This window comes from Daucus carota, chromosome 5 (assembly GCF_001625215.2).
Source record: "Daucus carota subsp. sativus chromosome 5, DH1 v3.0, whole genome shotgun sequence".
Lineage (NCBI taxonomy): Eukaryota > Viridiplantae > Streptophyta > Magnoliopsida > Apiales > Apiaceae > Daucus > Daucus carota.
Window position 1 is genome coordinate 23260832 of NC_030385.2, and position 65844 is coordinate 23326675.

A 65844-nucleotide genomic window follows, 5' to 3' on the forward strand; every position below is an offset into this window, starting at 1 on the left:
TATGAACATTGTAGTTTCATTCTTGACTCGTTTTGAGCCCGGATAACTTGTGTTTCCATTATTGGCTAGATTGAAGTTGGAAAACTTGTAGCTTCATTCCAGACCGTGTTGATAGTTGAAAACACTTAGTGTAGTATTTTTCGGATGTTTAAAATTAGAATCAACTTGTAGTTTCATTCTTGACTCGTTTGAGCCCGGAAACAACTTGTTCCTTCATTATGCGCAGATTGAGTTGGAAACAACTTGTAGCTTCATTCCAGACTGTTGAAGTGAAAACAACTTGTAGCTTCATTTTCGGTTGGTGTTTAAACTAAAATCAACTTGTAGTTCATTTCTTGGACTCGTTGGAGCCCGGAGACAACTTGTTCCTTCATTATTGGCCAGATTGAAGTTGGAGGAAACAACTTGTAGCTTCATCCAGACTCGTTTGAAGTTGAAAACAACTTGTAGCTTCATTTTCGGTTGTTTAAACTAAAATAACTTGTAGTTTGCATTCTTGACTCGTTGGAGCCCGGAGAACACTTGTTGCTTCATTATTGGCTAGATTGAAGTTGGAAACAACTTGTAGCTCATTCCAGACTCGTTTTGAAGTTGAAAACAACTGTAGCTTCATTGGGTTTTTTTTTTTTTTTTTTTAAATTCAAATCAACTTGTAGTTTCATTTTGACCTCGTGGCGAGCCACGGAAGGGAGCAACTCGTTGTAGCTAATTAAGTCGTCATCTTGGTATGCAACGGACACTGGTCTCACTTTCTCTTCTTGCCGAAATTGGTGCTGAAACGTATTCAATCTTGTATGGCCAAGTTTTCTATGGAAAGGTGACCTTGTTGGCTCTGGTTCATTTTTAAAGTTTCGTGGAAGCATGTTGTTACCGAAAATCGAGGGACTGGACGGTCTTGTTTTTAAGGAGCTGTTGGGGTGCGGGGTGGAATCAAAGTGTGTATGCTGCAAGTTTGGAGAATCATAAAGTGTTCTGATGACTCTTTATGGATTCATTGGATTCATAATGCTTTCTAAAAAACAGGGCTTTCTGGACAATGAAAATTCCCTATAAACTGTCCTTGGAGTCTGCGAAAAATTCTTAATGCTCGCCCTCATTTCAGTGGCCATATTCGTTACCAGGTGGGTCGGGAGTCTAATTTTCTATTGTGGCATGATCCGTGGAGTGATACAGAAATATGCTAGACCGTTTTGGTTGTAGAGCAATGTCCTCCCTTGAGTCAACTTCACTTGCTCCTCTTCACACCATAATTCGAGATGGTACTTGGAATCTTGGAAATTCTAATGATCATGTTGTAATTGAAATGAGACAGATTTGTGCTACTACGACAATTCATGACAGAGATGAAATTCTGTGGAACGGCTCTTCTTATAAAAACCTTCGGATCAATGATATATGGGACGTTCTTAGGACTCCAGGTCTTCCTCCATCCTGGTATAAATTTTGTTTGGTGCAGATTTATGGTTCCAAAATTCGCTTTCACCACCTGGTTAATCGTCCAAGAGCGTCTTCTCACCAAAGATCGAATGATTAACTTTAGAATGAGAACAACTAGCAGCTGTGTTTTGTGTGGTGTGGCTGATGAATCCCACACCCACTTATTTTGTCATTGTACCTATATTCGAAGCATTTTTGCTTCTTGGAATCATGGCATTACTTCTGTGTGGGACGACCTTAAATCTGGCAGAATCTTCACTGGACAAATCTCTAGTATTGAAAAGGAAATTTCTTTTCTTTTCATCTCCTCGGTTTTTTACTCAGTTTGGCGTGAGAGGAATTTGCGAGTTCATGAGGGTGGTACCCATAACAGCTGGGCTAGTCTGTTAGTTAATATTAAAAGGGATGTTAAAGACAAATTGGCTTCCTCCGCTCGATTCGTAAATGTGTGCATCGAGACACTACTCTGGTCCTGAATTTGTACTGAACTTTAATTGACTTTATGTTTGTCTTCTAGTGTGAGTCTTTCTTTGGACTTATTATTGAGCTGATAGGCTTTGTTCTGTTATCCATTTTAAGCGGTTTGTGCTTAATCTGGTTTTCCCGCGGGGTATGCCCCTAGATTTGTATTTCTTCTTCTGTTTTTAATACATTTTTATTTAGCAAAAAAAAAAAAAAAAGAAGTTGGAAACAACATATAGCTTCATTCCAGACTCGTTTGAAGTTGAAAACAACTTGTAGCTTCATTTTCGGTTGTTTAAATTAAAATCAACTTGTAGTTTCATTCTTGACTCCTTTAAGCATGTAAACAACTTGTTGCTTCATTATTGGCTAGATTGAAGTTGGAAACAACATATAGCTTCATTCCAGACTCGTTTAAAGTTGAAAACAACTTGTAGCTTCATTTTCGGTTGTTTAAAATTAGAATCAACTTGTAGTTTCACTTTTGACTCGTTTGAGCCCGGAAACAACTTGTTCCTTCATTATTGGCCAAATTGAAGTTGGAAACAACTTGTAGCTTCATTCCAGACTCGTTTGAAGTTGAAAACAACTTGTAGCTTCATTTTCGGTTGTTTAAACTAAAATCAACTTGTAGTTTAATTCTTGACTCCTTGGAGTCCGGAGACAACTTGTTACTTCATTATTGGCTAGATTGAAGTTGGAAACAACTTGTAGCTTCATTCCAGACTCGTTTGAAGTTGAAAACAACTTGTAGCTTCATTTTCGATTGTTTAAACTAAAATGAACTTGTAGTTTCATTCTTGACTCGTTGGAGCCCGGAGACAACTTGTTGCTTCATTATTGGCTAGATTGAAGTTCGAAACAACTTGTAGCTTCATTCCAGACTCGTTTGAAGTTGAAAACAATTTGTAGCTTCATTTTCGGTTGTTTAAATTAAAATGAACTTGTAGTTTCATTCTTGACTAGTTGGAGCCCGGAAATAACTTGTTGCTTCATTATTGGCTAGATTGAAGTTGGAAACAACTTGTAGCCTCATTCCAGACTCGTTTGAAGTTGAAAACACCTTGTAGCTTCATTTTCGGTTGTTTAAAATTAGAATCAACTTGTAGTTTCATTCTTGACTCGTTTGAGCCCGGAAACAACTTGTTGCTTCATTATTGGCTAGATTGAAGTTGGAAACAACTTGTAGCTTCATTTTCGGCTGTTTAAATTAAAATCAACTTGTAGTTTCATTCTTGACTCGTTTAAGCATGTAAACAACTTGTTGCTTCATTATTGGCTAGATTGAAGTTGGAAACAACATATATCTTCATTCCAGACTCGTTTGAAGTTGAAAACAACTTGTAGCTTCATTTTCTGTTGTTTAAAATTAGAATCAACTTGTAGTTTCATTCTTGACTCGTTTGAGCCCGGAAACAACTTGTTCCTTCATTATTGGCCAGATTGAAGTTGGAAACAACTTGTAGCTTCATTCCAGACTCGTTTGAAGCTGAAAACAACTTGTAGCTTCATTTTCGGTTGTTTAAACTAAAATCAACTTGTAGTTTCATTCTTGACTCGTTGGAGCCCGGAGACAACTTGTTGCTTCATTTTGAAGTTGGAAACAACTTGTAGCTTCATTCCAGACTCGTTTGAAGTTGAAAACAACTTGTAGCTTCATTTTCGGTTGTTTAAATTAAAATGAACTTGTAGTTTCATTCTTGACTCGTTGAATCCCGGAAATAACTTGTTGCTTCATTATTGGCTAGATTGAAGTTGGAAACAACTTGTAGCTTCATTCCAGACTCGTTTGAAGTTGAAAACACCTTGTAGCTTCATTTTCGGTTGTTTAAAATTAGAATCAATTTGTAGTTTCATTCTTGACTCGTTTGAGCCCGGAAACAACTTGTTGCTTCATTATTGGCTAGATTGAAGTTGGAAACAACTTGTAGCTTCATTCAAGACTCGTTTGAAGTTGAAAACAACTTGTAGCTTCATTTTCGGTTCTTTAAATTAAAATCAACTTGTAGTTTCATTCTTGACTCCTTGAAGCATGTAAACAACTTGTTGCTTCATTATTGGCTAGATTGAAGTTGGAAACAACTTGTAGCTTCATTCCAGCGTCGTTTGAAGTTGAAAACAACTTGTAGCTTCATTTTCGGTTGTTTAAACTAAAATGAACTTGTAGTTTCATTCTTGACTCGTTGGAGCCCGGAAATAACTTGTTGCTTCATTATTGGCTAGATTGAAGTTGGAAACAACTTGTAGCTTCATTCCAGACTCGTTTGAAGTTGAAAACAACTTGTAGTTTCATTTTCGGTTGTTTAAAATTAGAATCAACTTGTAGTTTCATTCTTGACTCGTTTGAGCCCGGAAACAACTTGTTCCTTCATTATTGGCCAGATTGAAGTTGGAAACAACTTGTAGCTTCATTCCAGACTTGTTTGAAGTTGAAAACAACTTGTAGCTTCATTTTCGGCCGTTTAAACTAAAATCAACTTGTAGTTTCATTCTTGACTCGTTGGAGCCCGGAGACAACTTGTTGCTTCATTATTGGCAAGATTGAAGTTGGAAACAACTTGTAGCTTCATTCCAGACTCGTTTGAAGTTGAAAACAACTTGTAGCTTCATTTTCGGTTGTTTAAATTAAAATGAACTTGTAGTTTCATTCTTGACTCGTTGAATCCCGGAAATAACTTGTTGCTTCATTATTGGCTAGATTGAAGTTGGAAACAACTTGTAGCTTCATTCCAGACTCGTTTGAAGTTGAAAACACCTTGTAGCTTCATTTTCGGTTGTTTAAACTTAGAATCAACTTGTAGTTTCATTCTTGACTCGTTTGAGCCCGGAAACAACTTGTTGCTTCATTATTGGCTAGATTGAAGTTGGAAACAACTTGTAGCTTCATTCAAGACTCGTTTGAAGTTGAAAACAACTTGTAGCTTCATTTTCGGTTCTTTAAATTAAAATCAACTCGTAGTTTCATTCTTGACTCCTTTAAGCATGTAAACAACTTGTTGCTTCATTATTGGCTAGATTGAAGTTGGAAACAACATATAGCTTCATTCCAGACTCGTTTGAAGTTGAAAACAACTTGTAGCTTCATTTTCGGTTGTTTAAATCAAAATCAACTTGTAGTTTCATTCTTGACTCCTTTAAGCATGTAAACAACTTGTTGCTTCATTATTTGCTAGATTGAAGTTGGAAACAACATATAGCTTCATTCCAGACTCGTTTGAAGTTGAAAACAACTTGTAGCTTCATTTTCGGTTGTTTAAAATTAGAATCAAGTTGTAGTTTCACTTTTGACTCGTTTGAGCCCAGAAACAACTTGTTCCTTCATTATTGGCCAGATTGAAGTTGGAAACAACTTGTAGCTTCATTCCAGACTCGTTTGAAGTTGAAAACAACTTGTAGCTTCATTTTCGGTTGTTTAAACTAAAATCAACTTGTAGTTTCATTCTTGACTCGTTGGAGCCCGGAGACAACTTGTTGCTTCATTATTGGCTGGATTGAAGTTCGAAACAACTTGTAGCTTCATTCCAGACTCGTTTGAAGTTGAAAACAATTTGTAGCTTCATTTTCGGTTGTTTAAATTAAAATGAACTTGTAGTTTCATTCTTGACTCGTTGGAGCCCGGAAATAACTTGTTGCTTCATTATTGGCTAGATTGAAGTTGGAAACAACTTGTAGCCTCATTCCAGACTCGTTTGAAGTTGAAAACACCTTGTAGCTTCATTTTCGGTTGTTTAAAATTAGAATCAACTTGTAGTTTCATTCTTGACTCGTTTGAGCCCGGAAACAACTTGTTGCTTCATTATTGGCTAGATTGAAGTTGGAAACAACTTGTAGCTTCATTTTCGGTTGTTTAATTTAAAATCAACTTGTAGTTTCATTCTTGACTCGTTTAAGCATGTAAACAACTTGTTGCTTCATTATTGGCTAGATTGAAGTTGGAAACAACATATAGCTTCATTCCAGACTCGTTTGAAGTTGAAAACAACTTGTAGCTTCATTTTCGGTTGTTTAAATTAGAATCAACTTGTAGTTTCATTCTTGACTCGTTTGAGCCCGGAAACAACTTGTTCCTTCATTATTGGCCAGATTGAAGTTGGAAACAACTTGTAGCTTCATTCCAGACTCGTTTGAAGTTGAAAACAACTTGTAGCTTCATTTTCGGTTGTTTAAACTAAAATCAACTTGTAGTTTCATTCTTGACTCGTTGGAGCCCGGAGACAACTTGTTGCTTCATTATTGGCTAGATTGAAGTTGGAAAAAACTTGTAGCTTCATTCCAGACTCGTTTGAAGTTGAAAACAACTTGTAGCTTCATTTTCGGTTGTTTAAATTAAAATGAACTTGTAGTTTCATTCTTGACTCGTTGAATCCCGGAAATAACTTGTTGCTTCATTATTGGCTAGATTGAAGTTGGAAACAACTTGTACCTTCATTCCAGACTCGTTTGAAGTTGAAAACAACTTGTAGCTTCATTTTCGGTTGTTTAAACTAAAATCAACTTGTAGTTTAATTCTTGACTCCTTGGAGCCCGGAGACAACTTGTTGCTTCATTATTGGCTAGATTAAAGTTGGAAACAACTTGTAGCTTCATTCCAGACTCGTTTGAAGTTGAAAACAACTTGTAGCTTCATTTTCGATTGTTTAAACTAAAATGAACTTGTAGTTTCATTCTTGACTCGTTGGAGCCCGGAGACAACTTGTTGCTTCATTATTGGCTAGATTGAAGTTCGAAACAACTTGTAGCTTCATTCCAGACTCGTTTGAAGTTGAAAACAATTTGTAGCTTCATTTTCGGTTGTTTAAATTAAAATGAACTTGTAGTTTCATTCTTGACTCGTTGGAGCCCGGAAATAACTTGTTGCTTCATTATTGGCTAGATTGAAGTTGGAAACAAGTTGTAGCCTCATTCCAGACTCGTTTGAAGTTGAAAACACCTTGTAGCTTCATTTTCGGTTGTTTAAAATTAGAATCAACTTGTAGTTTCATTCTTGACTCGTTTGAGCCCGGAAACAACTTGTTACTTCATTATTGGCTAGATTGAAGTTGGAAACAACTTGTAGCTTATTCAGACTCGTTTGAAGTTAAAAACAACTTGTAGCTTCATTTTCGGTTGTTTAAATTAAAATCAACTTGTAGTTTCATTCTTGACTCGTTTAAGCCTGTAAACAACTTGTTGCTTCATTATTGGCTAGATTGAAGTTGGAAACAACTTGTAGCTTCATTCCAGACTCGTTTGAGGTTGAAAACAACTTGTAGCTTCATTTTCGGTTGTTTAAAATTAGAATCAACTTGTAGTTTCATTCTTGACTCGTTTGAGCCCGGAAACAACTTGTTCCTTCATTATTGGCCAGATTGAAGTTAGAAACAACTTGAAGCTTCATTCCAGACTCGTTTGAAGTTGAAAACAACTTGTAGCTTCATTTTCGGTTGTTTAAACTAAAATCAACTTGTAGTTTCATTCTTGACTCGTTGGAGCCCGGAGACAACTTGTTGCTTCATTATTGGCTAGATTGAAGTTGGAAACAACTTGTAGCTTCATTCCAGACTCGTTTGAAGTTGAAAACAACTTGTAGCTTCATTTTCGATTGTTTAAACTAAAATGAACTTGTAGTTTCATTCTTGACACGTTGGAGCCCGGAAATAACTTGTTGCTTCATTATTGGCTAGATTGAAGTTGGAAACAACTTGTAGCTTCATTCCAGACTCGTTTGAAGTTGAAAACACCTTGTAGCATCATTTTCGGTTGTTTAAAATTAGAATCAACTTGTAGTTTCATTCTTGACTCGTTTGAGCCCGGAAACAACTTGTTGCTTCATTTTTGGCTAGATTGAAGTTGGAAACAACTTGTAGCTTCATTCCAGACTCGTTTGAAGTTGAAAACAACTTGTAGCTTCTGGTTGTTTAAATTAAAATCAACTTGTAGTTTCATTCTTGACTCGTTTAAGCATGTAAACAACTTGTTGCCTCATTATTGGCTAGATTGAAGTTGGAAACAACTTGTAGCTTCATTCCAGACTCGTTTGAAGTTGAAAACAACTTGTAGCTTTATTTTCGGTTGTTTAAATTAAAATCAACTTGTAGCTTCATTCCAGACTCGTTTGAAGTTGAAAACACCTTGTAGCATCATTTTCGGTTGTTTAAAATTAGAATCAACTTGTAGTTTCATTCTTGACTCGTTTGAGCCCGGAAACAACTTGTTGCTTCATTTTCGGTTGTTTAAATTAAAATCGACTTGTAGTTTCATTCTTGACTCGTTTAAGCATGTAAACAACTTGTTGCTTCATTATTGGCTAGATTGTAGTTGGAAACAACATATAGCTTCATTCCAGACTCGTTTGAAGTTGAAAACAACTTGTAGCTTCATTTTCGGTTGTTTAAACTAAAATCAACTTGTAGTTTCATTCTTGACTCGTTGGAGCCCGGAGACAACTTGTTGCTTCATTATTGGCTGGATTGAAGTTCGAAACAACTTGTAGCTTCATTCCAGACTCGTTTGAAGTTGAAAACAATTTGTAGCTTCATTTTCGGTTGTTTAAATTAAAATGAACTTGTAGTTTCATTCTTGACTCGTTGGAGCCCGGAAATAACTTGTTGCTTCATTATTGGCTAGATTGAAGTTGGAAACAACTTGTAGCCTCATTCCAGACTCGTTTGAAGTTGAAAACACCTTGTAGCTTCATTTTCGGTTGTTTAAAATTAGAATCAACTTGTAGTTTCATTCTTGACTCGTTTGAGCCCGGAAACAACTTGTTGCTTCATTATTGGCTAGATTGAAGTTGGAAACAACTTGTAGCTTCTTTTCGGTTGTTTAAATTAAAATCAACTTGTAGTTTCATTCTTGACTCGTTTAAGCATGTAAACAACTTATTGCTTCATTATTGGCTAGATTGAAGTTGGAAACAACATATAGCTTCATTCCAGACTCGTTTGAAGTTGAAAACAACTTGTAGCTTCATTTTCGGTTGTTTAAAATTAGAATCAACTTGTAGTTTCATTCTTGACTCGTTTGAGCCCGGAAACAACTTGTTCCTTCATTATTGGCCAGATTGAAGTTGGAAACAACTTGTAGCTTCATTCCAGACTCGTTTGAAGTTGAAAACAACTTGTAGCTTCATTTTCGGTTGTTTAAACTAAAATCAACTTGTAGTTTCATTCTTGACTCGTTGGAGCCCGGAGACAACTTGTTGCTTCATTATTGGCTAGATTGAAGTTGGAAAAAACTTGTAGCTTCATTCCAGACTCGTTTGAAGTTGAAAACAACTTGTAGCTTCATTTTCGGTTGTTTAAATTAAAATGAACTTGTAGTTTCATTCTTGACTCGTTGAATCCCGGAAATAACTTGTTGCTTCATTATTGGCTAGATTGAAGTTGGAAACAACTTGTACCTTCATTCCAGACTCGTTTGAAGTTGAAAACAACTTGTAGCTTCATTTTCGGTTGTTTAAACTAAAATCAACTTGTAGTTTAATTCTTGACTCCTTGGAGCCCGGAGACAACTTGTTGCTTCATTATTGGCTAGATTAAAGTTGGAAACAACTTGTAGCTTCATTCCAGACTCGTTTGAAGTTGAAAACAACTTGTAGCTTCATTTTCGATTGTTTAAACTAAAATGAACTTGTAGTTTCATTCTTGACTCGTTGGAGCCCGGAGACAACTTGTTGCTTCATTATTGGCTAGATTGAAGTTCGAAACAACTTGTAGCTTCATTCCAGACTCGTTTGAAGTTGAAAACAATTTGTAGCTTCATTTTCGGTTGTTTAAATTAAAATGAACTTGTAGTTTCATTCTTGACTCGTTGGAGCCCGGAAATAACTTGTTGCTTCATTATTGGCTAGATTGAAGTTGGAAACAAGTTGTAGCCTCATTCCAGACTCGTTTGAAGTTGAAAACACCTTGTAGCTTCATTTTCGGTTGTTTAAAATTAGAATCAACTTGTAGTTTCATTCTTGACTCGTTTGAGCCCGGAAACAACTTGTTACTTCATTATTGGCTAGATTGAAGTTGGAAACAACTTGTAGCTATTTAGCAAAAAAAAAAAACAACTTGTAGCTTCATTTTCGGTTGTTTAAATTAAAATCAACTTGTAGTTTCATTCTTGACTCGTTTAAGCATGTAAACAACTTGTTACTTCATTATTGGCTAGATTGAAGTTGGAAACAACATATAGCTTCATTCCAGACTCGTTTGAGGTTGAAAACAACTTGTAGCTTCATTTTCGGTTGTTTAAAATTAGAATCAACTTGTAGTTTCATTCTTGACTCGTTTGAGCCCGGAAACAACTTGTTCCTTCATTATTGGCCAGATTCAAGTTAGAAACAACTTGAAGCTTCATTCCAGACTCGTTTGAAGTTGAAAACAACTTGTAGCTTCATTTTCGGTCGTTTAAACTAAAATCAACTTGTAGTTTCATTCTTGACTCGTTGGAGCCCGGAGACAACTTGTTGCTTCATTATTGGCTAGATTGAAGTTGGAAACAACTTGTAGCTTCATTCCAGACTCGTTTGAAGTTGAAAAAAACTTGTAGCTTCATTTTCGATTGTTTAAATTAAAATGAACTTGTAGTTTCATTCTTGACACGTTGGAGCCCGGAAATAACTTGTTGCTTCATTATTGGCTAGATTGAAGTTGGAAACAACTTGTAGCTTCATTCCAGACTCGTTTGAAGTTGAAAACACCTTGTAGCATCATTTTCGGTTGTTTAAAATTAGAATCAACTTGTAGTTTCATTCTTGACTCGTTTGAGCCCGGAAACAACTTGTTGCTTCATTTTTGGCTAGATTGAAGTTGGAAACAACTTGTAGCTTCATTCCAGACTCGTTTGAAGTTGAAAACAACTTGTAGCTTCTGGTTGTTTAAATTAAAATCAACTTGTAGTTTCATTCTTGACTCGTTTAAGCATGTAAACAACTTGTTGCCTCATTATTGGCTAGATTGAAGTTGGAAACAACTTGTAGCTTCATTCCAGACTCGTTTGAAGTTGAAAACAACTTGTAGCTTTATTTTCGGTTGTTTAAATTAAAATCAACTTGTAGTTTCAATCTTGACTCGCTTAAGCATGTAAACAACTTGTTGCTTCATTATTGGCTAGATTGAAGTTGGAAACAACATATAGCTTCATTCCAGACTCGTTTGAAGTTGAAAACAACTTGTAGCTTCATTTTCGGTTGTTTAAATTAAAATCGACTTGTAGTTTCATTCTTGACTCGTTTAAGCATGTAAACAACTTGTTGCTTCATTATTGGCTAGATTGTAGTTGGAAACAACATATAGCTTCATTCCAGACTCGTTTGAAGTTGAAAACAACTTGTAGCTTCATTTTCGGTTGTTTAAACTAAAATCAACTTGTAGTTTCATTCTTGACTCGTTGGAGCCCGGAGACAACTTGTTGCTTCATTATTGGCTGGATTGAAGTTCGAAACAACTTGTAGCTTCATTCCAGACTCGTTTGAAGTTGAAAACAATTTGTAGCTTCATTTTCGGTTGTTTAAATTAAAATGAACTTGTAGTTTCATTCTTGACTCGTTGGAGCCCGGAAATAACTTGTTGCTTCATTATTGGCTAGATTGAAGTTGGAAACAACTTGTAGCCTCATTCCAGACTCGTTTGAAGTTGAAAACACCTTGTAGCTTCATTTTCGGTTGTTTAAAATTAGAATCAACTTGTAGTTTCATTCTTGACTCGTTTGAGCCCGGAAACAACTTGTTGCTTCATTATTGGCTAGATTGAAGTTGGAAACAACTTGTAGCTTCTTTTCGGTTGTTTAAATTAAAATCAACTTGTAGTTTCATTCTTGACTCGTTTAAGCATGTAAACAACTTATTGCTTCATTATTGGCTAGATTGAAGTTGGAAACAACATATAGCTTCATTCCAGACTCGTTTGAAGTTGAAAACAACTTGTAGCTTCATTTTCGGTTGTTTAAAATTAGAATCAACTTGTAGTTTCATTCTTGACTCGTTTGAGCCCGGAAACAACTTGTTCCTTCATTATTGGCCAGATTGAAGTTGGAAACAACTTGTAGCTTCATTCCAGACTCGTTTGAAGTTGAAAACAACTTGTAGCTTCATTTTCGGTTGTTTAAACTAAAATCAACTTGTAGTTTCATTCTTGACTCGTTGGAGCCCGGAGACAACTTGTTGCTTCATTATTGGCTAGATTGAAGTTGGAAACAACTTGTAGCTTCATTCCAGACTCGTTTGAAGTTGAAAACAACTTGTAGCTTCATTTTCGGTTGTTTAAACTAAAATCAACTTGTAGTTTAATTCTTGACTCCTTGGAGCCCGGAGACAACTTGTTGCTTCATTATTGGCTAGATTAAAGTTGGAAACAACTTGTAGCTTCATTCCAGACTCGTTTGAAGTTGAAAACAACTTGTAGCTTAATTTTCGATTGTTTAAACTAAAATGAACTTGTAGTTTCATTCTTGACTCGTTGGAGCCCGGAGACAACTTGTTGCTTCATTATTGGCTAGATTGAAGTTCGAAACAACTTGTAGCTTCATTCCAGACTCGTTTGAAGTTGAAAACAATTTGTAGCTTCATTTTCGGTTGTTTAAATTAAAATGAACTTGTAGTTTCATTCTTGACTCGTTGGAGCCCGGAAATAACTTGTTGCTTCATTATTGGCTAGATTGAAGTTGGAAACAAGTTGTAGCCTCATTCCAGACTCGTTTGAAGTTGAAAACACCTTGTAGCTTCATTTTCGGTTGTTTAAAATTAGAATCAACTTGTAGTTTCATTCTTGACTCGTTTGAGCCCGGAAACAACTTGTTACTTCATTATTGGCTAGATTGAAGTTGGAAACAACTTGTAGCTATTTAGCAAAAAAAAAAACAACTTGTAGCTTCATTTTCGGTTGTTTAAATTAAAATCAACTTGTAGTTTCATTCTTGACTCGTTTAAGCATGTAAACAACTTGTTACTTCATTATTGGCTAGATTGAAGTTGGAAACAACATATAGCTTCATTCCAGACTCGTTTGAGGTTGAAAACAACTTGTAGCTTCATTTTCGGTTGTTTAAAATTAGAATCAACTTGTAGTTTCATTCTTGACTCGTTTGAGCCCGGAAACAACTTGTTCCTTCATTATTGGCCAGATTCAAGTTAGAAACAACTTGAAGCTTCATTCCAGACTCGTTTGAAGTTGAAAACAACTTGTAGCTTCATTTTCGGTCGTTTAAACTAAAATCAACTTGTAGTTTCATTCTTGACTCGTTGGAGCCCGGAGACAACTTGTTGCTTCATTATTGGCTAGATTGAAGTTGGAAACAACTTGTAGCTTCATTCCAGACTCGTTTGAAGTTGAAAAAAACTTGTAGCTTCATTTTCGATTGTTTAAATTAAAATGAACTTGTAGTTTCATTCTTGACACGTTGGAGCCCGGAAATAACTTGTTGCTTCATTATTGGCTAGATTGAAGTTGGAAACAACTTGTAGCTTCATTCCAGACTCGTTTGAAGTTGAAAACACCTTGTAGCATCATTTTCGGTTGTTTAAAATTAGAATCAACTTGTAGTTTCATTCTTGACTCGTTTGAGCCCGGAAACAACTTGTTGCTTCATTTTTGGCTAGATTGAAGTTGGAAACAACTTGTAGCTTCATTCCAGACTCGTTTGAAGTTGAAAACAACTTGTAGCTTCTGGTTGTTTAAATTAAAATCAACTTGTAGTTTCATTCTTGACTCGTTTAAGCATGTAAACAACTTGTTGCCTCATTATTGGCTAGATTGAAGTTGGAAACAACTTGTAGCTTCATTCCAGACTCGTTTGAAGTTGAAAACAACTTGTAGCTTTATTTTCGGTTGTTTAAATTAAAATCAACTTGTAGTTTCAATCTTGACTCGCTTAAGCATGTAAACAACTTGTTGCTTCATTATTGGCTAGATTGAAGTTGGAAACAACATATAGCTTCATTCCAGACTCGTTTGAAGTTGAAAACAACTTGTAGCTTCATTTTCGGTTGTTTAAATTAAAATCAACTTGTAGTTTCATTCTTGACTCGTTTAAGCATGTAAACAACTTGTTGCTTCATTATTGGCTAGATTGTAGTTGGAAACAACATATAGCTTCATTCCAGACTCGTTTGAAGTTGAAAACAACTTGTAGCTTCATTTTCGGTTGTTTAAAATTAGAATCAACTTGTAGCTTCATTCTTGACTCGTTTGAGCCCGGAAACAACTTGTTCCTTCATTATTGGCCAGATTGAAGTTGGAAACAACTTGTAGCTTCATTCGAGACTCGTTTGAAGTTGAAAACAACTTGTAGCTTTATTTTCGGTTGTTTAAACTAAAATCAACTTGTAGTTTAATTTTTGACTCCTTGGAGCCCGGAGACAACTTGTTGCTTCATTATTGGCTAGATTGAAGTTGGAAAAACCTTGTAGCTTCATTTTCGGTTGTTTAAAATTAGAATCTACTTGGAGCTTCATTTTTGACTCGTTTGAGCCCGGAAACAACTTGTTGCTCCATTATTGGCTAGATTGAAGTTGGAAACAACTTGTAGCTTCATTCCAGACTCGTTTGAAGTTGAAAACAACTTGTAGCTTCATTTTCGGTTGTTTAAATTAAAATGAACTTGTAGTTTCATTCTTGACTCGTTGAATCCCGGAAATAACTTGTTGCTTCATTATTGGCTAGATTGAAGTTGGAAACAACTTGTAGCTTCATTCCAGACTCGTTTGAAGTTGAAAACACCTTGTAGCTTCATTTTCGGTTGTTTAAAATTAGAATCAACTTGTAGTTTCATTCTTGACTCGTTTGAGCCCGGAAACAACTTGTTGCTTCATTATTGGCTAGATTGAAGTTGGAAACAACTTGTAGCTTCATTCAAGACTCGTTTGAAGTTGAAAACAACTTGTAGCTTCATTTTCGGTTCTTTAAATTAAAATCAACTTGTAGTTTCATTCTTGACTCCTTTAAGCATGTAAACAACTTGTTGCTTCATTATTGGCTAGATTGAAGTTGGAAACAACTTGTAGCTTCATTCCAGAGTCGTTTGAAGTTGAAAACAACTTGTAGGTTCATTTTCGGTTGTTTAAACTAAAATGAACTTGTAGTTTCATTCTTGACTCGTTGGAGCCCGGAAATAACTTGTTGCTTCATTATTGGCTAGATTGAAGTTGGAAACAACTTGTAGCTTCATTCCAGACTCGTTTGAAGTTGAAAACAACTTGTAGTTTCATTTTCGGTTGTTTAAAATTAGAATCAACTTGTAGTTTCATTCTTGACTCGTTTGAGCCCGGAAACAACTTGTTCCTTCATTATTGGCCAGATTGAAGTTGGAAACAACTTGTAGCTTCATTCCAGACTCGTTTGAAGTTGAAAACAACTTGTAGCTTCATTTTCGGTCGTTTAAACTAAAATCAACTTGTAGTTTCATTCTTGACTCGTTGGAGCCCGGAGACAACTTGTTGCTTCATTATTGGCAAGATTGAAGTTGGAAACAACTTGTAGCTTCATTCCAGACTCGTTTGAAGTTGAAAACAACTTGTAGCTTCATTTTCGGTTGTTTAAATTAAAATGAACTTGTAGTTTCATTCTTGACTCGTTGAATCCCGGAAATAACTTGTTGCTTCATTATTGGCTAGATTGAAGTTGGAAACAACTTGTAGCTTCATTCCAGACTCGTTTGAAGTTGAAAACACCTTGTAGCTTCATTTTCGGTTGTTTAAAATTAGAATCAACTTGTAGTTTCATTCTTGACTCGTTTGAGCCCGGAAACAACTTGTTGCTTCATTATTGGCTAGATTGAAGTTGGAAACAACTTGTAGCTTCATTCAAGACTCGTTTGAAGTTGAAAACAACTTGTAGCTTCATTTTCGGTTCTTTAAATTAAAATCAACTCGTAGTTTCATTCTTGACTCCTTTAAGCATGTAAACAACTTGTTGCTTCATTATTGGCTAGATTGAAGTTGGAAACAACATATAGCTTCATTCCAGACTCGTTTGAAGTTGAAAACAACTTGTAGCTTCATTTTCGGTTGTTTAAATTACAATCAACTTGTAGTTTCATTCTTGACTCCTTTAAGCATGTAAACAACTTGTTGCTTCATTATTGGCTAGATTGAAGTTGGAAACAACATATAGCTTCATTCCAGACTTGTTTGAAGTTGAAAAGAACTTGAAGCTTCATTTTCGGTTGTTTAAAATTAGAATCAATTTGTAGTTTCATTCTTGACTCGTTTGAGCCCGGAAACAACTTGTTCCTTCATTATTGGCCAGATTGAAGTTGGAAACAACTTGTAGCTTCATTCCAGACTCGTTTTGAAGTTGAAAACAACTTGTAGCTTCATTTTCGGTTGTTTAAAATTAGAATCAATTTGTAGTTTCATTCTTGACTCGTTTGAGCCCGGATATAACTTGTTGCTTCATTATTGGCTAGATTGAAGTTGGAAACAACTTGTAGCTTCATTCCAGACTCGTTTGAAGTTGAAAACAACTTGTAGCTTCATTTTCGGATGTTTAAAATTAGAATCAACTTGTAGTTTCATTCTTGACTCGTTTGAGCCCGGAAACAACTTGTTCCTTCATTATTGGCCAGATTGAAGTTGGAAACAACTTGTAGCTTCATTCCAGACTAGTTTGAAGTTGAAAACAACTTGTAGCTTCATTTTCGATTGTTTAAACTAAAATCAACTTGTAGTTTCATTCTTGACTCGTTGGAGCCCGGAGACAACTTGTTCCTTCATTATTGGCCAGATTGAAGTTGGAAACAACTTGTAGCTTCATTCCAGACTCGTTTGAAGTTGAAAACAACTTGTAGCTTCATTTTCGGTTGTTTAAACTAAAATCAACTTGTAGTTTCATTCTTGACTCGTTGGAGCCCGGAGACAACTTGTTGCTTCATTATTGGCTAGATTGAAGTTGGAAACAACTTGTAGCTTCATTCCAGACTCGTTTGAAGTTGAAAACAACTTGTAGCTTCATTTTCGGTTGTTTAAATTAAAATCAACTTGTAGTTTCATTCTTGACTCGTTGGAGCCCGGAGACAACTTGTTACTTCATTATTGGCTAGATTGGCCTTGTATTGGTGCTGATATATGCACTGCTATTCAACATTTCTTTAAACACTCTTACATGCCAAGGGTTGTTAATTCTGCGGCTCTAGCTCTTATCCCTAAAGTTTCGAATGCATCTTGTATTTCTCAATATAGACCCATCTCCTGCTGTAACGTTCTTTATAAAGTTATTTCTAAATTGTTGACTCAAAGAATGAAACAGTTTATGCCTCTTCTTGTTTCTTGTAATCAAGCTGCATTTATTCGTGGAAGAAAACTTGGAGATCTTGTTCTTTTGGCCCAAGCATTATGTAAGGATTATCATCGCAATCTGGGTGCTCCTCGTATTGCCTTCAAATTGAATTTATCTAAGGCATTTGATAGTCTTAATTGGGAATTTCTCTTTAAATTGATGGTTGTTCTGGGCTTCCCTCCACAGTTTATTCTATGGGTTAAAGCATGTATTTCTGGTGCTATGATTTCCTTGAAAATAAATGGAGCTTTGGAAGGTTATTTCAACTGTAAATCGGGACTGAAACAGGGGGATCCGCTCTCCCCATACTTGTTTGTGCTTGCATTGGAAGCTCTAACTGCCTGCTTGAATCTCAAGATTGAGGAAGGTCCATTCAAGTTTCACAGCAAAACTAAGGATGCGGGTATTTCTCATTTAATTTTTGCGGACGATGTTATGCTTTTTTGTCATGGAGATGCTGATTCTGTAAAGAGTATGATGGATGGTGTTAATCTGTTTTCTTCCATTTCTGGTTTGTGTCTCAATCCTGCCAAATGTGTGGTCTTTTTCGGGAATGTTCCATCTGCAGTACAGGATTTCACTATTGCTACTTCTCGGTTTAACAGAGGTGCTTTACCTGTTAATTATCTTGGATTACCTCTGATTTCTGGCAAGTTGTTCTTAAGAGAGTGCCTTCCTCTTATCTCGAAAATTCGTGGTAAATTTGAAGCCTGGAACAGTAAATATATTAGTCAGGCGGGTCGTGCTCAGCTAATTAAGTCTGTCATCTTTGGTATGCAAGGACACTGGTTTCACTTTCTCTTCTTGCCGAAATTGGTGCTGAAACGTATTCAATCTGATATGGCCAAGTTTCTATGGAAAGGTGACCTTGTTGGCTCTTGTCATTTTAAAGTTTCGTGGAAGCATTGTTGTTACAGAAAATCGGAGGGAGGTCTTGGTTTTAAGGAGCTGTTGGGGTGGAATCAAAGTGCTGTATGGCTGCAAGTTTGGAGAATCATAAAGTGTTCTGATGACTCTTTATGGATTCATTGGATTCATAAATGCTTTCTAAAAAACAGGGCTTTCTGGACAATGAAAATTCCCTATAACTGTCCTTGGAGTCTGCGAAAAATTCTTAATGCTCGCCCTCATTTCAGTGGCCATATTCGTTACCAGGTGGGTCGGGAGTCTAATTTTCTATTGTGGCATGATCCGTGGAGTGATAACAGAAATATGCTAGACCGTTTTGGTTGTAGAGCAATGTCCTCCCTTGAGTCAACTTCACTTGCTCCTCTTCACACCATAATTCGAGATGGTACTTGGAATCTTGGAAATTCTAATGATCATGTTGTAATTGAAATGAGACAGATTTGTGCTACTACGACAATTCATGACAGAGATGAAATTCTGTGGAACGGCTCTTCTTATAAAAACCTTCGGATCAATGATATATGGGACGTTCTTAGGACTCCAGGTCTTCCTCCATCCTGGTATAATTTTGTTTGGTGCAGATTTATGGTTCCAAAATTCGCTTTCACCACCTGGTTAATCGTCCAAGAGCGTCTTCTCACCAAAGATCGAATGATTAACTTTAGAATGAGAACAACTAGCAGCTGTGTTTTGTGTGGTGTGGCTGATGAATCCCACACCCACTTATTTTGTCATTGTACCTATATTCGAAGCATTTTTGCTTCTTGGAATCATGGCATTACTTCTGTGTGGGACGACCTTAAATCTGGCAGAATCTTCACTGGACAAATCTCTAGTATTGAAAAGGAAATTTCTTTTCTTTTCATCTCCTCGGTTTTTTACTCAGTTTGGCGTGAGAGGAATTTGCGAGTTCATGAGGGTGGTACCCATAACAGCTGGGCTAGTCTGTTAGTTAATATTAAAAGGGATGTTAAAGACAAATTGGCTTCCTCCGCTCGATTTCGTAAATGTGTGCATCGAGACACTACTCTGGTCCTGAATTTGTACTGAACTTTAATTGACTTTATGTTTGTCTTCTAGTGTGAGTCTTTCTTTGGACTTATTTATTGAGCTGATAGGCTTTTGTTCTGTTATCCATTTTAAGCGGTTTGTGCTTAATCTGGTTTTCCCGCGGGGTATGCCCCTAGATTTGTATTTCTTCTTCTGTTTTTAATACATTTTTATTTAGCAAAAAAAAAAAAAAAGAAGTTGGAAACAACATATAGCTTCATTCCAGACTCGTTTGAAGTTGAAAACAACTTGTAGCTTCATTTTCGGTTGTTTAAATTAAAATCAACTTGTAGTTTCATTCTTGACTCCTTTAAGCATGTAAACAACTTGTTGCTTCATTATTGGCTAGATTGAAGTTGGAAACAACATATAGCTTCATTCCAGACTCGTTTAAAGTTGAAAACAACTTGTAGCTTCATTTTCGGTTGTTTAAAATTAGAATCAACTTGTAGTTTCACTTTTGACTCGTTTGAGCCCGGAAACAACTTGTTCCTTCATTATTGGCCAAATTGAAGTTGGAAACAACTTGTAGCTTCATTCCAGACTCGTTTGAAGTTGAAAACAACTTGTAGCTTCATTTTCGGTTGTTTAAACTAAAATCAACTTGTAGTTTAATTCTTGACTCCTTGGAGTCCGGAGACAACTTGTTACTTCATTATTGGCTAGATTGAAGTTGGAAACAACTTGTAGCTTCATTCCAGACTCGTTTGAAGTTGAAAACAACTTGTAGCTTCATTTTCGATTGTTTAAACTAAAATGAACTTGTAGTTTCATTCTTGACTCGTTGGAGCCCGGAGACAACTTGTTGCTTCATTATTGGCTAGATTGAAGTTCGAAACAACTTGTAGCTTCATTCCAGACTCGTTTGAAGTTGAAAACAATTTGTAGCTTCATTTTCGGTTGTTTAAATTAAAATGAACTTGTAGTTTCATTCTTGACTAGTTGGAGCCCGGAAATAACTTGTTGCTTCATTATTGGCTAGATTGAAGTTGGAAACAACTTGTAGCCTCATTCCAGACTCGTTTGAAGTTGAAAACACCTTGTAGCTTCATTTTCGGTTGTTTAAAATTAGAATCAACTTGTAGTTTCATTCTTGACTCGTTTGAGCCCGGAAACAACTTGTTGCTTCATTATTGGCTAGATTGAAGTTGGAAACAACTTGTAGCTATTTAGCAAAAAAAAAAAACAACTTGTAGCTTCATTTTCGGTTGTTTAAATTAAAATCAACTTGTAGTTTCATTCTTGACTCGTTTAAGCATGTAAACAACTTGTTACTTCATTATTGGCTAGATTGAAGTTGGAAACAACATATAGCTTCATTCCAGACTCGTTTGAGGTTGAAAACAACTTGTAGCTTCATTTTCGGTTGTTTAAAATTAGAATCAACTTGTAGTTTCATTCTTGACTCGTTTGAGCCCGGAAACAACTTGTTCCTTCATTATTGGCCAGATTCAAGTTAGAAACAACTTGAAGCTTCATTCCAGACTCGTTTGAAGTTGAAAACAACTTGTAGCTTCATTTTCGGTCATTTAAACTAAAATCAACTTGTAGTTTCATTCTTGACTCGTTGGAGCCCGGAGACAACTTGTTGCTTCATTATTGGCTAGATTGAAGTTGGAAACAACTTGTAGCTTCATTCCAGACTCGTTTGAAGTTGAAAAAAACTTGTAGCTTCATTTTCGATTGTTTAAATTAAAATGAACTTGTAGTTTCATTCTTGACACGTTGGAGCCCGGAAATAACTTGTTGCTTCATTATTGGCTAGATTGAAGTTGGAAACAACTTGTAGCTTCATTCCAGACTCGTTTGAAGTTGAAAACAACTTGTAGCTTCTGGTTGTTTAAATTAAAATCAACTTGTAGTTTCATTCTTGACTCGTTTAAGCATGTAAACAACTTGTTGCCTCATTATTGGCTAGATTGAAGTTGGAAACAACTTGTAGCTTCATTCCAGACTCGTTTGAAGTTGAAAACAACTTGTAGCTTTATTTTCGGTTGTTTAAATTAAAATCAACTTGTAGTTTCAATCTTGACTCGCTTAAGCATGTAAACAACTTGTTGCTTCATTATTGGCTAGATTGAAGTTGGAAACAACATATAGCTTCATTCCAGACTCGTTTGAAGTTGAAAACAACTTGTAGCTTCATTTTCGGTTGTTTAAATTAAAATCAACTTGTAGTTTCATTCTTGACTCGTTTAAGCATGTAAACAACTTGTTGCTTCATTATTGGCTAGATTGTAGTTGGAAACAACATATAGCTTCATTCCAGACTCGTTTGAAGTTGAAAACAACTTGTAGCTTCATTTTCGGTTGTTTAAAATTAGAATCAACTTGTAGCTTCATTCTTGACTCGTTTGAGCCCGGAAACAACTTGTTCCTTCATTATTGGCCAGATTGAAGTTGGAAACAACTTGTAGCTTCATTCGAGACTCGTTTGAAGTTGAAAACAACTTGTAGCTTTATTTTCGGTTGTTTAAACTAAAATCAACTTGTAGTTTAATTTTTGACTCCTTGGAGCCCGGAGACAACTTGTTGCTTCATTATTGGCTAGATTGAAGTTGGAAAAACCTTGTAGCTTCATTTTCGGTTGTTTAAAATTAGAATCTACTTGGAGCTTCATTTTTGACTCGTTTGAGCCCGGAAACAACTTGTTGCTCCATTATTGGCTAGATTGAAGTTGGAAACAACTTGTAGCTTCATTCCAGACTCGTTTGAAGTTGAAAACAACTTGTAGCTTCATTTTCGGTTGTTTAAATTAAAATGAACTTGTAGTTTCATTCTTGACTCGTTGAATCCCGGAAATAACTTGTTGCTTCATTATTGGCTGGATTGAAGTTGGAAACAACTTGTAGCTTCATTCCAGACTCGTTTGAAGTTGAAAACACCTTGTAGCTTCATTTTCGGTTGTTTAAAATTAGAATCAACTTGTAGTTTCATTCTTGACTCGTTTGAGCCCGGAAACAACTTGTTGCTTCATTATTGGCTAGATTGAAGTTGGAAACAACTTGTAGCTTCATTCAAGACTCGTTTGAAGTTGAAAACAACTTGTAGCTTCATTTTCGGTTCTTTAAATTAAAATCAACTTGTAGTTTCATTCTTGACTCCTTTAAGCATGTAAACAACTTGTTGCTTCATTATTGGCTAGATTGAAGTTGGAAACAACTTGTAGCTTCATTCCAGAGTCGTTTGAAGTTGAAAACAACTTGTAGGTTCATTTTCGGTTGTTTAAACTAAAATGAACTTGTAGTTTCATTTTTGACTCGTTGGAGCCCGGAAATAGCTTGTTGCTTCATTATTGGCTAGATTGAAGTTGGAAACAACTTGTAGCTTCATTCCAGACTCGTTTGAAGTTGAAAACAACTTGTAGTTTCATTTTCGGTTGTTTAAAATTAGAATCAACTTGTAGTTTCATTCTTGACTCGTTTGAGCCCGGAAACAACTTGTTCCTTCATTATTGGCCAGATTGAAGTTGGAAACAACTTGTAGCTTCATTCCAGACTCGTTTGAAGTTGAAAACACCTTGTAGCTTCATTTTCGGTTGTTTAAAATTAGAATCAACTTGTAGTTTCATTCTTGACTCGTTTGAGCCCGGAAACAACTTGTTGCTTCATTATTGGCTAGATTGAAGTTGGAAACAACTTGTAGCTTCATTCAAGACTCGTTTGAAGTTGAAAACAACTTGTAGCTTCATTTTCGGTTCTTTAAATTAAAATCAACTCGTAGTTTCATTCTTGACTCCTTTAAGCATGTAAACAACTTGTTGCTTCATTATTGGCTAGATTGAAGTTGGAAACAACATATAGCTTCATTCCAGACTCGTTTGAAGTTGAAAACAACTTGTAGCTTCATTTTCGGTTGTTTAAATTACAATCAACTTGTAGTTTCATTCTTGACTCCTTTAAGCATGTAAACAACTTGTTGCTTCATTATTGGCTAGATTGAAGTTGGAAACAACATATAGCTTCATTCCAGACTTGTTTGAAGTTGAAAAGAACTTGAAGCTTCATTTTCGGTTGTTTAAAATTAGAATCAATTTGTAGTTTCATTCTTGACTCGTTTGAGCCCGGAAACAACTTGTTCCTTCATTATTGGCCAGATTGAAGTTGGAAACAACTTGTAGCTTCATTCCAGACTCGTTTTGAAGTTGAAAACAACTTGTAGCTTCATTTTCGGTTGTTTAAAATTAGAATCAATTTGTAGTTTCATTCTTGACTCGTTTGAGCCCGGATATAACTTGTTGCTTCATTATTGGCTAGATTGAAGTTGGAAACAACTTGTAGCTTCATTCCAGACTCGTTTGAAGTTGAAAACAACTTGTAGCTTCATTTTCGGATGTTTAAAATTAGAATCAACTTGTAGTTTCATTCTTGACTCGTTTGAGCCCGGAAACAACTTGTTCCTTCATTATTGGCCAGATTGAAGTTGGAAACAACTTGTAGCTTCATTCCAGACTAGTTTGAAGTTGAAAACAACTTGTAGCTTCATTTTCGATTGTTTAAACTAAAATCAACTTGTAGTTTCATTCTTGACTCGTTGGAGCCCGGAGACAACTTGTTCCTTCATTATTGGCCAGATTGAAGTTGGAAACAACTTGTAGCTTCATTCCAGACTCGTTTGAAGTTGAAAACAACTTGTAGCTTCATTTTCGGTTGTTTAAACTAAAATCAACTTGTAGTTTCATTCTTGACTCGTTGGAGCCCGGAGACAACTTGTTGCTTCATTATTGGCTAGATTGAAGTTGGAAACAACTTGTAGCTTCATTCCAGACTCGTTTGAAGTTGAAAACAACTTGTAGCTTCATTTTCGGTTGTTTAAATTAAAATCAACTTGTAGTTTCATTCTTGACTCGTTGGAGCCCGGAGACAACTTGTTACTTCATTATTGGCTAGATTGGCCTTGTATTGGTGCTGATATATGCACTGCTATTCAACATTTCTTTAAACACTCTTACATGCCAAGGGTTGTTAATTCTGCGGCTCTAGCTCTTATCCCTAAAGTTTCGAATGCATCTTGTATTTCTCAATATAGACCCATCTCCTGCTGTAACGTTCTTTATAAAGTTATTTCTAAATTGTTGACTCAAAGAATGAAACAGTTTATGCCTCTTCTTGTTTCTTGTAATCAAGCTGCATTTATTCGTGGAAGAAAACTTGGAGATCTTGTTCTTTTGGCCCAAGCATTATGTAAGGATTATCATCGCAATCTGGGTGCTCCTCGTATTGCCTTCAAATTGAATTTATCTAAGGCATTTGATAGTCTTAATTGGGAATTTCTCTTTAAATTGATGGTTGTTCTGGGCTTCCCTCCGCAGTTTATTCTATGGGTTAAAGCATGTATTTCTGGTGCTATGATTTCCTTGAAAATAAATGGAGCTTTGGAAGGTTATTTCAACTGTAAATCGGGACTGAAACAGGGGGATCCGCTCTCCCCATACTTGTTTGTGCTTGCAATGGAAGCTCTAACTGCCTGCTTGAATCTCAAGATTGAGGAAGGTCCATTCAAGTTTCACAGCAAAACTAAGGATGCGGGTATTTCTCATTTAATTTTTGCGGACGATGTTATGCTTTTTTGTCATGGAGATGCTGATTCTGTAAAGAGTATGATGGATGGTGTTAATCTGTTTTCTTCCATTTCTGGTTTGTGTCTCAATCCTGCCAAATGTGTGGTCTTTTTCGGGAATGTTCCATCTGCAGTACAGGATTTCACTATTGCTACTTCTCGGTTTAACAGAGGTGCTTTACCTGTTAATTATCTTGGATTACCTCTGATTTCTGGCAAGTTGTTCTTAAGAGAGTGCCTTCCTCTTATCTCGAAAATTCGTGGTAAATTTGAAGCCTGGAACGGTAAATATATTAGTCAGGCGGGTCGTGCTCAGCTAATTAAGTCTGTCATCTTTGGTATGCAAGGACACTGGTCTCACTTTCTCTTCTTGCCGAAATTGGTGCTGAAACGTATTCAATCTGATATGGCCAAGTTTCTATGGAAAGGTGACCTTGTTGGCTCTTGTCATTTTAAAGTTTCGTGGAAGCATTGTTGTTACAGAAAATCGGAGGGAGGTCTTGGTTTTAAGGAGCTGTTGGGGTGGAATCAAAGTGCTGTATGGCTGCAAGTTTGGAGAATCATAAAGTGTTCTGATGACTCTTTATGGATTCATTGGATTCATAAATGCTTTCTAAAAAACAGGGCTTTCTGGACAATGAAAATTCCCTATAACTGTCCTTGGAGTCTGCGAAAAATTCTTAATGCTCGCCCTCATTTCAGTGGCCATATTCGTTACCAGGTGGGTCGGGAGTCTAATTTTCTATTGTGGCATGATCCGTGGAGTGATAACAGAAATATGCTAGACCGTTTTGGTTGTAGAGCAATGTCCTCCCTTGAGTCAACTTCACTTGCTCCTCTTCACACCATAATTCGAGATGGTACTTGGAATCTTGGAAATTCTAATGATCATGTTGTAATTGAAATGAGACAGATTTGTGCTACTACGACAATTCATGACAGAGATGAAATTCTGTGGAACGGCTCTTCTTATAAAAACCTTCGGATCAATGATATATGGGACGTTCTTAGGACTCCAGGTCTTCCTCCATCCTGGTATAATTTTGTTTGGTGCAGATTTATGGTTCCAAAATTCGCTTTCACCACCTGGTTAATCGTCCAAGAGCGTCTTCTCACCAAAGATCGAATGATTAACTTTAGAATGAGAACAACTAGCAGCTGTGTTTTGTGTGGTGTGGCTGATGAATCCCACACCCACTTATTTTGTCATTGTACCTATATTCGAAGCATTTTTGCTTCTTGGAATCATGGCATTACTTCTGTGTGGGACGACCTTAAATCTGGCAGAATCTTCACTGGACAAATCTCCAGTATTGAAAAGGAAAGTTCTTTTCTTTTCATCTCCTCGGTTTTTTACTCAGTTTGGCGTGAGAGGAATTTGCGAGTTCATGAGGGTGGTACCCATAACAGCTGGGCTAGTCTGTTAGTTAATATTAAAAGGGATGTTAAAGACAAATTGGCTTCCTCCGCTCGATTTCGTAAATGTGTGCATCGAGACACTACTCTGGTCCTGAATTTGTACTGAACTTTAATTGACTTTATGTTTGTCTTCTAGTGTGAGTCTTTCTTTGGACTTATTTATTGAGCTGATAGGCTTTTGTTCTGTTATCCATTTTAAGCGGTTTGTGCTTAATCTGGTTTTCCCGCGGGGTATGCCCCTAGATTTGTATTTCTTCTTCTGTTTTTAATACATTTTTATTTAGCAAAAAAAAAAAAAAAAAGAAGTTGGAAACAACATATAGCTTCATTCCAGACTCGTTTGAAGTTGAAAACAACTTGTAGCTTCATTTTCGGTTGTTTAAATTAAAATCAACTTGTAGTTTCATTCTTGACTCCTTTAAGCATGTAAACAACTTGTTGCTTCATTATTGGCTAGATTGAAGTTGGAAACAACATATAGCTTCATTCCAGACTCGTTTAAAGTTGAAAACAACTTGTAGCTTCATTTTCGGTTGTTTAAAATTAGAATCAACTTGTAGTTTCACTTTTGACTCGTTTGAGCCCGGAAACAACTTGTTCCTTCATTATTGGCCAAATTGAAGTTGGAAACAACTTGTAGCTTCATTCCAGACTCGTTTGAAGTTGAAAACAACTTGTAGCTTCATTTTCGGTTGTTTAAACTAAAATCAACTTGTAGTTTAATTCTTGACTCCTTGGAGTCCGGAGACAACTTGTTGCTTCATTATTGGCTAGATTGAAGTTGGAAACAACTTGTAGCTTCATTCCAGACTCGTTTGAAGTTGAAAACAACTTGTAGCTTCATTTTCGATTGTTTAAACTAAAATGAACTTGTAGTTTCATTCTTGACTCGTTGGAGCCCGGAGACAACTTGTTGCTTCATTATTGGCTAGATTGAAGTTCGAAACAACTTGTAGCTTCATTCCAGACTCGTTTGAAGTTGAAAACAATTTGTAGCTTCATTTTCGGTTGTTTAAATTAAAATGAACTTGTAGTTTCATTCTTGACTAGTTGGAGCCCGGAAATAACTTGTTGCTTCATTATTGGCTAGATTGAAGTTGGAAACAACTTGTAGCCTCATTCCAGACTCGTTTGAAGTTGAAAACACCTTGTAGCTTCATTTTCGGTTGTTTAAAATTAGAATCAACTTGTAGTTTCATTCTTGACTCGTTTGAGCCCGGAAACAACTTGTTGCTTCATTATTGGCTAGATTGAAGTTGGAAACAACTTGTAGCTTCATTTTCGGCTGTTTAAATTAAAATCAACTTGTAGTTTCATTCTTGACTCGTTTAAGCATGTAAACAACTTGTTGCTTCATTATTGGCTAGATTGAAGTTGGAAACAACATATATCTTCATTCCAGACTCGTTTGAAGTTGAAAACAACTTGTAGCTTCATTTTCTGTTGTTTAAAATTAGAATCAACTTGTAGTTTCATTCTTGACTCGTTTGAGCCCGGAAACAACTTGTTCCTTCATTATTGGCCAGATTGAAGTTGGAAACAACTTGTAGCTTCATTCCAGACTCGTTTGAAGCTGAAAACAACTTGTAGCTTCATTTTCGGTTGTTTAAACTAAAATCAACTTGTAGTTTCATTCTTGACTCGTTGGAGCCCGGAGACAACTTGTTGCTTCATTATTGGCTAGATTGAAGTTGGAAACAACTTGTAGCTTCATTCCAGACTCGTTTGAAGTTGAAAACAACTTGTAGCTTCATTTTCGGTTGTTTAAATTAAAATGAACTTGTAGTTTCATTCTTGACTCGTTGAATCCCGGAAATAACTTGTTGCTTCATTATTGGCTAGATTGAAGTTGGAAACAACTTGTAGCCTCATTCCAGACTCGTTTGAAGTTGAAAACACCTTGTAGCTTCATTTTCGGTTGTTTAAAATTAGAATCAACTTGTAGTTTCATTCTTGACTAGTTTGAGCCCGGAAACAACTTGTTGCTTCATTATTGGCTAGATTGAAGTTGGAAACAACTTGTAGCTTCATTTTCGGCTGTTTAAATTAAAATCAACTTGTAGTTTCATTCTTGACTCGTTTAAGCATGTAAACAACTTGTTGCTTCATTATTGGCTAGATTGAAGTTGGAAACAACATATATCTTCTTTCCAGACTCGTTTGAAGTTGAAAACAACTTGTAGCTTCATTTTCTGTTGTTTAAAATTAGAATCAACTTGTAGTTTCATTCTTGACTCGTTTGAGCCTGGAAACAACTTGTTCCTTCATTATTGGCCAGATTGAAGTTGGAAACAACTTGTAGCTTCATTCCAGACTCGTTTGAAGCTGAAAACAACTTGTAGCTTCATTTTCGGTTGTTTAAACTAAAATCAACTTGTAGTTTCATTCTTGACTCGTTGGAGCCCGGAGACAACTTGTTGCTTCATTATTGGCTAGATTGAAGTTGGAAACAACTTGTAGCTTCATTCCAGACTCGTTTGAAGTTGAAAACAACTTGTAGCTTCATTTTCGGTTGTTTAAATTAAAATGAACTTGTAGTTTCATTCTTGACTCGTTGAATCCCGGAAATAACTTGTTGCTTCATTATTGGCTAGATTGAAGTTGGAAACAACTTGTAGCTTCATTCCAGACTCGTTTGAAGTTGAAAACACCTTGTAGCTTGTGTAAAATTAGAATCAACTAGTAGTTTGATTCTTGACTCGTTTGAGCCCGGAAACAACTTGTTGCTTCATTATTGGCTAGATTGAAGTTGGAAACAACTTGTAGCTTCATTCAAGACTCGTTTGAAGTTGAAAACAACTTTTAGCTTCATTTTTCGGTTGTTTAAATTAAAATCAACTTGTAGTTTCATTCTTGACTCGTTGGAGCCCGGAGACAACTTGTTGCTTCATTATTGGCTAGATTGAAGTTGGAAACAACATATAGCTTCATTCCAGACTCGTTTGAAGTTGAAAACAACTTGTAGCTTCATTTTCGGTTGTTTAAAATTAGAATCAACTTGTAGTTTCATTCTTGACTCGTTGGAGCCCGGAAATAACTTGTTGCTTCATTATTGGCTAGATTGAAGTTGGAAACAACTTTTTTTTTTTTTTTTTTTTTTTTTTGCTAAATAGAGATTATATTGAGACTAAAAGAATTTACAAAATCAAGGGGCATACCCCGCGAAACTTAAACGAGAAGCACCAAAGCTACGGATAAAAAACTAGAAAAAACCAGGCAGCCTAATACAAGCTAGAACAAAATAGACTCCAAACGGAGCTAAAAAAACTAGTATAGTGCCATAATTAAAGAGAAGTCCTTTGCTGCAGCTTTTTGGAAAGTCTTGCTTGTGGACAGCTTTTCCCGAATAACTCTTTTAATAGTCAATTTGAGAGATGAGGGAGAAAGTGCATGCCCAGGAGTATGCATTCGATCGTTACGTTCCTTCCAAATATAATAAACACTAACGGCTAGAAATAGGTATGCAAGCTGCTTCTTTACTCTATTGGACCCACCTCCTGTAGTAAACAACCCATTTTGATAACAAGTCCAGTCTCCAGCTAAATCAAATGCAGGGTCAGAAATGATTTCACTCGAGTAAATACAACTCCCAAACAGGTGGGACACATTCTCGATAGCATTAGCACAGAGACAACAGCGAAGGTCAGTTTCCATATCAAACGAGGCCATTCTTTCCTTGGTTAACAGCCGATCCTTAAGCGCAAGCCAGAAAATAAAGGCACATTTTGGAATGCCGAGAGGATGCCAAACCGCTTCAATCCACAGAGGAGGGGTTTCAGGGGGTCTAAGAGACTGCCAAATCGAAGTCACATTAACATCTCTAAAATTCAGATCATTCCATTGTAAATCGTCCGCATCATGAATTGGAGTTTGGAACACCTTAAGCCGAAGGTCAATAGCCCAAAAATGGTTAGAGATCGGAAAAACCCAGGAGCTGTTATCAATGAAGTCACAGACCATAGCTGATGAAGAAGACTCCAAAATGGAGATAAGTTGAGGATTGAAGCTTTGAATAATAGGCTTATTATCCAACCAAGGGTCATGCCAAAAAAGATGCTGAGAATGGTTACCAACATAATATTTAACATACCGAATAGCCAAGGGCCGAAGTAACAGTATTTTTTTGAAACACCATGATGCTTTAGCCGGCACCTTAATAGTCCAAATAGACATATTTTTTATCCAGGAGCTAAGGACCCAGTTAATCCAGAGAGAAGAAGTTCTTCGAGCATTAATAATGCGCCAAAGGTGATACAGGAACGAAGCTTTATTCCACTGATATAGGTCCTTAATACCGAGCCCTCCTTCAGAGATTAATTTACAGCATTCTTTCCAAGAAACTTTAACTTGCTTATGACCAGTAGAACTGCCACTCCACAGGAATTTAACAAAGTATGATTGAATGGTTTTGAGGATATGCTTCGGCATGAACAAATGGCTGGACCAGTAGGCTTGCATCCCAAAGAGAACTGTCTTAATGAGCTGTAATCTACCAGCATGATTCAAGCAAGAGTTCGTCCAACAGTCAATTTTATCCCGAGTTCTCATAATAATTTGAGAACAGTCTCTAGCAGATAATTTAGTAGAAATTAAGGGAAGACCAAGATACTTGATAGGGAGGGAACCTTTTTGGAAACCAGACAAAGCAGAGGAGGATGTAATAACATCTTCATGCACATTAGCAAAGAACATCAGGCTCTTATCCTTATTCATAACCAGTCCAGAAACTTCCTCAAACTTCGAAACAGCAGATAGAAGGGAGTTAATGGAGCCAAGATCACCATTGCAAAAAAGTAAGACATCGTCCGCAAAAAAGAGGTGCGAGATGGAACAAGGCTTGCATTTCCAATGAAATTTAAAAGAGGGACTACTTTCAGTCCCCTTTAAAATAGATGTGAATACCTCCATGCATATAACAAAAAGATACGGAGAAATTGGATCTCCTTGACGGAGACCAGCAGCTGCTTTGAAGAAACCTTCAAGAGACCCATTTATTTTCACCGAGATCATGCATGACTGCACACAAGCTTTGATCCAGGTAATGAAGACCACAGGAAAACCCATTCTGTGAAGAACAGTAAAGAGAAAGCCCCAATTGACACTATCAAAAGCCTTTCTGATGTCAAGCTTCATAGTACACCTTGCAGGTCCCGAGTTCAAATGATAGTCTCTAAGTAAAGATTGAGCTAGCAAAACATTATCTCCAATGAGCCTCTTAGGCACAAAAGCTGACTGATTAATAGAGATGAGAGAAGGGATCAGAGTCCGTAATCTATACGCAATCATTTTGCTAACACATTTATAAACAAAGTTGCAACAGGCAATTGGCCTAAAATCCACAATTCTACTTGCATTTCTATGCTTTGGGACAAGAGTGAGAGCCGTGGCACTGATAATTCTCGGCAGAAAACCAGTTTGGAAGAAATACAGGACTGCATTCGTGAAATCAGATCCCACAATTTCCCAAGCAGCAATGAAAAACTCCTTAGAAAAACCATCAGGCCCGGGGGATTTATTATTAGGCATGCTTTTAACTGTAGAGAAGACATCAGCAGCAGAAAACGGTCTGCTAAGAAAATCCTGCTGAGAAGGAGATAACTGGGGAAGAACCAGCTCATCAGGGAACTCAGCCACAGAATTAGAAGTGCCAAAGAGATCAGAGTAATAATTTACAGCCTCAGCAGCAATTTCACTATGAGAGTTGCAGTGATTACCATTACTATCCTCCAAGAAGAGAATTTTATTACTATTCCACCTCTTATTGCAAGATCTAAAGAAGAAACCATTATTAGAATCCCCATTTTTAAGCCAGCAGATCCTAGATTTTTGCTTCAAAAAGATTTCTTCCTCTGCAATAGCTTCCTGAAGCTCTTTAATGAGAGAGTCTTCAGAAAAAAGTTGTTGACTGGAGGGAACATCAGGGAGATTTAACTGGAATTGGTGCAGAGCAGACTTAGCTTCCAAAACTCTGGCATGAACATTACCATGATTTCTATTCATACTCCTTAACCCCACCTTGACAAGTTTCAGCTTAGAAGTGAAGATTTGCCACGGATCACCATGAACAGGCTGGGACCAAGCATTAGAGACTACAGTTGAGAACTGTGGATCATTGATAAGGTGCTGAAAGAATTGGAAGGGCTTGAAAATTCTTTCCTCAGGCAGGCCCAAACTTAAAGCAACAGGATGGTGATCCGAAAGACCCCTGGCCATACAACAACTATAAGATAAAGAGAACTCTTGTAACCAGTTGGCATTGACAAGACACCTGTCCAATTTTTTAAACACTGGGGCATTGATATTTGAATTCCACCAAGAGAACCTAGAGCCAGAACCTCTCAAGTCCATAATTTCAGCTGCAACAAGACACTCTCTGAAATCAACCATAGCCGAAGACCAGGAACCCCCTCTACTACTCTCAGCCGGGCCCAAACAAATGTTAAAGTCTCCCAACAGAGTCCAAGCAGAGTTACCAATAGCATCCCTAACTGATAAGATATCATTCCACAAAAGTCTCCTCTCAACAGCACAATTACTCCCATAGACAAAAGTAACAAAGTACCAATTACTGTTAGCCAAATCAGTGACTTTACAAGTAATATGCTGACTGGACTTTGCAAAAACATCGAGCTTCCAGATTGAATGGTCAAATCCAACCCAAATTCGACCATTGTAATGGTATTCATAGTTATATATCCACGAGAAATTAGGACAAATAAACTGAGCTACAGAGTCAGCATTCTGAGAATTAACATGAGTTTCTAAAATAGCACAGATAGAGAATTTATTTGAAGAAATAAAATCCTTGGCATAGGACTTTTTATTGTTCAGACCCCTAATGTTATATGAACAGAGATTAAACATTAATGAGAGGGGGGAGGAGAGACCTTCACAGACGACCTCTTGAGACGCTTCTTTTGAGCTTTAGAAAGCTTAGACCCCGAAGGCCTTTCCAACTCATCCACTTTACGAAGGTTCTTAAAAGCATCACTAACAGGAGGAGATTCCTCCATAGGGGCTGCTGTTTTTACCTCAGGAGGGATACTAGAAGTTTTGCAAGCAAAACTGTGCTTTTTTGGAACCTCTTGCCAAGGTTGATCAACCTGTGTAGTGTGCTCAAAAGGAACTCTTTCCTTAACAGGATCATTGACTTGCTTCACTGGCCGAGGGGTAACAGTAGCAGAAACTTGCTTCTCTGGACTAGCAGCGACAGAAGTGTTCACAGTCTTGGAGTTGGGCACAGAAGGCACAGTGGAACAACTGGCCGTGGGGGGTTTACGAACCCAAACTCGCTGGGTAACTGGGCACGCTGCAACAGAGTGCCCAATGGCCTTACAACCAGAACAAATCAAAGGTTTATTAACATATTCGACTTGAATATCAACAATAGAATGTAAACCAGCATTATCAAGCACTTTGACTGGAATTTTTGAAGGGAGATCATCACCAATTTTGTAATCCACACACATACAAGCAAAAGGCAAAATCTCCAGTTGAGATGTGAGTTTATCAGCACAGATAGGCTTGCCCACAGCACTCGCAATACGCCCAAGACCCTCACGAGTCCAATAACAATCTGGAACTTCTTTGAGCTTAAGCCAGATAGGAAGATTAGAAGGAGGCTGTGCTTTGATATCAATACCCCAATCACTAAGAACCAGTGGCCTACGGTTAAAATGCCAAGTTCCCCTTGATAAAATCATGGATTTTTCAGATAATCCAGCAAATTTAAATACAAAAGTGTTCTCATTTTTCTGGAATACCTTGACTAATCCACGCTTACTCCAAAGTTTATGAGCTATTTCATTCACAGCACTAAAACTCAGCGTGCCCTTGGTAAACACACCAACAACACACATCTTGAACTTGTCGAGACCCTCTTGAAGAACCTCATCAGGAGGATCTACTAACTTTGACCTATCTTTGGGAGGGCAGTAGTCGAACGTAACGTTGGTCACTGGAGGGGCTGATTTGAGCACTTCAGACCAATTTTTAGGAGGGCTTGCTTTAATACTAGGAGAATCTTCTTTAGGCACTGAATCAGAAACTTTAGGCTTATCCTTTACTTCACTATCCTTCTTCGAAGCACCCATCTGGGGCAAATCACCAAACATCTCATCTGCAACTCTCGACTCTGCCCTCTCCGCCAAAGAAGCGCTATCTACAGTTCCAACTTTACTCTTCATTTTGTCAACAAAAGGGTTAAAAAGGGGTTTCTTACCAGAATCCTTAGGAATAGGAAGGCCAAATTCATCCCGAAGAGGTTGAACAACTCTAGAACCCTCAGGATTATTAGCAGCAATCATTTGTTCTTCAGAAAAACCCAGACCTCGTAGGAACCTCAAAGCATCAGCCAACCGCCTTCTAGCAGAGAAGAGCTCCTCACGCTCCTGTTTAGAGACACGCATCATAGCATGAATTGTAGCGCTTGTTTCGTTCTTGCAGAGCTCTGCAGCTGAATGAGGTGACAGAGGCTCATCACTAGAATAATAATCTTCAACCGTAACATCATTAGCGATAGGCAGACCACCATAGCTACTAGGGGTGACTCTCTCCTCAGCCATGGAGTCCCCAAGAGGGCTTGCATCTAGGTGAGTCTCGTGAACATCTTTACCAGAGCCAGAGAAGATTTCTTGAAAGATGTCACTACGAACAGCTATACGAGCACTCGAATAAAACACACCATCCTCTAATTTGTTGCCATCATGGTCAACGGGACAGCCATCGGAATCGCAGTTGGAGCTCATAGTAATAGGTGTTTAAATAATAAATATAAGAAATTTAGGTGTAGGATGGGAGAAGAAGATGAATTAGAAAGGCTAAAGTGTTAGGGTTTAAGGAAAGAAAGAGGCGGCTGTATAAGAAAATTAGGGTTAAGGGTTCTATCCTAGAGAGAAGGGAGAGGAAATGCTTAGAGAGAGAAACATGTTTAGCTTTTTTTTTTTTTTTTTTTTTTTTTTTTTTTTTCCAACCAAAAAAAAAAAAAAGTTGGAAACAACTTGTAGCTTTATTCCAGACTCGTTTGAAGTTGAAAACAACTTGTAGCTTCATTTTCGGTTGTTTAAATTAAAATGAACTTGTAGTTTCATTCTTGACTCGTTGAATCCCGGAAATAACTTGTTTCTTCATTATTGGCTAGATTGAAGTTGGAAACAACTTGTAGCTTCATTCCAGACTCGTTTGAAGTTGAAAACACCTTGTAGCTTCATTTTCGGTTGTTTAAAATTAGAATCAACTTGTAGTTTCATTCTTGACTCGTTTGAGCCCGGAAACAACTTGTTGCTTCATTATTGGCCAGATTGAAGTTGGAAACAACTTGTAGCTTCATTCCAGACTCGTTTGAAGTTGAAAACAACTTGTAGCTTCATTTTCGGTTGTTTAAAATTAGAATCAACTTGTAGTTTCATTCTTGACTCGTTTGAGCCCGGAAACAACTTGTTGCTTCATTATTGGCCAGATTGAAGTAGGAAACAACTTGTAGCTTCATTCCAGACTCGTTTGAAGTTGAAAACAACTTGTAGCTTCATTTTCGGTTGTTTAAATTATAATCAACTTGTAGTTTCATTCTTGACTCCTTTCAGCATGTAAACAACTTGTTGCTTCATTATTGGCTAGATTGAAGTTGGAAACAACATATAGCTTCATTCCAGACTCGTTTGAAGTTGAAAACAACTTGTAGCTTCATTTTCGGTTGTTTAAAATTAGAATCAACTTGTAGTTTCACTTTTGACTCGTTTGAGCCCGGAAACAACTTGTTCCTTCATTATTGGCCAGATTGAAGTTGAAACAACTTACCTTCATTCCAGACTCGTTTGAAGTTGAAAACAACTTGTAGCTTCATTTTCGGTTGTTTAAACTAAAATCAACTTGTAGTTTAATTCTTGAATCCTTGGAGCCCGGAGACAACTTGTTGCTTCATTATTGGCTAGATTGTGATACCCTCCAAATCCGGGTCATAGACTTGGGGGTCACACATAACAATACAAACCTGTAAACCATAATAATATATGCATTGACCCTAAACATCCACGGATCGCTCCAGGTTATAGTATGAAACAAGCCACAACTTAAGTTATATTACAATACGTCAAATCCCAATCCATATCTTACAGCTTACAAACATAAAACGCAGTGCTTACACACAAAAGATACTCAAAAGTTCATAATATCAGCAACTCCTAGCAAGGCTTCCCAACACTCATCCTGATACCTTAGCTTGATGGCTAGCCTGTGGGTCCTCGCTAACAGTAGTCTCTTTCTTCACTGGAAAAGAACATAAGGCATCGCAAGAGTGAGCTTACCGCTCAGCAAGTAATATAAACAATAACTGAAGTTTAACATTTATCAATAAGAATGAATCAAGGTATCAACTTCCCGTTTTAAAACAATGATTAGAATTGGATATTCATACTTTTATTTAAAAACCAAGGTTAGGCTGCTGATCAGTCACGCACTAACCCCGAGCCAGGTACATACCAAGCTCTATCACTGGATCCAAGGCACACATTGGCCTAATGACCACGAATCTGGTCTGACCACGAATCTGGTCCACATTTATAAAACAATCCAATTCTTTAACAATATAATGAAATCAACAATATCTCAATAAATCAGAATCAATACCATTTGAACAGAAGCAATATTACCAAAACAGAATCATAATCATCAAATCAGAATCATTATAATGAGGGTTGCAATATTTATCAAGATTAAAAGACAATTCAGAATTAGGTTCAAGTATCATCACAATATGTTCGAAGAATGGCTTGAAGTCGAAAGAAAGATTAAGTATATGGTGAAAACAATCTGGTGTTTGTAGAAGAAATAATGCAATTGAGATTGACTTAAGGTTCCAATTATGTTTATCTTGAAGGAAATCCAAGTGTTAGGGTGTATATGTGTGAACATTCTTCGAAAGAGTAATATAGGTATTTGGTAAGACATTGTATAATTTGGTGAAGTATTGTAGCATATAGGTTTGTACTGTTTGGTCATTCATGGATGAAAGAATATCAAAGTAAATGATTTGTGTTTCCAGGTCTCAAAGAAATAGGTACAAGTTCAATTGAAATCAAAGTCAAGGTTCAGCTTGTAATTCAGGTGTCAAGAGGGTGGATAAGGTTTATCAATAATCAGGATCAATAGCACACTATATCAACAGAAGTACTTTCAAATCTATCCAGAACAATGACACTATATGCAGAAGGGTAACTCAAGGAGTTTACAGAAGTATAAGTTGAGAATAGAGCACTTGCCTTATTCAGAAGCTTTACTTCTCTCTATAGCTTTCACTAAACAGGATCACTCCAACACTACCTGCTTTCCTTTTCTAAGCCTGTCCTTCTCTGATAATCATAATATTCATCTATCAATATTCATTCTCATGTCATCCTATTTGTTTCATAATCGAAACAAGCTTCTATCTACCCTTCGTTTCACTTAAATCCGACTTATGGTTCAAAAGATACGATTAAAACAGTCATACAATGTTCACATAAGCATTTCACATCTCAATTAAGTAACATATAACACATAACACATAAGTTAATTAATAAAATAGCCTTTCAGAGGAGGTTTGAGGTTAAAATGAATTTTCTGGTATTTGTTATGAATTTTTAAACATTTTTCAGAATAAAAACGGGTAAAAGAATCAATTTATAACTGAATAAACAAGTCCGAATACTCGAAATAAGGTTCGAAATCACTTGAAATCAATTAACGAACCTTCAATATATTTTAGAGTAATTTTCTAAAGCTTGAAACTATTTTTCTGGATTTTTAAAACATTTAAAACAATTAAATCTAATTAATAAATCAATTAAAATCAATTAATAAATAATTATAACAATTAATCAATTAATATTTAAATTAATTGACTAATTATAATAATTAATTACTAATTAAAATTAATTAATAAATTAATTTAGATTTCTTTTTGAATAAAGAAATAATTAAAACCTATTTTTGAAAATAAATAAATGATTTTCGAATTTAAAATAATTAATAATAAATCAATTTTAGAAAATCTGAAACTACAGGGTTCGATTTGTAAGTTTTCAAAACTTCAGGGGGGACTAAATTGCAAAATTGGAAAGTTCAAGGTCTGATTTTCACCATCTCCAAACGTCAGGGGGCTGAACTGTAATTTTTACAGTTCTCGCCGTCCCGACGCCGGAGACGGCGTTCCAGGCAGTAGACGGCCACCCCAAGGTGCAGATAACATCTACAACTCACCAGGAATCTATATCAATCATCAAATCGAGCTGGAGATTCGTGAATTGGCCGGAAAAACTCGAGGAAGTTCGCCGTCGCCGGCGAAACTTCTTCTCGTCGATTCGGCCGATTCTGGAACCTCTGATAACATTTGAAGGCATGTACACACTCCTGGGAACATGATAAACATGATGGTATCATTCAATTTCACTTCTACCTCCTGGATTAAAAAACCCTAATTTTCAATTGAATCTGTTCTTCGGCTCAAGAACCCTAACCCTAATTCGAATGATTAAACTCAATTTTGAACATGTTATTGAACTCCAAATCATACATATGATATACCAAAATGATCAAGAGAAGATTATCTACATCATGGAAGCATAAAATCACATAAATCATATCAAAATCAAAAAGCCCTAATTAAACCCTAATTAGTTCGAATTTAAAAAGTAAAATTACTTACAAACTGTGAATCTATGATAGTTTTTGATGCTGGATATGGATTCTACGCTTCGATATCTTCGTTTTGACTACTCGCACGCTCGATTCTGAGTCCGATAACGTCTTCAATTCCTCGATTGAATTTCCCGAACACGAAGAACACTATCCCGGTTTCTCTCGATTCCCGTGAATTGAAATGATAATTATGAAAAATAAAATAGTAATTATCCTATTTATAATTACGAATAACTGGCCCCCATTTGGATCATACCGGACATATATTACACTTCTGAATCAATAATTATTAATAAAAATGATCCGTTCGGGACCGACTTTGACGATAATTATCAAAAACACGTATCTCGAGAAAATTATGGGGCTCCGAGCTTGTCTGGCACGACTTGCGAAAAATATAATATTTTTGTCAATTATTGGGGGTGTTGAAATTATCCGGCGTACACGTTTATCGAGACGTTAAAATAATAATAAAATATTCATAAAATCATTCCGAAATTCTTTCACGTAAATCCGTACACCAGATTAGAAAGGTTAAAACACGAAAGTTGTCCGGAATGTCCCAAATAACAATCCGGCGAAATTTTCCCGGAAGCCCCCCGGGGTTTAATTATCGAGTAAACGGGTTTAAAATCAATTTAATAATAATATTTTATAATATACTTAATTAAATCCTTAAATCAAATATCAAATCATATATTAATCCATAATTTGCCAAACGAGTGCCTAAATTCTCCATATTTTGATCTGATCATATAAAAATTATAATTTAACAAGTCACTTAACATATAATTCACACTTAATTCACATAATATTCACAAAATATTTACATACTGATATAAATAAACACATGTCGAAATCCCGGATATTACATCCTTCCCCCTTAAAAGGATTCTGTCCTCAGAATCTGTTAAGAAAATAAGTGAGGATATTTCTCACACATATCACTTTCTAACTCCCAAGTTGATTCTTCAACCTTTGGGTTTCTCCATAATACTCTCACTATTTTCACCACTTTATTTCTTAACACTTTCTCTTTCCTATCTAGAATCTCTATTGGAGTCTCAACATAGGACAAATCTGCCTGAAGCTCTGCTGGCTCGTACTCTATCACATGCCTAGAATCTGGATGATACTTCTTAAGCATTGACACATGAAAGACGTTATGAATATGCTCCATATGTGGGGGTAACGCTAACTCATAAGCCACTTTACCAACGCGTCTCAAGATCTCGAATGGTCCGACGTATCTGGGACTCAGCTTTCCTTTCTTTCCAAATCTGGATAGTCCTTTCCATGGCGAAATCTTCAGTAATACAGGTTCTCCTTCTTCAAATTCCATATCCTTCCTGGCTTGATCCGCGTACTTTCTCTGACGGTTCTGTGCTGCAACCAGTCTTCTTTGAATGGTTTCAATAACTTCCTTCGTCTGCTGAACTAGTTCTGGCCCAAGTAGTTTGCGTTCTCCTACTTCATCCCAACACACGGGTGAGCGACATTTACGTCCATAAAGGGCTTCATAAGGAGGCATTCCGATACTTGCATGATAACTGTTGTTGTATGAGAATTCCACTAACGGTAGATGTTCATCCCAATTGCCTTTGAAATCAATAGCACAGACGCGTAGCATATCCTCGATTGTTTGAATAGTCCTTTCACTCTGGCCATCCGTTTGTGGATGATAAGCAGTGCTCATATTCAATCTGGTGCCCAAGCATTCCTGAAAGCTCTTCTAGAATCTCGAGTTGAATCGTGGATCTCGATCGGATACAATGGAGACTGGAACCCCGTGACGAACGACGATCTCCTTCAGATACATATGGACTAATTTGTCTAATGAGAATCTTTCGTTAATGGGAAGGAAATGAGCTGACTTAGTTAGTCTATCTACAATAACCCATATGGCATCGTGATTTGCCCTCGTTCTAGGTAATCCAACTATAAAATCCATCGCAATATGCTCCCATTTCCATTCTGGAATTTCTAGGGGTTGTAACAATCCACTCGGTCGCTGGTGTTCTGCCTTCACTCTTTGACACGTATAACATTTATTTACCCACTCTGCAATCTCTCTCTTCATATCTGGCCACCAATAATTCTCCTTCAAATCTCTATACATCTTAGTGCTCCCGGGGTGAATTGAATAAGCGGAACTATGTGCTTCACTTAAAACTTCATCTTTCAACTCCTGTACTGGTGGAATCCATATTCTAGAAGAAAATCTTAGAATACCTTGCTCATCTTTCTGGGTAAAAAGTTCTTCCCCAACCAAATTATTAACATCCTGTTCCATTACGGTCTCTTGACATTTCCTTATCTTTTCTAGTAACTCTGGTTGAAAAATCATTGCATATAATCCAGCTTCTGAGGGTTCACTCACTCTAACTTCTATTTCCAGCTTTTCGAATTCTCTATATATTTCTTTAGGTAACGTCAACACATTCAGTCTTTCTTTCCTGCTCAAAGCATCTGCCACTACATTGGCCTTTCCAGGGTGATAATTGATGGTGCAATCATAATCCTTTATCAATTCTAACCATCTTCTCTGTCTCATATTGAGCTCCTTCTGTGTAAAGATATACTTCAGACTCTTATGATCGGTGTAGATTTCACACTTTTCTCCATATAAATAATGTCTCCAAATCTTCAATGCAAACACTATGGCTGCTAGTTCTAAATCATGTGTAGGATACTTCTGCTCATGGGGTTTGAGTTGTCTGGATGCATAAGCAATGACTTTGTCATGTTGCATCAACACACAACCCAATCCCTTATGAGAAGCATCACTATAAATTACAAAATTCCCTTGCTCATCTGGAAGTGATAACACTGGGGCTGATACTAACCTTTTCTTTAATTCTTGGAAACTTTCTTCACACTTTTCAGTCCACACGAACTTTTCTTCTTTCCGGGTAAGCCTCGTCATTGGTACAGCAATCCTTGAGAAATCTTGAACAAACCTTCTATAATAACCTGCTAAACCCAAGAAACTCCTGACTTCTGTTGGTGTCCTTCGCCTTTCCCAATTCATAATTGCCTCAATCTTGGAGGGATCTACTTTAATTCCTTCTTTACTGACTATATGACCTAAAAATTGAACCTCTTGTAACCAGAATTCACACTTTGAAAACTTAGCATACAGCTTCTCTCTTTCAATGTCTCTAAAGCCATCCTTAAGTGGGTTGCATGATCCTCAGTGGTTTTGGAATAAATCAAAATATCATCTATGAATACAATCACAAATTTATCCAAATATGGTTTAAAGACTATGTTCATTAAATCCATAAAAGCTGCGGGGGCGTTGGTTAATCCAAAGGCCATTACTAAGAACTCATAGTGACCATATCGGGTTCTAAAAGCTGTTTTAGGTATATCTTCTTGTTTAATCTTTAGCTGATGGTATCCCGACCTTAAATCAATCTTCGAAAAACATCTCGCTCCCTTCAATTGATCAAACAAATCATCTATACGAGGTAATGGGTATCTATTCTTAATGGTTAACTTATTAAGTTCCCGGTAATCAATACATAACCTCATACTACCATCCTTCTTCTTCACAAACAATACTGGTGCTCCCCACGGGGATACACTGGGTCTAATCACTCCCTTCTCTAACAAATCTTGTAACTGGGTTGCCAATTCTTTCATTTCTACTGGTGCCATTCTATATGGGGCTTTAGATACTGGTTCGTTCCAGGTGCTAAATCCATTGCAAATTCAATTTCTCTATCTGGAGGTAATCCGGGTAACTCATCTGGAAATACATCTGGAAACTCGTTTACTACTGGAATATCTTCAAGCTTCACAAGTTCTCGACTCTGATCAGTTACATATGCTATATAAGCTTCACAACCTTGATGCAACAATCTCTTCGTTTGAATCATAGTCAAAAACTTCTTTACCTGTTTCTGCCCTCGAAATACTATCGTCTTCTCATTCGGTGCCCTTAACATTACCTTCTTATTACGACAATCTATTTGAGCGTTATGCTTCGATAACCAATCCATTCCTAAAATAACATCAAACTCTCCCAACTTGAAAGGTATCAAGTCGGCACAAAACTTACTTCCTAAGATCTCAACTTCACAATTCCTATAAACTTGGCTAACAGGGACACGTTCCTGATTAGCCAACTCTATATTCATAACCTCATTAAGCAATTCTATAGGATGATTCAACTTATGCACAAAATCTTCAGAAATAAACGATCTAGTAGCTCCAGAATCAATCAAAACCTTGGCACATAAAGAATTCACAGTAAGCGTACCTGCCACCACATCTGCATCCTGAACTGCATTCCTCATAGTCATGTTGTAGGTTCTGGCTTTGGGAACTTCTGAGACTACTGGAGTGGATCCCATAATTCTAAGTGTAGGGTTACCTGGAGCTGGTACTTTGCAATCCTTCACCATGTGTCCTGGTTTTCCACACCTAAAGCATGTTATCCCAGCTGCTGGAGTTCTATTGGGTTGGTTCCTTGCTGGTTGATCTCGAATCATTGGGGTCCGTGCTGGTGGGTTCTGACATTCCCTAGAATAGTGTCCTTTCTGATTACACTTATAACACACTACATTCAATCTATTACAGATTCTCCCGTGTCTCTTTCCACATATCTGGCACTCCGGCAGTGGAGGCCTTGGTTGATTTCCAATAGCTGGACGGTTACCTTGTCCACTACCACCTACATCTGGCTTCTTAAAAGTGGGATTTCTCCCCTGCTGAAATTTCCCCTTCTTCGGGTTATTAAAGTTCTGAAATCTTCCCTGCTGAAACTGTCCCTCGTGATGCTCTGGCTTACGCTTCTTTCCCTCTTTCTCTTTCTGAGACATTTCGCTTTCCGTTTCTGCTATCATTGCCTTCTGAACTACAGCTGCATAAGTATCTAATTCCAATATGGCTAGTTTTCCCCTGATCCATGCTTTTAACCCCTGTTGGAATCTCTTAGCTCTTTTCCTGTCGGTATCTACATAGGTTGGAACAAACCTAGCCAACTCAGCAAACTTCTTCTCATACTCAGCTACTGACATATCCCCTTGCTTCAATTCTAAAAACTATAACTCCATTCGATCTTGGAGAAATTGAGGAAAGTATTTCTCCAAAAACAACTCCTTAAACCTATCCCAGGTAACATCCTCTGTCCCTTCCATTGCTCTCACAGACTCCCACCAATAGGTGGCCTCCTCCTTCAGATAATAACTAGCAAACTCAGTCTTCTGCTCATCTCTCACTTTAACTAACACATTTCAATTTCCTTCAACCATATCCTAGCCTCAATAGGGTCCGCTGAACCCTTAAACTCTGGGGGATTAACAGACTGAAAGTTTTTGAAAGTAACCTGGGGATTAGCCTGCCTTTCCTGCTGCTGAGTCAGGTTGGCTGTCTGTTGGGCCAAGATCTGAAGAATCTGGGCCATTGTAGGTTCTGGATTGTTATTATCATTGTTACCATCACGGTTGTTTGCACGGTTTTGTCTTCTGGGAGGCATAGCTCTGCAAAGAAACAAGCAATTTATTTAATCTCTAAAACCTTTAACAATTTTTTTTTTTTTAAAACAGAATATTTCCTTTTGAAAACATTTTTAATCAATTAATTAAATAAATCACATGCTTCTTTATAGAACAGAATGATGATGAAAGAAACAAGGTTTATATCAGGTACAGTTGGCAAGATAAATAAAACAAGTGCAATATGTAAAGTAAATAAAACAGGTGCAATAAGGTAAAAGACAATACGAAAAGGAAAGTTCTGATATATATAAAGAGCTGGGGGTACATCAGCGCAAGCGCTTGTCAAAAGTAAAGCAGAACATCCAACCTACACACTAGTCAGCACCGCTAGTCTATACAGGGTCAAAACTGGCTGACGATATACTACACACTACACACTACACACTAATGTACATGGTACCACCACTCTGTAACTACCACTGTCTAACTCCAAGGAAAAGTAGGACCTCCAAGCTTGTCCAACTCCTGCATCATCCATATAGCCCACTCTACTAGATCACCATAGGTACCCTGATCTTCAGCTGCGGCACTAAGCTTTGCCCTTGCGATCTCCCTGACGGTCACAATCTCCTGTCTCAGCTCTCGCTCAGCTCTACCAGGATCCATCATCTGGATAACACGCTCTAACTCCCTAATCTGCCCAAGAAGATACTGGCGCTCCATCCTCATCGCCTCATACTCATGGTAAGGAACAGGGCGCTGTGCGGTACGAAATGAGGTATGAACAGAAGAACCTCGGGTGGAACTGGGAGTACTGGGTGGGGGTCCACTAACAGTGGTGTCTGAATGCTGGGGATATGGGGAAATGATAGGATCTGACATCGTGAATACCTGAAAGTCATGAGATAACGCATACATAAGAATTTCTGATAATAAGAATACCTGTTAGCCACCAATACTCACCTCTCAACGTTCTATCTACCTATCACTCACTTCTAATCTTAATCCCTCTACCCAAACCCGACAATCTAGGCTTGTTTCATTGACTCATAACCTGTAGCTCTGATACCAACCTGTGACACCCTCCAAATCCGGGTCATAGACTTGGGGGTCACACATAACAATACAAACCTGTAAACCATAATAATATATGCATTGACCCTAAACATCCACGGATCGCTCCAGGTTATAGTATGAAACAAGCCACAACTTAAGTTATATTACAATACGTCAAATCCCAATCCATATCTTACAGCTTACAAACATAAAACGCAGTGCTTACACACAAAAGATACTCAAAAGTTCATAATATCAGCAACTCCTAGCAAGGCTTCCCAACACTCATCCTGATACCTTAGCTTGATGGCTAGCCTGTGGGTCCTCGCTAACAGTAGTCTCTTTCTTCACTGGAAAAGAACATAAGGCATCGCAAGAGTGAGCTTACCGCTCAGCAAGTAATATAAACAATAACTGAAGTTTAACATTTATCAATAAGAATGAATCAAGGTATCAACTTCCCGTTTTAAAACAATGATTAGAATTGGATATTCATACTTTTATTTAAAAACCAAGGTTAGGCTGCTGATCAGTCACGCACTAACCCCGAGCCAGGTACATACCAAGCTCTATCACTGGATCCAAGGCACACATTGGCCTAATGACCACGAATCTGGTCCACATTTATAAAACAATCCAATTCTTTAACAATATAATGAAATCAACAATATCTCAATAAATCAGAATCAATACCATTTGAACAGAAGCAATATTACCAAAACAGAATCATAATCGTCAAATCAGAATCATTATAACGAGGGTTGCAATATTTATCAAGATTAAAAGACAATTCAGAATTAGGTTCAAGTATCATCACAATATGTTCGAAGAATGGCTTGAAGTCGAAAGAAAGATTAAGTATATGGTGAAAACAATCTGGTGTTTGTAGAAGAAATAATGCAATTGAGATTGACTTAAGGTTCCAATTATGTTTATCTTGAAGGAAATCCAAGTGTTAGGGTGTATATGTGTGAACATTCTTCGAAAGAGTAATATAGGTATTTGGTAAGACATTGTATAATTTGGTGAAGTATTGTAGCATATAGGTTTGTACTGTTTGGTCATTCATGGATGAAAGAATATCAAAGTAAATGATTTGTGTTTCCAGGTCTCAAAGAAATAGGTACAAGTTCAATTGAAATCAAAGTCAAGGTTCAGCTTGTAATTCAGGTGTCAAGAGGGTGGATAAGGTTTATCAATAATTAGGATCAATAGCACACTATATCAACAGAAGTACTTTCAAATCTATCCAGAACAATGACACTATATGCAGAAGGGTAACTTAAGGAGTTTACAGAAGTATAAGTTGAGAATAGAGCACTTGCCTTATTCAGAAGCTTTACTTCTCTCTATAGCTTTCACTAAACAGGATCACTCCAACACTACCTGCTTTCCTTTTCTAAGCCTGTCCTTCTCTGATAATCATAATATTCATCTATCAATATTCATTCTCATGTCATCCTATTTGTTTCATAATCGAAACAAGCTTCTATCTACCCTTCGTTTCACTTAAATCCGACTTATGGTTCAAAAGATACGATTAAAACAGTCATACAATGTTCACATAAGCATTTCACATCTCAATTAAGTAACATATAACACATAACACATAAGTTAATTAATAAAAATAGCCTTTCAGAGGAGGTTTGAGGTTAAAATGATTTTTCTGGTATTTGTTATGAATTTTTAAACATTTTTCAGAATAAAAACGGGTAAAAGAATCAATTTATAACTGAATAAACAAGTCCGAATACTCGAAATAAGGTTCGAAATCACTTGAAATCAATTAACGAACCTTCAATATATTTTAGAGTAATTTTCTAAAGCTTGAAACTATTTTTCTGGATTTTTAAAACATTTAAAACAATTAAATCTAATTAATAAATCAATTAAAATCAATTAATAAATAATTAAAACAATTAATCAATTAATATTTAAATTAATTGACTAATTATAATAATTAATTACTAATTAAAATTAATTCATAAATTAATTTAGATTTATTTTTGAATAAAGAAATAATTAAAAACTATTTTTGAAAATAAATAAATGATTTTCGAATTTAAAATAATTAATAATAAATCAATTTTAGAAAATCTGAAACTACAGGGTTCGATTTGTAAGTTTTCAAAACTTCAGGGGGGACTAAATTGCAAAATTGGAAAGTTCAAGGTCTGATTTTCACCATCTCCAAACGTCAGGGGGCTGAACTGTAATTTTTACAGTTCTCGCCGTCCCGACGCCGGAGACGGCGTTCCAGGCCGTAGACGGCCACCCCAAGGTGCAGATAACATCTACAACTCACCAGGAATCTATATCAATCATCAAATCGAGCTGGAGGTTCGTGAATTGGCCGGAAAAACTCGAGGAAGTTCGCCGTCGCCGGCGAAACTTCTTCTCGTCGATTCGGCCGATTCTGGAACCTCTGATAACATTTGAAGGCATGTACACACTCCTGGGAACATGATAAACATGATGGTATCATTCAATTTCACTTCTACCTCCTGGATTAAAAAACCCTAATTTTCAATTGAATCTGTTCTTCGGCTCAAGAACCCTAACCCTAATTCGAATGATTAAACTCAATTTTGAACATGTTATTGAACTCCAAATCATACATATGATATACCAAAATGATCAAGAGAAGATTATCTACATCATGGAAGCATAAAATCACATAAATCATATCAAAATCAAAAAGCCCTAATTAAACCCTAATTAGTTCGAATTTAAAAAGTAAAATTACTTACAAACTGTGAATCTATGATAGTTTTTGATGCTGGATATGGATTCTACGCTTCGATATCTTCGTTTTGACTACTCGCACGCTCGATTCTGAGTCCGATAACGTCTTCAATTCCTCGATTGAATTTCCCGAACACGAAGAACACTATCCCGGTTTCTCTCGATTCCCGTGAATTGAAATGATAATTATGAAAAATAAAATAGTAATTATCCTATTTATAATTACGAATAACTGGCCCCCATTTGGATCATACCGGACATATATTACACTTCTGAATCAATAATTATTAATAAAAATGATCCGTTCGGGACCGACTTTGACGATAATTATCAAAAACACGTATCTCGAGAAAATTATGGGGCTCCGAGCTTGTCTGGCACGACTTGCGAAAAATATAATATTTTTGTCAATTATTGGGGGTGTTGAAATTATCCGGCGTACACGTTTATCGAGACGTTAAAATAATAATAAAATATTCATAAAATCATTCCGAAATTCTTTCACGTAAATCCGTACACCAGATTAGAAAGGTTAAAACACGAAAGTTGTCCGGAATGTCCCAAATAACAATCCGGCAAAATTTTCCCGGAAGCCCCCCGGGGTTTAATTATCGAGTAAACGGGTTTAAAATCAATTTAATAATAATATTTTATAATATAATTAATTAAATCCTTAAATCAAATATCAAATCATATATTAATCCATAATTTGCCAAACGAGTGCCTAAATTCTCCATATTTTGATCTGATCATATAAAAATTATAATTTAACAAGTCACTTAACTATATTCACACTTAATTCACATAATATTCACAAAATATTTACATACTGATATAAATAAACACATGTCGAAATCCCAGATATTACATAGATTGAAGTTGGAAACAACTTGTAGCTTCATTCCAGACTCGTTTGAAGTTGAAAACAACTTGTAGCTTCATTTTCGATTGTTTAAACTAAAATGAACTTGTAGTTTCATTCTTGACTCGTTTAAGCATGTAAACAACTTGTTGCTTCATTATTGGCTAGATTGAAGTTGGAAACAACATATAGCTTCATTCCAGACTCGTTTGAAGTTGAAAACAACTTGTAGCTTCATTTTCGGTTGTTTAAATTACAATCAACTTGTAGTTTCATTCTTGACTCCTTTAAGCATGTAAACAACTTGTTGCTTCATTATTGGCTAGATTGAAGTTGGAAACAACATATAGCTTCATTCCAGACTTGTTTGAAGTTGAAAACAACTTGTAGCTTCATTTTCGGTTGTTTAAAATTAGAATCAATTTGTAGTTTCATTCTTGACTCGTTTGAGCCCGGAAACAACTTGTTCCTTCATTATTGGCCAGATTGAAGTTGGAAACAACTTGTAGCTTCATTCCAGACTCGTTTTGAAGTTGAAAACAACTTGTAGCTTCATTTTCGGTTGTTTAAAATTAGAATCAATTTGTAGTTTCATTCTTGACTCGTTTGAGCCCGGAAATAACTTGTTGCTTCATTATTGGCTAGATTGAAGTTGGAAACAACTTGTAGCTTCATTCCAGACTCGTTTGAAGTTGAAAACAACTTGTAGCTTCATTTTCGGTTGTTTAAAATTAGAATCAACTTGTAGTTTCATTCTTGACTCGTTTGAACCCCGGAAACAACTTGTTCCTTCATTATTAGCCAGATTGAAGTTGGAAACAACTTGTAGCTTCATTCCAGACTCGTTTGAAGTTGAAAACAACTTGTAGCTTCATTTTACGGTTGTTTAAACTAAAATCAACTTGTAGTTTCATTCTTGACTCGTTGGAGCCCGGAGACAACTTGTTGCTTCATTATTGGCTAGATTGAAGTTGGAAACAACTTGTAGCTTCATTGCAGACTCGTTTGAAGTTGAAAACAACTTGTAGCTTCATTTTCGGTTGTTTAAATTAAAATGAACTTGTAGTTTCATTCTTGACTCGTTGAATCCCGGAAATAACTTGTTGCTTCATTATTGGCTAGATTGAAGTTGGAAACAACTTGTAGCTTCATTCCAGACTCGTTTGAAGTTGAAAACACCTTGTAGCTTCATTTTCAGTTGTTTAAAATTAGAATCAACTTGTAGTTTCATTCTTGACTCGTTTGAGCCCGGAAACAACTTGTTGCTTCATTATTGGCTAGATTGAAGTTGGAAACAGCTTGTAGCTTCATTCAAGACTCGTTTGAAGTTGAAAACAACTTGTAGCTTCATTTTCGGTTGTTTAAATTAAAATCAACTTGTAGTTTCATTCTTGACTCGTTGGAGCCCGGAGACAACTTGTTGCTTCATTATTGGCTAGATTGAAGTTGGAAACAACATATAGCTTCATTCCAGACTCGTTTGAAGTTGAAAACAACTTGTAGCTTCATTTTCGGTTGTTTAAATCAAAATCAACTTGTAGTTTCATTCTTGACTCCTTTAAGCATGTAAACAACTTGTTGCTTCATTATTTGCTAGATTGAAGTTGGAAACAACATATAGCTTCATTCCAGACTCGTTTGAAGTTGAAAACAACTTGTAGCTTCATTTTCGGTTGTTTAAAATTAGAATCAACTTGTAGTTTCACTTTTGACTCGTTTGAGCCCGGAAACAACTTGTTCCTTCATTATTGGCCAGATTGAAGTTGGAAACAACTTGTAGCTTCATTCCAGACTCGTTTGAAGTTGAAAACAACTTGTAGCTTCATTTTCGGTTGTTTAAACTAAAATCAACTTGTAGTTTCATTCTTGACTCGTTGGAGCCCGGAGACAACTTGTTGCTTCATTATTGGCTGGATTGAAAATCGAAACAACTTGTAGCTTCATTCCAGACTCGTTTGAAGTTGAAAACAATTTGTAGCTTCATTTTCGGTTGTTTAAATTAAAATGAACTTGTAGTTTCATTCTTGACTCGTTGGAGCCCGGAAATAACTTGTTGCTTCATTATTGGCTAGATTGAAGTTGGAAACAACTTATAGCCTCATTCCAGACTCGTTTGAAGTTGAAAACACCTTGTAGCTTCATTTTCGGTTGTTTAAAATTAGAATCAACTTGTAGTTTCATTCTTGACTCGTTTGAGCCCGGAAACAACTTGTTGCTTCATTATTGGCTAGATTGAAGTTGGAAACAACTTGTAGCTTCATTTTCGGTTGTTTAAATTAAAATCAACTTGTAGTTTCATTCTTGACTCGTTTAAGCATGTAAACAACTTGTTGCTTCATTATTGGCTAGATTGAAGTTGGAAACAACATATAGCTTCATTCCAGACTCGTTTGAAGTTGAAAACAACTTGTAGCTTCATTTTCGGTTGTTTAAAATTAGAATCAACTTGTAGTTTCATTCTTGACTCGTTTGAGCCCGGAAACAACTTGTTCCTTCATTATTGGCCAGATTGAAGTTGGAAACAACTTGTAGCTTCATTCCAGACTCGTTTGAAGTTGAAAACAACTTGTAGCTTCATTTTCGGTTGTTTAAACTAAAATCAACTTGTAGTTTCATTCTTGACTCGTTGGAGCCCGGAGACAACTTGTTGCTTCATTATTGGCTAGATTGAAGTTGGAAACAACTTGTAGCTTCATTCCAGACTCGTTTGAAGTTGAAAACAACTTGTAGCTTCATTTTCGGTTGTTTAAATTAAAATGAACTTGTAGTTTCATTCTTGACTCGTTGAATCCCGGAAATAACTTGTTGCTTCATTATTGGCTAGATTGAAGTTGGAAACAACTTGTACCTTCATTCCAAACTCGTTTGAAGTTGAAAACAACTTGTAGCTTCATTTTCGGTTGTTTAAACTAAAATCAACTTGTAGTTTAATTCTTGACTCCTTGGAGCCCGGAGACAACTTGTTGCTTCATTATTGGCTAGATTGAAGTTGGAAACAACTTGTAGCTTCATTCCAGACTCGTTTGAAGTTGAAAACAACTTGTAGCTTCATTTTCGATTGTTTAAACTAAAATGAACTTGTAGTTTCATTCTTGACTCGTTGGAGCCCGGAGACAACTTGTTGCTTCATTATTGGCTAGATTGAAGTTCGAAACAACTTGTAGCTTCATTCCAGACTCGTTTGAAGTTGAAAACAATTTGTAGCTTCATTTTCGGTTGTTTAAATTAAAATGAACTTGTAGTTTCATTCTTGACTCGTTGGAGCCCGGAAATAACTTGTTGCTTCATTATTGGCTAGATTGAAGTTGGAAACAAGTTGTAGCCTCATTCCAGACTCGTTTGAAGTTGAAAACACCTTGTAGCTTCATTTTCGGTTGTTTAAAATTAGAATCAACTTGTAGTTTCATTCTTGACTCGTTTGAGCCCGGAAACAACTTGTTACTTCATTATTGGCTAGATTGAAGTTGGAAACAACTTGTAGCTTCATTTTCGGTTGTTTAAATTAAAATCAACTTGTAGTTTCATTCTTGACTCGTTTAAGCATGTAAACAACTTGTTACTTCATTATTGGCTAGATTGAAGTTGGAAACAACATATAGCTTAATTCCAGACTCGTTTGAAGTTGAAAACAACTTGTAGCTTCATTTTCGGTTGCTTAAATTAAAATCAACTTGTAGTTTCATTCTTGACTCGTTTAAGCATGTAAACAACTTCTTACTTCATTATTGGCTAGATTGAAGTTGGAAACAACATATAGCTTCATTCCAGACTCGTTTGAGGTTGAAAACAACTTGTAGCTTCATTTTCGGTTGTTTAAAATTAGAATCAACTTGTAGTTTCATTCTTGACTCGTTTGAGCCCGGAAACAACTTGTTCCTTCATTATTGGCCAGATTCAAGTTAGAAACAACTTGTAGCTTCATTCCAGACTCGTTTGAAGTTGAAAACAACTTGTAGTTTCATTTTCGGTTGTTTAAACTAAAATCAACTTGTAGTTTCTTTCTTGACTCGTTGGAGCCCGGAGACAACTTGTTGCTTCATTATTGGCTAGATTGAAGTTGGAAACAACTTGTAGCTTCATTCCAGACTCGTTTGAAGTTGAAAAAAACTTGTAGCTTCATTTTCGATTGTTTAAATTAAAATGAACTTGTAGTTTCATTCTTGACACGTTGGAGCCCGGAAATAACTTGTTGCTTCATTATTGGCTAGATTGAAGTTGGAAACAACTTGTAGCTTCATTCCAGACTCGTTTGAAGTTGAAAACACCTTGTAGCTTCATTTTCGGTTGTTTAAAATTAGAATCAACTTGTAGTTTCATTCTTGACTCGTTGAGCCCGGAAACAACTTGTTGCTTCATTTTTGGCTAGATTGAAGTTGGAAACAACTTGTAGCTTCATTCCAGACTCGTTTGAAGTTGAAAACAACTTGTAGCTTCTGGTTGTTTAAATTAAAATCAACTTGTAGTTTCATTCTTGACTCGTTTAAGCATGTAAACAACTTGTTGCCTCATTATTGGCTAGATTGAAGTTGGAAACAACTTGTAGCTTCATTCCAGACTCGTTTGAAGTTGAAAACAACTTGTAGCTTTATTTTCGGTTGTTTAAATTAAAATCAACTTGTAGTTTCAATCTTGACTCGCTTAAGCATGTAAACAACTTGTTGCTTCATTATTGGCTAGATTGAAGTTGGAAACAACATATAGCTTCATTCCAGACTCGTTTGAAGTTGAAAACAACTTGTAGCTTCATTTTCGGTTGTTTAAATTAAAATCAACTTGTAGTTTCATTCTTGACTCGTTTAAGCATGTAAACAACTTGTTGCTTCATTATTGGCTAGATTGTAGTTGGAAACAACATATAGCTTCATTCCAGACTCGTTTGAAGTTGAAAACAACTTGTAGCTTCATTTTCGGTTGTTTAAAATTAGAATCAACTTGTAGCTTCATTCTTGACTCGTTTGAGCCCGGAAACAACTTGTTCCTTCATTATTGGCCAGATTGAAGTTGGAAACAACTTGTAGCTTCATTCGAGACTCGTTTGAAGTTGAAAACAACTTGTAGCTTTATTTTCGGTTGTTTAAACTAAAATCAACTTGTAGTTTAATTCTTGACTCCTTGGAGCCCGGAGACAACTTGTTGCTTCATTATTGGCTAGATTGAAGTTGGAAAAACCTTGTAGCTTCATTTTCGGTTGATTAAAATTAGAATCAACTTGGAGCTTCATTTTTGACTCGTTTGAGCCCGGAAACAACTTGTTGCTCCATTATTGGCTAGATTGAAGTTGGAAACAACTTGTAGCTTCATTCCAGACTCGTTTGAAGTTGAAAACAACTTGTAGCTTCATTTTCGGTTGTTTAAATTAAAATCAACTTGTAGTTTCATTCTTGACTCGTTTAAGCATGTAAACAACTTGTTGCCTCATTATTGGCTAGATTGAAGTTGGAAACAACTTGTAGCTTCATTCCAGACTCGTTTGAAGTTGAAAACAACTTGTAGCTTCATTTTCGGTTGTTTAAATTAAAATCAACTTGTAGTTTCAATCTTGACTCGCTTAAGCATGTAAACAACTTGTTGCTTCATTATTGGCTAGATTGAAGTTGTAAACAACATATAGCTTCATTCCAGACTCGTTTGAAGTTGAAAACAACTTGTAGCTTCATTTTCGGTTGTTTAAATTAAAATCAACTTGTAGTTTCATTCTTGACTCGTTTAAGCATGTAAACAACTTGTTGCTTCATTATTGGCTAGATTGTAGTTGGAAACAACATATAGCTTCATTCCAGACTCGTTTGAAGTTGAAAACAACTTGTAGCTTCATTTTCGGTTGTTTAAAATTAGAATCAATTTGTAGTTTGATTCTTGACTCGTTTGAGCCCGGAAACAACTTGTTCCTTCATTATTGGCCAGATTGAAGTTGGAAACAACTTGTAGCTTCATTCCAGACTCGTTTTGAAGTTGAAAACAACTTGTAGCTTCATTTTCGGTTGTTTAAAATTAGAATCAATTTGTAGTTTCATTCTTGACTCGTTTGAGCCCGGAAATAACTTGTTGCTTCATTATTGGCTAGATTGAAGTTGGAAACAACTTGTAGCTTCATTCCAGACTCGTTTGAAGTTGAAAACAACTTGTAGCTTCATTTTCGGTTGTTTAAAATTAGAATCAACTTGTAGTTTCATTCTTGACTCGTTTGAGCCCGGAAACAACTTGTTCCTTCATTATTGGCCAGATTGAAGTTGGAAACAACTTGTAGCTTCATTCCAGACTCGTTTGAAGTTGAAAACAACTTGTAGCTTCATTTTCGGTTGTTTAAACTAAAATCAACTTGTAGTTTCATTCTTGACTCGTTGGATCCCGGAGACAACTTGTTGCTTCATTATTGGCTAGATTGAAGTTGGAAACAACTTGTAGCTTCATTCCAGACTCGTTTGAAGTTGAAAACAACTCGTAGCTTCATTTTCGGTTGTTTAAATTAAAATGAACTTGTAGTTTCATTCTTGACTCGTTGGACCCCGGAAATAACTTGTTGCTTCATTGTTGGCCAGATTGAAGTTGGAAACAACTTGTAGCTTCATTCCAGACTCGTTTGAAGTTGAAAACAACTTGTAGCTTCATTTTCGGTTGTTTAAACTAAAATCAACTTGTAGTTTCATTCTAGACTCGTTGGAGCCCGGAGACAACTTGTTGCTTCATTATTGGCTAGATTGAAGTTGGAAACAACTTGTAGCTTCATTCCAGACTCGTTTGAAGTTGAAAACAACTTGTAGCTTCATTTTCGGTTGTTTAAATTAAAATGAACTTGTAGTTTCATTCTTGACTCGTTGAATCCCGGAAATAACTTGTTGCTTCATTATTGGCTAGATTGAAGTTGGAAACAACTTGTAGCTTCATTCCTGACTCGTTTGAAGTTGAAAACACCTTGTAGCTTCATTTTCGGTTGTTTAAAATTAGAATCAACTTGTAGTTTCATTCTTGACTCGTTTGAGCCCGGACACAACTTGTTGCTTCATTATTGGCTAGATTGAAGTTGGAAACAACTTGTAGCTTCATTCAAGACTCGTTTGAAGTAGAAAACAACTTTTAGCTTCATTTTCGGTTGTTTAAATTAAAATCAACTTGTAGTTTCATTCTTGACTCGTTGGAGCCCGGAGACAACTTGTTGCTTCATTATTGGCTAGATTGAAGTTGGAAACAACATATAGCTTCATTCCAGACTCGTTTGAAGTTGAAAGCAACTTGTAGCTTCATTTTCGGTTGTTTAAATTAAAATCAACTTGTAGTTTCATTCTTGACTTCTTTAAGCATGTAAACAACTTGTTGCTTCATTATTGGCTAGATTGAAGTTGGAAACAACATATAGCTTCATTCCAGACTCGTTTGAAGTTGAAAACAACTTGTAGCTTCATTTTCGGTTGTTTAAAATTAGAATCAACTTTTAGTTTCACTTTTGACTTGTTTGAGCCCGGAAACAACTTGTTCCTTCATTATTGGCCAGATTGAAGTTGGAAACAACTTGTAGCTTCATTCCAGACTCGTTTGAAGTTGAAAACAACTTGTAGCTTCATTTTCGGTTGTTTAAACTAAAATCAACTTGTAGTTTAATTCTTGACTCCTTGGAGCCCGGAGACAACTTGTTGCTTCATTATTGGCTAGATTGAAGTTGGAAACATCTTGTAGCTTCATTCCAGACTCGTTTGAAGTTGAAAACAACTTGTAGCTTCATTTTCGTTTGTTTAAACTAAAATGAACTTGTAGTTTCATTCTTGACACGTTGGAGCCCGGAGACAACTTGTTGCTTCATTATTGGCTAGATTGAAGTTCGAAACAACTTGTAGCTTCATTCCAGACTCGTTTGAAGTTGAAAACAATTTGTAGCTTCATTTTCGGTTGTTTAAATTAAAATGAACTTGTAGTTTCATTCTTGACTCGTTGGAGCCCGGAAATAACTTGTTGCTTCATTATTGGCTAGATTGAAGTTGGAAACAACTTGTAGCTTCATTCCAGACTCGTTTGAAGTTGAAAACAACTTGTAGCTTCATTTTCGGTTGTTTAAACTAAAATCAACTTGTAGTTTCATTCTAGACTCGTTGGAGCCCGGAGACAACTTGTTGCTTCATTATTGGCTAGATTGAAGTTGGAAACAACTTGTAGCTTCATTCCAGACTCGTTTGAAGTTGAAAACAACTTGTAGCTTCATTTTCGGTTGTTTAAATTAAAATGAACTTGTAGTTTCATTCTTGACTCGTTGAATCCCGGAAATAACTTGTTGCTTCATTATTGGCTAGATTGAAGTTGGAAACAACTTGTAGCTTCATTCCTGACTCGTTTGAAGTTGAAAACACCTTGTAGCTTCATTTTCGGTTGTTTAAAATTAGAATCAACTTGTAGTTTCATTCTTGACTCGTTTGAGCCCGGACACAACTTGTTGCTTCATTATTGGCTAGATTGAAGTTGGAAACAACTTGTAGCTTCATTCAAGACTCGTTTGAAGTAGAAAACAACTTTTAGCTTCATTTTCGGTTGTTTAAATTAAAATCAACTTGTAGTTTCATTCTTGACTCGTTGGAGCCCGGAGACAACTTGTTGCTTCATTATTGGCTAGATTGAAGTTGGAAACAACATATAGCTTCATTCCAGACTCGTTTGAAGTTGAAAGCAACTTGTAGCTTCATTTTCGGTTGTTTAAATTAAAATCAACTTGTAGTTTCATTCTTGACTCTTTAAGCATGTAAACAACTTGTTGCTTCATTATTGGCTAGATTGAAGTTGGAAACAACATATAGCTTCATTCCAGACTCGTTTGAAGTTGAAAACAACTTGTAGCTTCATTTTCGGTTGTTTAAAATTAGAATCAACTTTTAGTTTCACTTTTGACTTGTTTGAGCCCGGAAACAACTTGTTCCTTCATTATTGGCCAGATTGAAGTTGGAAACAACTTGTAGCTTCATTCCAGACTCGTTTGAAGTTGAAAACAACTTGTAGCTTCATTTTCGGTTGTTTAAACTAAAATCAACTTGTAGTTTAATTCTTGACTCCTTGGAGCCCGGAGACAACTTGTTGCTTCATTATTGGCTAGATTGAAGTTGGAAACATCTTGTAGCTTCATTCCAGACTCGTTTGAAGTTGAAAACAACTTGTAGCTTCATTTTCGTTTGTTTAAACTAAAATGAACTTGTAGTTTCATTCTTGACACGTTGGAGCCCGGAGACAACTTGTTGCTTCATTATTGGCTAGATTGAAGTTCGAAACAACTTGTAGCTTCATTCCAGACTCGTTTGAAGTTGAAAACAATTTGTAGCTTCATTTTCGGTTGTTTAAATTAAAATGAACTTGTAGTTTCATTCTTGACTCGTTGGAGCCCGGAAATAACTTGTTGCTTCATTATTGGCTAGATTGAAGTTGGAAACAACTTGTAGCCTCATTCCAGACTCGTTTGAAGTTGAAAACACCTTGTAGCTTCATTTTCGGTTGTTTAAAATTAGAATCAACTTGTAGTTTCATTCTTGACTCGTTTGAGCCCGGAAACAACTTGTTGCTTCATTATTGGCTAGATTGAAGTTGGAAACAACTTGTAGCTTCATTCCAGACTCGTTTGAAGTTGAAAACAACTTGTAGCTTCATTTTCGGTTGTTTAAATTAAAATGAACTTGTAGTTTCATTCTTGACTCGTTGAATCCCGGAAATAACTTGTTGCTTCATTATTGGCTAGATTGAAGTTGGAAACAACTTGTAGCTTCATTCCAGACTCGTTTGAAGTTGAAAACACCTTGTAGCTTCATTTTCGGTTGTTTAAAATTAGAATCAACTTGTAGTTTCATTCTTGACTCGTTTGAGCCCGGACACAACTTGTTGCTTCATTATTGGCTAGATTGAAGTTGGAAACAACTTGTAGCTTCATTCAAGACTCGTTTGAAGTAGAAAACAACTTTTAGCTTCATTTTCGGTTGTTTAAATTAAAATCAACTTGTAGTTTCATTCTTGACTCGTTGGAGCCCGGAGACAACTTGTTGCTTCATTATTGGCTAGATTGAAGTTGGAAACAACATATAGCTTCATTCCAGACTCGTTTGAAGTTGAAAGCAACTTGTAGCTTCATTTTCGGTTGTTTAAATTAAAATCAACTTGTAGTTTCATTCTTGACTTCTTTAAGCATGTAAACAACTTGTTGCTTCATTATTGGCTAGATTGAAGTTGGAAACAACATATAGCTTCATTCCAGACTCGTTTGAAGTTGAAAACAAATTGTAGCTTCATTTTCGGTTGTTTAAAATTAGAATCAACTTTAGTTTCACTTTTGACTTGTTTGAGCCCGGAAACAACTTGTTCCTTCATTATTGGCCAGATTGAAGTTGGAAACAACTTGTAGCTTCATTCCAGACTCGTTTGAAGTTGAAAACAACTTGTAGCTTCATTTTCGGTTGTTTAAACTAAATCAACTTGTAGTTTAATTCTTGACTCCTTGGAGCCCGGAGACAACTTGTTGCTTCATTATTGGCTAGATTGAAGTTGGAAACATCTTGTAGCTTCATTCCAGACTCGTTTGAAGTTGAAAACAACTTGTAGCTTCATTTTCGTTGTTTAAACTAAAATGAACTTGTAGTTTCATTCTTGACACGTTGGAGCCCGGAGACAACTTGTTGCTTCATTATTGGCTAGATTGAAGTTCGAAACAACTTGTAGCTTCATTCCAGGACTCGTTTGAAGTTGAAAACAATTGTAGCTTCATTTTCGTTGTTTAAATTAAAATGAACTTGTAGTTCATTCTTGACTCGTTGGAGCCCGGAAATAACTTGTTGCTTCATTATTGGCTAGATTGAAGTTGGAAACAAATTGTAGCCTCATTCCAGACTCGTTTGAAGTTGAAAACACCTTGTAGCTTCATTTTCGGTTGTTTAAACTTAGAATCAACTTGTAGTTTCATTCTTGACTCGTTTGAGCCTGGAAAACAACTTTGTTGCTTCATTTTGGGCTAGATTGAGGTTGGAAACAACTTGTAGCTTCATTCCAGACTCGTTTGAAGTTGAAAACAACTTGTAGCTTCATTTTCGGTTGTTTAAATTAAAATGAACTTGTAGTTTTCATCGTGACTCGTTGAATCCGGAAATAACTTGTTGCTTCATTATTGGCTAGATTGAAGTTAGGAACAACTTGTAGCTTCATCCAGACGCGTTTGAAGTTGAAAAACACCTTGTAGCTTCATTTTTCTTTGTTTAAAATTAGAACAACTTGTATGTTCATCATTCTTGACTCGTTGAGCCCGGACACAACTTGTTGCTTCATTATTGGCTAGATTGAGTTGGAAACAACTGTAGCTCATTCAAGACCGTTTGAAGTGAAAACACTTTGCTTCATTTTCGGTTGTTTAAATTAAAATCAACTTGTAGTTTCATTCTTGACTCGTTGGAGCCCGGAAACAACTTGTTGCTTCATTATTGGCTAGATTGAAGTTGGAAACAACATATAGCTTCATTCCAGACTCGTTGAAGTTGAAACACACTTGTAGCTTCATTTTCGGTTTTTAAATTAAATCAACTTGTAGTTTCATCTTGACGCTTTAAGCCGAGTAAACAACTGTTGCTTTCATTATGGCTAGATTGAAGTGGAAACAACATATAGCTTCATTCCAGACTCGTTTGAAGTTGAAAACAACTTGTAGCTTCATTTTCGGTTGTTTAAAATTAGAATCAACTTGTAGTTTCACTTCTTGACTCGTTGAGCCCGGAAACAACTTGTTGCCTTCATTATTGCCAGATTGAAGTTGAAACAACTTGTACTCTTCATCCAGACTCGTTTGAAGTTGAAAACAACTTGTAGCTTCATTTCGTTGTTTAAACTAAAATAACTGTAGTTTCATTCTTGACTCGTGGAGCCCGGAGACAATTTGTTGCTTCATATTGGCTAGATGGAAGTTGAAACAACTTGTAGCTTCATTCCAGACTCGTTTGAAGTTGAAAACAATTTGTAGCTTCATTTTCGGTTGTTTAAATTAAAATGAACTTGTAGTTTCATTCTTTCTTGACTCGTTGGAGCCCGGAAAAACTTGTTGCTTCATTATTGGCTAGATTGAAGTTGGAAACAACGTTGTAGCTCATTCCAGACTCGTTGAAGTTGAAAACACCTTGTAGCTTCATTTTCGGTTGTTTTAAAATAGATCAACTTGTAGTTTCATCATTTTTGACGCTGTTGGAGCCCGGAAACAACTTGTTGCTTCATTATTGGCAGATTGAAGTTGGAAACAATCTTTGCTTCATTCAGACTCGTTGAAGTTGAAACAACTTGTAGCTTCATTTTCGTTGTTTAAATAAAATAACTTGTAGTTTCATTCTGACTCGTTTAAGCAGAAACAACTTGTTGCTTCATTATTGGCTAGATTGAAGTTGGAAACAATATAGCTCATTCCAGACTCGTTTGAAGTTGAAACAACTTGTAGCCATTTTCGGTTGTTTAAAATTAGAATCAACTTGTAGTTTCATTTTGACTCGTTTGAGCCCGAAACAACTTGTTCCTTCATTATTGGCAGATTGAAGTGGAAACAACTGTAGCTTCATTCCAGACTCGTTTGAAGTTGAAAACAACTTGTAGCTTCATTTTCGGTTGTTTAAATAAAATAACTTGAGTTTCATTCTTGACTCGTTTGAGCCGAAACAACTTGTTGCTTCATTATTGGCTAGATTGAAGTTGGAAACAACTTAGCTTCAATTCCAGACTCGTTTGAAGTTGAAAACAACTTTAGCTTCATTTTCGGTTGTTTAAATTAAACAACTTGTAGTTTCATTCTTGACTCGTTGAGCCCGGAAAACTTGTTTTCATTATTGGCTAGATTGAAGTTGGAAACAACTTGTAGCTCATTCCAGACTCGTTTGAAGTTGAAAACAACTTGTAGCTTCATTTGGGTGTTTAAAATAAATCAACTTTAGTTTCATTCTTGACTCTGGAGCCCGGAACAACGTGTTCTTCATTTTGGCTAGATTGAAGTTGGAAACAACTTGTAGCTTCATTCCAGACTCGTTGAAGTTGAAAACAACTTGTAGCTTCATTTTCGTGTTTTAACTAAAATGAACTTTGATTTATTCTTGACCGTTTGAGCCCGGAACACACTTGTTGCTTCATTTATTGGCTAGATTGAAGTTGAAACAACTTGTAGCTTCATTCCAGACTCGTTTGAAGTTGAAAACAACTTGAAGCTTCATTTTCGGTTGTTTAAATTAAATAACTTGTAGTTTCATTCTTGACTCGTTGGAGCCCGGAAATAACTTGTTGCTTAATTATGGCTAGATTGAAGTTGGAAACAACTGTAGCTATCATCCAGACTCGTTTGAAGTTGAAAACACCTTGTAGCTTCATTTCGTTGTTTAAAATTAAATCAACTTGTAGTTTCATTCTTGACTCGTGAGCCCGGAAACAACTTGTTCTTCATTATTGGCAGATTGAAGTTGGAAACAACTTGTAGCTTCATTCCAGACTCGTTTGAAGTGAAAACAACTTGTAGCTTCTTTTCGTTGTTTAAATAAAATAACTTGTAGTTTCATTCTTGACTCGTTAGCAGGTAACAACTTGTTGCTCTTCATTATGGCTAGATTGAAGTTGAAACAACTTGTAGCGTCATTCCAGACTCGTTTGAAGTTGAAAACAACTTGTAGCTTCATTTCGGTTGTTTAAAATTAAATCAACTTGTAGTTTCATTTTGACTCGTTTGAGCCGGAAACAACTTGTTCTCATTATTGGCAGATTGAAGTTGGAACAACTTGTAGCTTCATTCCAAGACTCGTTTGAAGTTAAAACAACTTGTAGCTTCATTTCGGTTGTTTAAATAAAATGAACTGTAGTTTCATTCTTGACTCGTTAGCATCCGAACAACTTGTTGCTTCATTATGGCAGATTGAAGTTGGAAACAACTTAGCTTCATTCCAGACTCGTTTGAAGTTGAAAACAACTTGTAGCTTCATTTTCGGTTGTTTAAATTAAAATCAACTTGTAGTTTCACTTTGACCGTTTGAGCCCGAGAACAACTTGTTCCTTCATTATTGGCGATTGAAGTTGGAAACAACTTGTAGCTTCATTCCAGACTCGTTTGAGTTGAAAACAACTGTAGCTTCATTTTCGGTTGTTTAAATAAAATCAACTTGTAGTTTATCTTGACTCCTTGGAGCCCGGAGACAACTTGTTGCTTCATTATTGGCTAGATTGAAGTTGGAAAACATCTTAAGCTCATTCCAGACTCGTTTGAAGTTGAAAAAACTTGTAGCTTCATTTTCGTTGTTTAAAAAAAATAACTTGTAGTTTCATTCTTCTTGACCGTTGAGCGGAACAACTTGTTGCTCATTATTGGCTAGATTGAAGTTGGAAACAACTTGTAGCTTCATTCCAGACTCGTTTGAAGTTGAAAACAATTTGTAGCTCATTTCGGTTGTTTAAAATTAAAATACTTGTAGTTTCATTCTTGACTCGTTAGCCGGGAAAACTTGTTCTTCATTATTGGCTAGATTAAGTTGGAAACAACTTGTAGCTCATTCCAGACTCGTTTGAAGTTGAAAACAACATTGTAGCTTCATTTTCGGTTGTTTAAAATTAAATCAACTTGTAGTTCATTTTGACTCGTTTGAGCCCGGAAACAACTTGTTCCTTCATTATTGGCTAGATTGAAGTTGGAAACAACTTGTAGCTTCATTCCAGACTCGTTGAAGTGGAAAACAACTTGTAGCTTCATTTTCGTGTTTAAATAAAAAACTGTAGTTTCATTCTTGACCGTTTAAGCGTAAACAACTTGTTGCTTCATTATGGCTAGATTGAGTTGGAAACAATTAGCTTATTCCAGACTCGTTTGAAGTTGAAAAACAACTTGTAGCTTCATTTTCGGTTGTTTAAATAAAATCAACTTGTAGTTTTTCTGACTCTTGGAGCCCGAGAACAACTTGTTGCTTCATTATTGGCTAGATTGAAGTTGGAAACACTTGTAGCTTCATTCCAGACTCGTTTGAAGTTGAAAACAACTTGTAGCTTCATTTTCGTTGTTTAAAATAAAATAACTTGTAGTTTCATATTCTTGACCGTTGAGCCCGGAACAATATTGTTGCTTCATTATTGGCTAGATTGAAGTTGAAACAACTTGTAGCTTCATTCCAGACTCGTTTGAAGTTGAAAACAACTTTGTAGCTTCATTTCGGTTGTTTAATTAAAATACTTGTAGTTTCATCTTGACTCGTTGTTGAGCCCGGAAAAACTTGTTGCTTCATTATTGGCTAGATTGAAGTTGGAAACAATTGTAGCTCATTCCAGACTCGTTTGAAGTTGAAAACACCTTGTAGCTTCATTTTCGGTTGTTTAAAATTAAATCAACTTGTAGTTTCATTCTTGACTCGTTGAGCCGGAAACAACTTGTGTCCTTCATTATTGGCAGATTGAAGTTGGAAACAACTGTACTTCCATTCCAACTGCGTGGAAGTTGAAACAACTTGTAGCTTCATTTTCGGTTGTTTAAATAAAATAACTTGTAGTTTCATTCTTGACTCGTTGAAGCGGAAACAACTTGTTGCTTCATTATTGGCTAGATTGAAGTTGGAAACAACTTAGCTTCATTCCAGACTCGTTTGAAGTTGAAAACAATTGTAGCTTCATTTTCGGTTTGGTTTAAAATTAAATCAACTTGTAGTTTCATTTTGACTCGTTGAGCCCGAAACAACTGTTGCTTTCATTATGGCTAGATTGAAGTTGGAAACAACTGTAGCTTCATTCCAGACTCGTTTGAAGTTGAAAACAACTTGTAGCTTCATTTTCGGTTGTTTAAATAAATCAATTGTAGTTTAATTCTTGACTCTTTTGAGCCGAACAACGTTTGCTTCATTATTGGCAGATTGAAGTTGGAAACAACACTTGTAGCTTTCATTCCAATCTCGTTTGAAGTTGAAAAAAACTTGTAGCTTCATTTTCGTGTTTAAACTAAAATAACTTGTAGTTTCATTCTTTGACCGTTGACCCGGAGACAATTTGTTGCCTTCATTATTGGCTAGATTGAAGTTGAAACAACTTGTAGCTTCATTCCAGACTCGTTTGAAGTTGAAAACAATTGTAGCTTCATTTTCGGTTGTTTAATTAAAATAACTTGTAGTTTCATTACTCTGACTCGTTGGAGCCCGGAAAACTTGTTGCTTCATTATTGGCTAGATGAAGTTGGAAACAACTTGTAGCTATTCCTTCAGACTCGTTTGAAGTTGAAAACCACTTGTAGCTTTATTTCGGTTGTTTAAAATTAGAATCACTTGGTAGTTTCATTCTTGACTCGTTTGAGCCCGGAAACAACTTGTTCTTCATCATATTGGCAGATTGAAGTTGGAAACAACTTGTAGCTCTCATTCCAGACTCGTTTGAAGTTGAAAACAACTTGTAGCTTCATTTTCGGTTGTTAAAAATAAATCAACTTGTAGTTTCATTTTGACTCGTTTGAGCCCGGAACAACTTGTCTCGTCATTATTGGCAGATTGAAGTTGGAAACAACTTGTAGCTTCAGTTCATTCCAAGACTCGTTTGAAGTTGAAAACAACTTGTAGCTTCATTTTCGGTTGTTGTTAAATAAATCAACTGTAGTTTATCTTATTCTTGACTCTTGGAGCCCGGGACAACTTGTTGCTTCATTCCATTATTGGCAGATTGAAGTTGGAAACACTTGTAGCTTCATTCCAGACTCGTTTGAAGTTGAAAACAACTCTGTAGCTTCCATTTTCGTGTTGTTTAAACTAAAATGAACTGTGTAGTTCATTCGGACGTTGAGCCCGGAGACAATTGTTGCTTCATTATTGGCTAGATTGAAGTTGAAACAACTTGTAGCTTCATTCCAGACTCGTTTGAAGTTGAAAAAACATTTGTAAGCTTATTTTCTTTTCGGTTGTTAAATTAAAATAACTTGTAGTTTTCATTCTCTTGACTCGTTTGAGCCCGGAAAAACTTGTTGCTTCATTATTGGCTCAGTTGAAGTTGGAAACAACTGTACCTAATT

General features: G+C 36.3%; 3 protein-coding genes across 3 annotated transcripts; 1 reads left to right on the top strand and 2 right to left on the bottom strand.

Annotated features, from left to right (window-relative positions):
- The first annotated feature begins 24186 nt into the window (after positions 1–24186).
- On the top strand, positions 24187–26184 carry LOC135152808 (uncharacterized). The gene has a single exon (XM_064093918.1). The coding sequence runs from the start codon at positions 24187–24189 to the stop codon at positions 26182–26184; it is 1998 nt and encodes a 665-aa protein (XP_063949988.1).
- A 3161-nt stretch (positions 26185–29345) lies between these two features.
- LOC108203820 (uncharacterized) lies at positions 29346–34825 on the bottom strand. The gene is made up of 2 exons (XM_017373007.1): positions 32966–34825; positions 29346–32819 (listed from the first exon to the last, which is right to left on the bottom strand). Exons 1-2 carry the CDS (start codon positions 34823–34825, stop codon positions 29346–29348), a joined length of 5334 nt encoding a protein of 1777 aa, XP_017228496.1.
- Positions 34826–42400: 7575 nt separating this feature from the next.
- LOC135152810 (uncharacterized) lies at positions 42401–43777 on the bottom strand. The gene has a single exon (XM_064093920.1). The coding sequence runs from the start codon at positions 43775–43777 to the stop codon at positions 42401–42403; it is 1377 nt and encodes a 458-aa protein (XP_063949990.1).
- Positions 43778–65844: the final 22067 nt, after the last annotated feature.

What these genes read in the sequence shown, in the direction of transcription:
- LOC135152808 (XM_064093918.1), top strand. Translation starts at nt 24,187, where the DNA reads ATGAAACAGTTTATGCCTCTTCTTGTTTCTTGTAATCAAGCTGCATTT.
- LOC108203820 (XM_017373007.1), bottom strand. Translation starts at nt 34,825, where the DNA reads ATGAGCTCCAACTGCGATTCCGATGGCTGTCCCGTTGACCATGATGGC. An exon ending in TCAAGAGGTCGTCTGTGAAG is followed by an intron (nt 32,820 to 32,965) that starts GTCTCTCCTCCC and finishes GTTAATTCTCAG; the next exon opens with AATGCTGACTCTGTAGCTCA.
- LOC135152810 (XM_064093920.1), bottom strand. Translation starts at nt 43,777, where the DNA reads ATGTCAGTAGCTGAGTATGAGAAGAAGTTTGCTGAGTTGGCTAGGTTT.